This window comes from Amphiprion ocellaris, chromosome 19, assembly GCF_022539595.1.
Source record: "Amphiprion ocellaris isolate individual 3 ecotype Okinawa chromosome 19, ASM2253959v1, whole genome shotgun sequence".
NCBI classification, from domain to species: Eukaryota; Metazoa; Chordata; class Actinopteri; family Pomacentridae; genus Amphiprion; species Amphiprion ocellaris.
In genome coordinates, this window is record NC_072784.1 from 30,852,806 (window position 1) to 30,913,753 (window position 60,948).

The 60,948-nt window shown below is 37.7% G+C and overlaps 3 protein-coding genes and 3 long non-coding RNA genes across 9 annotated transcripts in view; 4 read left to right on the forward strand and 2 right to left on the reverse strand.

Moving 5' to 3' along the window:
- The window catches only part of LOC129347652 (uncharacterized), a 14,338-nt gene extending 626 nt beyond the window's left edge, over positions 1-13,712 (forward strand). Inside the window, exons 2-3 of the long non-coding RNA XR_008599851.1 lie at positions 746-894; positions 13,202-13,712. This is a non-coding gene — a long non-coding RNA (uncharacterized LOC129347652). The remainder of the gene's footprint in view (positions 1-745; positions 895-13,201) is intronic.
- Positions 13,713-21,472: 7,760 nt separating this feature from the next.
- On the reverse strand, positions 21,473-26,391 carry LOC129347531 (uncharacterized). Its single transcript, XR_008599670.1, has 4 exons — positions 26,335-26,391; positions 25,339-25,439; positions 21,752-23,471; positions 21,473-21,688 (listed from the first exon to the last, which is right to left on the reverse strand). It is a non-coding gene; the product is annotated as an uncharacterized LOC129347531 (long non-coding RNA).
- Positions 26,392-27,199: 808 nt separating this feature from the next.
- On the forward strand, positions 27,200-30,421 carry LOC129347651 (uncharacterized). The gene is made up of 4 exons (XR_008599850.1): positions 27,200-27,275; positions 28,214-28,260; positions 28,579-28,622; positions 29,124-30,421. It is a non-coding gene; the product is annotated as an uncharacterized LOC129347651 (long non-coding RNA).
- A 2,349-nt stretch (positions 30,422-32,770) lies between these two features.
- Positions 32,771-39,164, forward strand: LOC111587056 (zona pellucida sperm-binding protein 3-like). The gene is made up of 8 exons (XM_023296876.3): positions 32,771-33,151; positions 33,229-33,344; positions 36,034-36,149; positions 36,221-36,392; positions 37,054-37,171; positions 37,262-37,347; positions 38,911-38,984; positions 39,066-39,164. Exons 1-8 carry the CDS (start codon positions 32,786-32,788, stop codon positions 39,122-39,124), a joined length of 1,107 nt encoding a protein of 368 aa, XP_023152644.3. The 5' UTR covers positions 32,771-32,785; the 3' UTR covers positions 39,125-39,164.
- Positions 39,165-42,884: 3,720 nt separating this feature from the next.
- On the forward strand, positions 42,885-51,248 carry LOC111568937 (sterile alpha motif domain-containing protein 9-like). Its single transcript, XM_023270804.3, is given in 5 exon segments — positions 42,885-42,977; positions 43,330-43,389; positions 45,278-45,320; positions 46,155-49,859; positions 49,862-51,248. Coding segments are annotated over 3 exon segments (4,551 nt in total). The 5' UTR covers positions 42,885-42,977; positions 43,330-43,389; positions 45,278-45,295; the 3' UTR covers positions 50,683-51,248.
- A 272-nt stretch (positions 51,249-51,520) lies between these two features.
- Positions 51,521-60,197, reverse strand: LOC111568931 (BUB3-interacting and GLEBS motif-containing protein ZNF207). 4 transcript variants are annotated; one of them, XR_008599798.1, is made up of 13 exons: positions 60,076-60,197; positions 59,618-59,744; positions 59,394-59,532; positions 59,137-59,319; positions 57,712-57,787; positions 57,570-57,622; positions 56,888-57,042; positions 56,604-56,684; positions 55,487-55,714; positions 55,161-55,299; positions 53,621-53,808; positions 53,259-53,338; positions 51,521-52,704 (listed from the first exon to the last, which is right to left on the reverse strand). XR_008599798.1 is itself a non-coding variant. In XM_023270816.3 (12 exons), the coding sequence occupies exons 1-11, from the start codon at positions 60,114-60,116 to the stop codon at positions 53,645-53,647; spliced, it is 1,386 nt and encodes a 461-aa protein (XP_023126584.2). In that variant the 5' UTR covers positions 60,117-60,197; the 3' UTR covers positions 51,521-53,338; positions 53,621-53,644. The 4 variants fall into 4 exon arrangements, 3 of the variants coding, with proteins under 3 accessions (XP_023126584.2, XP_023126583.2, XP_023126587.2); XM_023270816.3 differs by having other exon boundaries at positions 51,521-53,338; XM_023270815.3 differs by having other exon boundaries at positions 51,521-53,808.
- Between the last annotated feature and the right edge of the window lie 751 nt (positions 60,198-60,948).

A 60,948-nucleotide genomic window follows, 5' to 3' on the forward strand; every position in this document is an offset into this window, starting at 1 on the left:
CTTTAATTTGACACTAAAACAGACTGATAATTTTAAATGACATCAGTTTCATTAATTTGTTGAAAATTTTCTCATTTGTTGTTGTGATGTTGCTGCTGATTCATTAAAACCAGATGATCCGTGTTGAAGACACGTTTAGTTCTAGTATCAGAAGTACAAGAAGGAAAATGGAAGTTTAGTTCTGCTACGTCAAAGATTTCAGGAATAAAATAACTAAATGAGTCTTTATGCCTCAAACTTTATTTTACAATAATGAAATAATGAAATAATCACAGATAATGAAATATAAATAGCAGCGAAAACCTGAGAGAATAATTTCCTGAAAAGTCTGTGAAGGAAAAGCAGCTTTTTATCCTGAAAGATCAGAATCAGCTCCAACATCTGCATCTGACAGCATCAAGTCAACCAGAAAGAAAAGAAAAAAGAAAATGACTTCTTTCTGATCACATCTGTTCCGCTGCTCACAGGCTGCTGCTGCTCATATTCTTCACATTTATTGTCCACTTTTAAAAGTTCAGCAGACAGGTGCTTTGCTTTGGAGTGTGACGATGTCGTCGGTGATGTGGAGAATGAAGTTTCCGTTTCACCCACAGCGTGCTTTAGGGTAGCCGGGTTGGACTTGATGTTTGAAATACTGACCGAAAGCTCAGATTTAACTGTCTGTAGTTCCGATTTGATGGGTGTTAAACTTTCACTCCAAACCGCCAGAAGCTGGGTCTTTAAAATAATCGCCGTCTCGTTACAGAGTGAAAGTAGCAGTTCCTCCTTAAGGTCAGAGATTGCAGCATCTGAGGGCCTCATCAAAAGAAGATGTAGTTGATGAAGGCGTTGTGGAGCAGGGCTAGAAAGACCACGACCAAGCAGCCTTGAGATCTTAGGCAGCGTCTGCCTCAGGTGGGTGTCAACGGTGTTCACGGTCAGGTCTGTGCTAATCCCGTCAAAAAACAAAACAGAAAAAAATTTAGATTATAAATCAACATGTAACCAAAGCACTCTGTGTATAATGCCATAGTATAGGATGTAGTTCAGAAAATGTCAAAGTATAGTATACTTTTCAAGAATAACATAGTATGGCCTGGAGTTCATAGTATAGCTTGGCAAAAAAAAAACAACAGATTATCATGTGGTTCAAAAAGTGCAAAATCATACGATGTTGCCTAAAATTGTCATGTATGATATGTGGTTCAAAAAATGTCATAGTATAACATGTCACTCTAAAAATGTCATAGTATAGCCTTTGGTCTAAAAACGTCATAGTCTTGCATGTCGCTTTAAAAACGTCATAGCATAGCATGTCGCTCTAAAAACGTCATAGTGTAGCCTTTGATCCAATGAACATCATACTTTAGCATGTCGCTCTAAAGACGTCATAGTATAGCATGTCGCTCAAAAAATGTCCTAGTATAGCATGTCACCCAAAAAATGTCATAGTATAGCCTTTGGTCTAAAAACGTCATAGTTTTGCATGTCACTTTAAAAATGTCATAGTATAGCATGTCACCAAAAAAATGTCATAGTATAGCATGTCGCTCTAAAAGTGTCATTGTATAGCCTTTGGTCCAAAAAACGTCACAGCATAGCATGTCGTCCAAAAAACGTCAGAGTACAGCCTTTGGTCTAAAAACGTGATAGAAGAGCATGTCACTCTAAAAACGTCACAGTATAGCATGTTGCTCAAAAAACGTCATAGTGTAGCCTTTGATCCAACGAACATCATAGTTTAGCATGTTGCTCTAAAAACGTCATAGTATAGCATGTCGCTCAAAAAACGTCATAGTATAGCATGTCGCTTTAAAGACGTCATTGTATAGCATGTCGCCCAAAAAAGTCATAATATAGCATGTCACTCTAAACACATCATAGTATAGCATGTGGCTCAAAAAACGTCATAGTATAGCATGTCGCTCTAAAGACGTCATAGTTTAGCATGTCACCCAAAAAACATCATAGTATAGCCTTTGGTCCAAAAACGTCATAGTATAGCATGTGGCTCTAAAAACATCATAGTATAACATGTCGTCCAAAAAACATCATAGTATAGCATGTCGCTCTGAAGACGTCATAGTTTAGCATGTCGCTCTAAAAACGTCATTGTATAGCATGACGCTCTAAAAACGTCACACTATAACATGTCGCTCTAACAACGCCATTGTATAGCATGTCCCTCTAATAACATCATAGTTTAGCATGTGGTCCAAAAAACGTCATTGTATAGCATGTAGTCCAAAAAACGTCATAGTATAGCATGTCGCTCTAAAAACGTCATAGTTTAGCATGTCACCCAAAAAACATCATAGTATAGCCTTTGGTCCAAAAACGTCATAGTATAGCATGTCGTCCAAAAAACGTCATAGTATAGCATGTCGTCCAAAAAACATCATAGTATAGCATATGGCTCAGAAAATGTCATAGCATAGCATGTCGCTCTAAAAAAGTCATTGTATAGCATTTTCGCTCTAAAAATGTCATAGTATGGCATGTGCCTCAAAAAACGTCATAGTATAGCATGTGCTTCAGAAAGACGTCATAGTATAGCATGTCCCTCTGAAAATGTCATAGTATAGCATGCCGCTCGAAAAACGTCATAGTATAGCATGTCACTCGTAAAACGTCATAGTATAGCATGTCGCTCTAAACACATCATAGTATAGCATGTCGCTTTAAAGACGTCATAGTTTAGCATGTCAACCAAAAAACATCATAGTATAGCATATTGCTCTAAAAACGTCATAGTATAGCATGTCGCTCAAAAAACGTCATAGTATAGCATGTCGCTCTAAAATCGTCATCGTATAGCCTGTTGCTCTAAAAACCACATAGTATAGCATGTCCCCCAAAGAACGTCATAGTATAGCATGTCACTGTAAAAACGTCATAGGATAGCATGTCACTCTAAAAACGTCATAGTATAGCATGTCATCCAAAAAACGTCATAGTATAGCATGTCGCCCAAAAACATCATAGTATAGCATGTCCCCCAAAGAACGTCATAGTATAGCGTGTCGCTCTAAAAACGTCATCGTATAGCCTGTTGCTCTAAAAACGTCACAGTATGGCATGTCCCCGAAAAAAGGTCATAGTATAGCATGTCGCTCTAAACACATCATAGTATAGCATGTGGCTCAAAAAACGTCATAGTATAGCATGTCGTCCAAAAAAATCATAGTATAGCATGTCGCTTTAAAGACGTCATAGTTTAGCATGTCACCCAAAAAACATCATAGTATAGCATATTGCTCTAAAAACGTCATAGTATAGCATGTCGCTCAAAAAACGTCATAGTATAGCATGTCGCTCTAAAATCGTCATCGTATAGCCTGTTGCTCTAAAAACCACATAGTATAGCATGTCCCCCAAAGAACGTCATAGTATAGCATGTCACTCTAAAAACGTCATAGGATAGCATGTCACTCTAAAAACGTCATCGTATAGCCTGTTGCTCTAAAAACGTAACAGTATGGCATGTCCCCGAAAAAACGTCATGGTACAGCATGTCACTCTAAAAACATCATAGTATAGCATGTCACTCTAAAAATGTCATAGTAGAGCATGTCGTCCAAAAAACGTCATAGTATAGCATGTGGCTCAAAAAACGTCACAGTATAGCATGTGGCCCAAAAAACATCATAGTATAGCATGTCACTCTAAAAACGTCACAGTATAGCATGTCACTCTCAAAACATCATAGTATAGCATGTGGCTCTAAAAGCATCATAGTATAACATGTCATCCAAAAAACATCATAGTATAGCATGTCGCTCTGAAGACGTCATAGTTTAGCATGTCACCCAAAAAACATCATAGTATACCCTTTGGTCCAAAAACGTCATAGTATAGCATGTCGCTCTAAAAACGTCATAGTATAGCATGTCGCTCTAAAAACGTCATAGTATAGCATGTCGCTCTAAAATCGTCATCGTATAGCCTGTTGCTCTAAAAACGTCATAGTATAGCATGTCCCCCAAAGAACGTCATAGTATAGCATGTCACTCTAAAAACGTCATAGTATAGCATGTCACTCTAAAAACGTCATAGTATAGCATGTCATCCAAAAAATGTCATAGTATAGCATATCGCCCAAAAACATCATAGTATAGCATGTCCCCCAAAGAACGTCATAGTATAGCATGTCACTCTAAAAACGTCATAGTATAGCATGTCACTCTAAAAATGTCATAGTAGAGCATGTCGTCCAAAAAACATCATAGTATAGCATGTCGCTTTAAAGACGTCATAGTTTAGCATGTCACCCAAAAAACATCATAGTATAGCATATTGCTCTAAAAACGTCATAGTATAGAATGTCGCTCAAAACACGTCATAGTATAGCATGTCGTTCAAAAAACGTCATAGTATAGCATGTCGCCCAAAAACATCATAGTATAACATGTCATCCAAAAACATCATAGTATAGCATGTCGCTCTAAAAACATCATCGTATAGCCTGTTGCTCTAAAAACGTCACAGTATAGCATGTCCCCCAAAGAACGTCATAGTATAGCATGTCACTCTAAAAACGTCATAGTATAGCATGTCACTCTAAAAACATCATAGTATAGCATGTCACTCTAAAAACGTCATGGTATAGCATGTCGCTCTAAAAACATCATAGTATAGCATGTCGCTCTAAAAACGTCATAGTATAGCATGTCGCTCTAAAAACGTCATAGTATAGCATGTCACTCTAAAAATGTCATAGTATAGCATGTCGCTCTAAAAACGTCATACTATAGCATGTCGCTCTAAAAACGTCATTGTATAGCATGTCGCTCAAAAAACGTCATACTATAGCATGTCGCTCTAAAAACGTCATAGTTCAGCATGTCGCTCTAAAAACGTCATAGTTTAGCATGTCGCTCTAAAAACGTCATAGTATAGCATGTCGCCCAGAAAACGTCATCGTATGGCATGTCGCTCTAAAAACGTCATCGCGTAGCATGTCGCTCTAAAAACATCATAATATGGCATGTCACTCTAAAAACGTCATAGTATAGCCTTTGTTCCAAAAAAAGTCATAGTGTAGCATGTCCCTCTAAAAACGTCATTGTATGGCATGTCGCTCTAAAAACGTCATGCTATAGCATGTCGCTCTAAAAACGTCATAGTTTAGCATGTTGCTCTAAAAACGTCATAGTATAGCATGTCGTCCAAAATACGTCATAGTATAGCATGTCGCTCTAAAAACATCATCGTATAGCCTGTTGCTCTAAAAACGTCACAGTATGGCATGTCCCCGAAAAAACGTCATGGTATAGCATGTCACTCTAAAAACATCATAGTATAGCATGTCACTCTAAAAATGTCATAGTAGAGCATGTCGTCCAAAAAACGTCATAGTATAGCATGTGGCTCAAAAAACGTCACAGTTTAGCATGTGGCCCAAAAAACATCATAGTATAGCATGTCACTCTAAAAACGTCACAGTATAGCATGTCACTCTCAAAACGTCATAGTATAGCATGTGGCTCTAAAAGCATCATAGTATAACATGTCGTCCAAAAAACATCATAGTATAGCATGTCGCTCTGAAGACGTCATAGTTTAGCATGTCACCCAAAAAACATCATAGTATACCCTTTGGTCCAAAAACGTCATAGTATAGCATGTCGCTCTAAAAACGTCATAGTATAGCATGTCACTCTAAAAACGTCATAGTATGGCATATTGCTCTAAAAACGTCATAGTATAGCATGTCGCTCTAAAAACGTCATAGTATAGCATGTCGCTCTAAAATTGTCATCGTATAGCCTGTTGCTCTAAAAACGTCATAGTATAGCATGTCCCCCAAAGAACGTCATAGTATAGCATGTCACTCTAAAAACGTCATAGTATAGCATGTCACTCTAAAAACGTCATAGTATAGCATGTCGTCCAAAAAACGTCATAGTATAGCATATCGCCCAAAAACATCATAGTATAGCATGTCCCCCAAAGAACGTCATAGCATAGCATGTCGCTCTAAAAACGTCATTATATAGCCTGTTGCTCTAAAAACGTCACAGTATGGCATGTCCCCGAAAAAACGTCATGGTATAGCATGTCACTCAAAAAACGTCATAGTATAGCATGTCACTCTAAAAATGTCATAGTAGAGCATGTCATCCAAAAAACATCATAGTATAGCATGTCGCTTTAAAGACGTCATAGTTTAGCATGTCACCCAAAAAACATCATAGTATAGCATATTGCTCTAAAAACGTCATAGTATAGAATGGCGCTCAAAAAACGTCATAGTAGAGCATGTCGCTCTAAAATCGTCATCGTATAGCCTGTTGCTCTAAAAACCTCATAGTATAGCATGTCACTCTAAAAACGTCATAGTATAGCATGTCGCTCAAAAAACGTCATAGTATAGCATGTCGCCCAAAAACATCATCGTATAGCCTGTTGCTCTAAAAACGTCACAGTATAGCATGTCCCCCAAAAAACGTCATGGTATAGCATGTCACTCTAAAAACATCATAGTATAGCATGTCACTCTAAAAATGTCATAGTAGAGCATGTCGTCCAAAAAACGTCATAGTATAGCATGTGGCTCAAAAAACGTCATAGTTTAGCATGTGACCCAAAAAACGTCGTAGTATAGCATATCACTCTAAAAACGTCATAGTATAGCATGTCACTCTAAAAACATCATAGTATAGCATGTTGCCCAAAAACATCATAGTATAGCATTTCGTCCAAACAACATCATAGTATAGCATATGGCTCAAAAAATGTCATAGTATAGCATGTCGCTCTAAAAACGTAGTAGAGCATGTTGCCCAAAAAACGTCATAGTATAGCATGTCGCTCTTAAAACGTCATTGTATAGCATGTCGCTCTAAAAACATCATTGTATAGCATGTCGCTCAAAAACGTCATAGTATAGCATGTCACTCTAAAAACGTCATAGTATAGCATGTCGCTCTAAAAATGTCATAGTATAGCATGTCACTCTAAAAACGTCATAGTATAGCCTTTGTTCCAAAAAAAGTCATAGTGTAGCATGTCGCTCTAAAAACGTCATTGTATGGCATGTCGCTCTAAAAACGTCATACTATAGCATGTCCCTATAAAAACGTCATAGTTCAGCATGTCGCTCTAAAAACGTCATAGTTTAGCATGTCGCTCTAAAAACGTCATAGTATAGCATGTCGCCCAGAAAACGTCATAGTATGGCATGTCGCTCTAAAAACATCATTCTAAACATGTCGCTCTAAAAAGTCATCGCGTAGCATGTCGCTCTATAAACGTCATAGTATAGCATGTCACCCAAAAAACGTCATAGTATAGCCTTTGGTCCAAAAAAACGTCATAGTGTAGCATGTTGCTCTGAAAACGTCATTGTATAGCATGTTGTTCTAAAAACGTCATAGTATAGCATGTTGCTCAAAAAACGTCATAGTGTTGCGTGTTGCTGTAAAAATGTCATACTGTAGCATGTCACCCAAAAAACGTCATAGTATAGCCTTTGGTCCAAAAAAACGTCATAGTATAGCATGTCGCTCTAAAAACGTCATTGTATAGCATGGCGCTCTAAAAACGTCATACTATAGCATGTCGCTCTAAAAACATCATTGTATGGCATGTCGCTCAAAAAACGTCATACTATAGCATGTCGCTCTAAAAACGTCATAGTTCAGCATGTCGCTCTAAAAACGTCATAGTTTAACATGTCGCTCTAAAAACGTCATAGTATAGCATGTCGCCCAGAAAACGTCATAGTATGGCATGTCGCTCTAAAAACGTCATCGCGTAGCATGTCGCTCTAAAAACATCATAATATGGCATGTCACTCTAGAAACGTCATAATATAGCATGTCGCTCTATAAACGTCATAGTATAGCATGTCTTCCAAAAAACGTCATCGCGTAGCATGTCACTCTTGAAACGTCATCGTGTTGGATGTTGCTACAAAAACGTCATAGTTTAGCATGTCTTCCAAAAAACGTCATCGCATAGCATGTCGCTCTTGAAACGTCGTAGTGTCGCATGTCGCTCAAAAAACGTCATAGCATGTCGCCCAAAGAAAGTCATAGTATAGCATGTCGCTCTAAAAACATTACAGTATAGCATGTTGCTCTAAAAACGTCATAGTATAGCATGTCGCTCAAAAAGGTCATAGTATAGCCTTTGGTCTAAAAACGTCATAGTTTAGCATGTCACCCAAAAAATGTCATGGTATAGCATGTCGCTCTAAAATTGTCATAGTTTAGCATGTCGCTCTAACATTGTCATAGTTTCGCATGTCGCTCTAAAATTGTCATAGTATTGCATGTTGCTCTAAAAACATTACAGTATGGCATGTTGCTCTAAAAACGTCATAGTATAGCATGTCGCTCTAAAATTGTCATAGTATAGCATGTCGCTCTAAAAACATTACAGTAGAGCATGTTGCTCTAAAAACGTCACGGTATAGCATGTCGCTCTAAAATTGTCATAGTTTAGCATGTCGCTCTAAAAATATTACAGTATAGCATGTTGCTCTAAAAACGTCATAGTGTAGCATGTCCCTCAAAAAACGTCATAGTGTAGCATTTCCCTCAAAAAACATCATAGTGTAGCATGTTGCTCTAAAAACGTCATATTGCAGCATGTCGCTCAAAAAAGGTCATAGTGTAGCATGTCACTCAAAAAACGTCATAGTGTAGCATGTTGCTCTAAAAATGTCATTGTATAGCATGTCGTTCTGAAAACGTCATAGTGTAGTGTGTCGCCCTAAAAACGTCACAGTGTAGCATGTTGGTCTCAAAACGGCATTGTATAGCATGTCGTTCTAAAAACGTCATAGTATAGCATGTCGCTCAAAAAACGTCATAGTATAGCCTTTGGTCTAAAAACGTCATAGTGTAGCATGTCGCTCAAAAGATGTCATAGTGTAGCATGTCGCTTAAAAGATGTCATAGTGTAGCATGTCGCTCAAAAAACGTCATAGTGTAGCATGTCGCTCAAAAAACGTCACAGTGTAGCATGTCACTCTAAAAACATTACAGTATAGCATGTCGCTCAAAAATTGTCATAGTTTAGCATCTTGCTCTAAAAAACGTCACAGTGTAGCATGTCGCTCTAAAAACGTCATAGTGTAGCATGTCGCTCTAAAAACGTCATAGTTCAGTATGTCGCTCTAAAAACGTCATAGTGTAGCATGTCGCTCTAAAAACGTCATAGTATAGCATGTCGCCCAGAAAACGTCATAGTATGGCATGTCGCTCTAAAAACATCATTCTATAACCTGTCGCTCTAAAAACGTCATAGTATAGCATGTCGCCCAGAAAACGTCATAGTATGGCATGTCGCTCTAAAAACATCATTCTATAACCTGTCGCTCTAAAAACGTCATCGCGTAGCATGTCGCTCAAAAAACGTCATAATATGGCATGTCGCTCTATAAACGTCATAGTATAGCATGTCTTCCAAAAAACGTCATCGCGTAGCATGTCACTCTTGAAACGTCATCGTGTAGGATGTTGCTACAAAAACGTCATAGTTTAGCATGTCTTCCAAAAAATGTCATCGCATAGCATGTCGCTCTTGAAACGTCATAGTGTCGCATGTCGCTCAAAAATGTCATAGTATAGCATGTCGCCCAAAAAACATCATAGTATAGCATGTCGCTCTTAAAACGTCATAGTATAGCATGTCGCTTTGAAAACGTCATAGTATAGCATGTCACCCAAAGAAAGTCATAGTATAGCATGTCGCTCTAAAAACATTACAGTATAGCATGTTGCTCTAAAAAGTCATAGTATAGCATGTCGCTCTAAAAACATCATAGTTTAGCATGTCGCTCTAAAAACGTCATCGTGTAGCATGTCGCTCAAAAAAGGTCATAGTGTAGCATGTCACTCTAAAAACGTCATAGTGTAGCATGTTGCTCTAAAAATGTCATTGTATAGCATGTCCCTCAAAAAACGTCATTGTATAGCCTTTGGTCTAAAAACGTCATAGTGTAGTGTGTCGCCCTAAAAACGTCACAGTGTAGCATGTTGGTCTCAAAACGGCATTGTATAGCATGTCGTTCTAAAAACGTCATAGTATAGCATGTCGCTCAAAAAACGTCATAGTATAGCCTTTGGTCTAAAAACGTCATAGTGTAGCATGTCGCTCAAAAGATGTCATAGTGTAGCATGTCGCTTAAAAGATGTCATAGTGTAGCATGTCGCTCAAAAAATGTCATAGTGTAGCATGTCGCTCAAAAAACGTCACAGTGTAGCATGTCGCTCTAAAAACATTACAGTATAGCATGTCGCTCAAAAATTGTCATAGTTTAGCATCTTGCTCTAAAAAACGTCATAGTGTAGCATGTCGCTCTAAAAACGTCATAGTTCAGTATGTCGCTCTAAAAACGTCATAGTGTAGCATGTCGCTCTAAAAACGTCATAGTATAGCGTGTCGCCCAGAAAACGTCATAGTATGGCATGTCGCTCTAAAAACATCATTCTATAACCTGTCGCTCTAAAAACGTCATCGCGTAGCATGTCGCTCTAAAAACGTCATAATATGGCATGTCGCTTTAAAAACGTCATTCTATAACATGTCGCTCTAAAAACGTCATAGTATAGCATGTCGCTCTATAAACGTCATAGTATAGCATGTCTTCCAAAAAACGTCATCGCGTAGCATGTCACTCTTGAAACGTCATCGTGTAGGATGTTGCTACAAGAACGTCATAGTTTAGCATGTCTTCCAAAAAATGTCATCGCATAGCATGTCGCTCTTGAAACGTCATAGTGTCGCATGTCGCTCAAAAACGTCATAGTATAGCATGTCGCCCAAAAAACATCATATTATAGCATGTCGCTCTTAAAACGTCATAGTATAGCATGTCGCTTTGAAAACGTCATAGTATAGCATGTCACCCAAAAAATGTCATGGTATAGCATGTCGCTCTAAAATTGTCATAGTTTAGCATGTCGCTCTAAAATCGTCATAGTGTAGCATGTCGCTCAAAAAAGGTCATAGTGTAGCATGTCACTCTAAAAACGTCATAGTGTAGCATGTTGCTCTAAAAATGTCATTGTATAGCATGTCCCTCAAAAAACGTCATTGTATAGCCTTTGGTCTAAAAACGTCATAGTGTAGTATGTCGCTTAAAAGATGTCATAGTGTAGCATGTCGCTCAAAAAATGTCATAGTGTAGCATGTCGCTCAAAAAACGTCACAGTGTAGCATGTCGCTCTAAAAACATTACAGTATAGCATGTCGCTCAAAAATTGTCATAGTTTAGCATCTTGCTCTAAAAAACGTCATAGTGTAGCATGTCGCTCTAAAAACGTCATAGTTCAGTATGTCGCTCTTAAAACGTCATAGTGTAGCATGTCGCTCTAAAAACGTCATAGTATAGCATGTCGCCCAGAAAACGTCATAGTATGGCATGTCGCTCTAAAAACATCATTCTATAACCTGTCGCTCTAAAAACGTCATCGCGTAGCATGTCGCTCTAAAAACGTCATAATATGGCATGTCGCTTTAAAAACGTCATTCTATAACATGTCGCTCTATAAACGTCATAGTATAGCGTGTCGCTCTATAAACGTCATAGTATAGCATGTCTTCCAAAAAACGTCATCGCGTAGCATGTCACTCTTGAAACGTCATCGTGTAGGATGTTGCTACAAGAACGTCATAGTTTAGCATGTCTTCCAAAAAATGTCATCGCATAGCATGTCGCTCTTGAAACGTCATAGTGTCGCATGTCGCTCCAAAACGTCATAGTATAGCATGTCGCCCAAAAAACATCATATTATAGCATGTCGCTCTTAAAACGTCATAGTATAGCATGTCGCTTTGAAAACGTCATAGTATAGCATGTCACCCAAAGAAAGTCATAGTATAGCATGTCGCTCTAAAAACATTACAGTATAGCATGTCACCCAAAAAATGTCATGGTATAGCATGTTGCTCTAAAATTGTCATAGTTTAGCATGTCTCTCTAACATTGTCATAGTTTCGCATGTCGCTCTAAAATTGTCATAGTATAGCATGTTGCTCTAAAAACATTACAGTATAGCATGTTGCTCTAAAAACATTACAGTATAGCATGTTGCTCTAAAAACATCATAGTATAGCATGTCGCTCTAAAATTGTCATAGTTTAGCATGTCGCTCTAAAATTGTCATAGTATAGCATGTCGCTCTAAAAACATTACAGTATAGCATGTTGCTCTAAAAACGTCACGGTATAGCATGTCGCTCTAAAATTGTCATAGTTTAGCATGTCGCTCTAAAAATATTACAGTATAGCATGTTGCTCTAAAAACGTCATAGTATAGCATGTCGCTCTAAAAATGTCATAGTTTAGCATGTCGCTCTAAAAACGTCATAGTGTAGCATGTCGCTCAAAAAAGGTCATAGTGTAGCATGTCACTCTAAAAACGTCATAGTGTAGCATGTTGCTCTAAAAATGTCATTGTATAGCATGTCCCTCAAAAAACGTCATTGTATAGCCTTTGGTCTAAAAACGTCATAGTGTAGCATGTCGCCCTAAAAACGTCATAGTGTAGCATGTTGGTCTCAAAACGTCATTGTATAGCATGTCGTTCTAAAAACGTCATAGTATAGCATGCCGCTCAAAAAACATCATAGTGTAGCATATCGCTCAAAAAACGTCACAGTGTAGCATGTCGCTCTAAAAACATTACAGTATAGCATGTCGCTCAAAAATTTTCATAGTTTAGCATCTTGCTCTAAAAAAAGTCATAGTGTAGCATGTCGCTCTAAAAACGTCATAGTTTAGCATGTCGCTCTAAATACATCATAGTGTAGCATGTCGCTCAAAAAACGTCATAGTGTAGCATGTCGCTCAAAAAACGTCATAGTGTAGCATGTCGCTCTAAAAACATCATAGTGTAGCATGTCGCTCTAAAAACGTCACAGTATAGCCTTTAGTCCACAGCTGTCAGTAGGTGAGGAGCAACACAAAAACAGTCCAAACGCTGGTTTCCAGAGGGTTAGACGAGTATTTATTTGAAAGAGTAAGTTTACAACACAACATGTGAGGGGGTTAAAAGCAAATGGGTGTTAGTAAAATAATAATAAATAAACAGAACTAAAAGTGAACTTCATGTTGACATTGATGGGCATTCCAACCAGGAACAAAGTAAAAGATAATCAATACAAAAAAAGCCTCTTCCTGTTCACCTCTTAAAACCCCAAAACACACCGCAGTAGCAGCCTAAACTAAAACTACCAATGGGTTCCCTGTTTTCCTTTGTGAACAGTTTAAAGGTCCCTCTCTATCTCCCCACACATCCACCAACCACGAGAACACATCTCCAAAGTTCTGCCAGGCCAGCTCAGCTTCCCCTCAGAAGAAGTGCTGCCACCTGCCAGATGAAGGAGCCTTTTGAGAGGCAGCTGGCATCGTGATTGGACTGTACTTTGGTCTGTTCCAATCCAGCTTCAGCTCCAGAGACGGCAGGCGGGACGAGTCAACGGAGGCCGGGTGGATGAAGGCATGAAGCTGAGTACAATGCAGAAAACAACAGAGGAGGAGTGCAGCAGCCCAGGACCAGAACAACCAGAGTAGCATCATATGTCTCTTAGAAAACATCATAGTAGAGCCTTTGGTATGAAAAAACACCATCATATACATCGTATATTGTACAAATAACAAGTCAAAGGAAAGAGACATACATTGTAGAATTGTAGTAATTGTGGGCTGACTGATTTACTGATTATCGGTATTTTATTTTTTACTGATTTACGGTAATAAATACATTTAAAAATGGCGCTACTTTGGCTCTGAACCTTTATCTACCTGTGGTCGCTCTGTCTTCTGGAGTGATCTGATTGGTTATCCGTCATGAATAAAACTCCTTTAACTTAACATCTGTAAACAGAACAAAAATGTATCAACAAGTTTTCTGTTAGAGTTTGTGTTCTTCTAAGTTTAACTCCAAGATTTTAAATACTTTCATTTACTGCAAATGAATATCAACTCCAAATGTTTCACTAATAATCATTATCAGCCTTAAAAACCCACAAAACACCCCTCTATACTGGACCGCACTTAGTACAGTCCAGTTCCCCCTTCTATAAATCTGCTTGGAATCGTCCTCTTCCTGTTTGTCAAAGTGGCCTTCTACCTGGACAGGTTTTGTTGGAGCTCATGCAACAAACATTTTGGGTAACTGCACTTTAATATTGATGGATGACACTGAATTAGAGTCTGTTTGAATGAGACTGAGTTAAGATGTGTAGCTCTGTCATTAAATAGTAAATTATTTCTCAGAATTCACAGAGAAAAGTCTGAAATGTTTGCTAGGTTAGCGTCCCACATGTTCTTTGGCTCAGCTAAAGCTAACTCTCTCCAACTTCTGGATCTCTTGAGTTGCTTGTTGTTAAAATATCTTGCTAGAGGTGCTGAAGCTCAGAAAGTCTGAGATGTTTGTTCAAAATAAGCTCATTCTCAAGTCTTATCTGAACTGTGCTCTTTTGTTTGAACTTTCCCTAAACTTAGGAGTTAATGACAGAGCAGCACATCCAGACTCAGTCTCATTTATGTAGAGATTAAACTTCAGTGTCATTTATTGATGTTAAAGTGCAGTTTTTCAAATGTTTGTTGCACATGCTCCCGACCAAACCAGTCCAGGTGGAAGACGATGTGAAGAGAAAGCTCCAGAGGATGAATATCACCATTTACGTTGGAAATAAATGTCCTTTCATTCGACATTGTCATGCAAAAGTTGGATTTCCCTTTAATGATGTTCAGATCTTTGTTGAGTGTTTTGTGGATGTTTGTTTCTAAATGTTTTCTGACACTCGGCCCCAAAGATTAAAACCTTCCACGGCTCACAAGCTGCAACAATTCACACATTATCAACTATCTTTCTGACTAAGCTAAGATAAAAAGTGAAAAACTGTCTGATTCCTGCATCATGAATGTAAATCTTTTTGGTTTTTATGACAGTAAACTGAATATATTTGGGTTTGACATTTTATAAACCAACACAAGAAATGAATTACTGGAGAAAACAACAGATTAATGGACAAAGAAAATGTGTTTTCCAACATATATGGCTGAATTACTCCAACATTACAAGATATATACAATTTTAATTCAATTTTATTTATATAATGCCAATTACAGGTCAAATTGTCTCAAGACGCTTTATTTTTATATTTTTTTGTCATATCTAAAATATGACAAAGTAAGAAATTAAAACCTCTTGACTAATTCAATTTATTATCTAGTTTTTAAGAGACTAATGGACAACTAATATAACTTTCTAAACTAAAACTAATAAACATGAGGTCAAATAGAAGGAAGAGTTTAAAATACTGCAGTCCCACAACGACAAGAATAAAGTTTGTCAACAAAAACTGAATCTGCTGGTGGATTCCATTAAAGTCCTAATAACTGATAATAAAGTGTGATACTAAAGGTTTGTGGTGCTAAAAATGTCAAAGTAAAGATATCAAGTTGAACATCTGGATGGAGGTTGATAAAAGTTGACCTCCCTTAATTTCTCTGGAGTCGACTCCATGGATTTTATGGATGGTGGTTAAAGACCTGCTCTTCTAGTCATCTTCCTTCTAGTCGCTGTAAAAAGTCATTCCATCCTGGCTGACTTCAACACCTCTTCATGACAACTTGTTCTGCCTTGGACCTCGTGGAAACTCAAGAAACTCGGGAAAACCTGTCGAGACTCGAGGAACTCATCGAGACTCGAAGAACTCGGCAGGCGGAGGAAGGGGTGGTGGGTGGTGGGGGGAGGTGGGGGAGTAGAGGGGGGAGGCCGCCACCCACCTCCCCGCCTACTCTCCGCCCTGACTCCACCCAGACTCCGCCTTGGCTCCACCCATGTGGTCACTTCGGAAACTACGATGCCAAAGGGACGACGAATTTATTTCTTTTCATCTGATCTGTAGCTCAATGAGTTAAGGATTTGCCTATGGAGCTGCAGGTCGCTGGTTCAAGACCAGACCCTTCTTAAGTTTTATCAAAATCCTGACAAAGACAAAGAAAGAAAATTGCCGGTGGTGGGTCTTGAACCTGCGACCTTCCAGTCCGCAGACTCTCTTCTTATCCCCCTGAGCTATTTGCTCAGATACTAATTCTTCTTTTTTTTGCACATTTATCATCTATTTTTTGTCGTGTTCGAGTTTTTTTTTTAACTCGAGTCTTGTCTGGACCGTTTTTCTCAGGAGGCTGGACTTCAGCCTTTGTGCTGGAGGGTGGAACCCTCAGTTCCAAGACTTTCCAAAGCCTCCACACCTCCCGAGTCCTCAGGACCTGAGCTTTCACACAGTCTGAGGGCTGAAATTTTCTAAGTCCCACAGTAGTTCTCTGTTAGATTGAACTTTCAGACAGTCCAAGGACTGATATCATCGAAGTTCCTGAGTAGTTCTCTGTTAGTTTGAACCTTCAGACAGTCTGAGGACTGAAAACCTAAAACTTCTTGAGTAGTTCTCTGTTAGTTTGAACCTTTAGACAGTCCAAGGACTGATATCTTCTAAGTTCCTGAGTAGTTCTCTGTTAGTTTGAACCTTCAGACAGTCTGAGGACTGAAAACCTAAAACTTCTTGAGTAGTTCTCTGTTAGTTTGAACCTTTAGACAGTCTGAGGACTGAAATTTTAAAAGTTTCTCAGTACTTCTCTGTTAGTTTGAACTTTATGGTTAACAGAAGCCTTAAAACTTGTGACCATGAGTCTTGATTTCACATTTAGACCATCAATCTGAGTTCTTCTCAGACCTTCACCTGTGGGTTTTTTAGAAATCATAGAAACATAGAAAGAGGAAATGTTTGAAGAAACAACTTGTTTTCATTTCAGACTAGAAAACACTGTAAGAACTTTATCTGTTTTTGCTCTTTTTCATCCTTTTATTGTCTCTTCTGTTTAATTTGATCTTCTAAAGTTTAACTGGTGTCTTTTCAAATGTTTTGTTTTTAGTTTGATTCTTCTTAAACGTTTAGTTTTGCTCTTTTCTCATCTTATATTCTTTTCTAATGTCTGATTTGATTTCCAAATGTTTTGTCTTTTTAATGTTTAATTGTTGTTTTTTGAAATGTTTTATTGGCTTGTTTGAATTTTTTTGTCTTTCCCAATTTTTAATTTTTCGATTAAATCTTTAAGGTTTTTCTTTTTAAATGTTTTACCAGCTTTTAATGTTTAATTTTCTTTTTAAATGCTTCGTTGTATTTTCTGTTTAATTCCTATTTGAAGTTTTATTGTCTTTAAGATTTAATTTTCTAATTAAACGTAATTTTTTAATTAAATGTTTGTCTTTTTAAAGGTTTAATAATCTAATTTAATGTTTTGTACTTTTTTAAATGTTTAATATTATTCTGGTTTAAAAAGTGTTTTTTAAATGTGTAATTATCTCGAATATGTTCTCTGTAATTTTGAATAATGTTATTTTAAAAATTTTGTTGAATGTCATACGTACATGTTTTGTATCGTGTTTAATTATCTCATTCAATATTTTGTCAGTTTAATATCATTTAATTGTATTTAAAGTTTACTTTTATTAAACTGACAAAATATTGAATGAGATAAACACGATACAAAACATGTACGTATGACATTCAACAAAATTTTTAAAATAACATTATTCAAAATTACAGAGAACATATTCTAGATAATTACACATTTAAAAAACACTTTTTAAACCAGAATAATATTAAACATTTAAAAAAATACAAAACATTAAATTAGATTATTAAACCTTTAAAAAATACTTTTGAAACAAGAATAATATTAAACATTTAAAAAATACAAAACATTAAATTATATTATTAAACCTTGAAAAAATACTTTTTAAACAAGAATAATATTAAACATTTAAAAAATACAAAACATTAAATTATATTCGTAAACCTTTAAAAAGTACTTTTAAAACAAGAATAATATTAAACATTTAAAAAATCCAAAACATTAAATTAGATTATTAAACCTTTAAAAAATACTTTTTAAACAAGAATAATATTAAACATTTAAAAAATACAAAACATTAAATTATATTTGTAAACCTTTAAAAAATACTTTTTAAACAAGAATAATATTAAACATTTAAAAAAATACAAAACATATTTTAGATAATTACACATTTAAAAAATACTTTCTAAGCAAATTTTTTTTTTAGTTTTATTGTATTAATTTTTCCCCCCTTCATTTAATTGCTTTTTGTTATGTAGTTTATTTCTTTAATCTTCTTTTTCTGTCAAGATTTTAACCCCAACCTTAAAAATGAAATAAACCCTTAAATCACAATGAAAATACTTCTGTTGTCACAATCATGAGTTAGTCAATTATTCAGTTTATCAATTCAACTTTATTTGTTTAGCACCTTTTACACAGATGACAAAACTAAACAAGCAAAGAGAAAAAAACTATGCTAAAACTATGATTAAAACTCAAAAACATTAAAAAAAAAAAAAAAGATTTAACATGGTAATAAAATCTGTTGTGTCCAGAGGATGGAGGGACTTTATTGAAGTCTTCTTGGGCTCACATGAGAAATCATTTAAAATATAAACTTGATATTTAGTCTAAGGAAACTGCAGAGTGACAGAAGAACCAACAATATCTCCTGTTTTCTCCTTTAATGAGTCGACTCTTCTTGTGCTTTCAGACCGAAGAACTACAGACTCTTCACAACCTGCTCAAACTCTTGGTACAGGACCTCACCACACGGGTCAAGAAGGTTTCTGTCTCATTTCTACTCTGAAGCTCACCTTCTCCTGCTCAAACTGCTGACAAATGTTTCTGCTGCTCTAAAGTCTGCTCTCCAGAACTTCCTAAAAACTCTCAAAGTCTCTTCTGCTGCAGGTTGCTTTGTAGAACTGTTGCAGAAAACCTCACTAAACCACATGGAGGGGCCTCAAGATAGTCGTCCAAATGAAACTGTACAAAAACCAAACTAGCACAACCCAAACACTAAAGTCTCCTGCAGCCTACCAGAGAACCTCTGAGAACAGAGAATCAGGACAGGAACTCTTACCTTCTGGACAACCAACGCTGGTTCTCCAACAAGAATACAGAATGTGTCTGACCAAAAACCTCTGAAGACTCACTACAGCCAAGATAAAGACACAACTCACCTGCACCAAATCCACTAATCACTGCACACATTAGCACCATGTGCTAACTGTGGCTAAAGAACCACCTTTACCAAGACAACTATCCAGTACAAAGCCCTAAAACACACCAAGAAACACATTAAAGACGATTTTACTGCTGGAAGCTGCAAGCCAACGCCTAAAGAACAAATTAAAGCAATGGAGCCAAACCCAGTTCACTGGTGAAGAGAACCAGAGGAAATGTTTGCCTGCAGCTAAATAAAGCAGGAAGACACTGAGCTGCTCAGGTGTTCCTGATAATACCAAGCAGCCACCTGGACAGCCAATAGGAACACAGCTTACTGGAAGTCCAGAGGGCTGGGTTAGTGAAGGAAATTTAGTTTAAAGTTGAAGCAGAAAGTTAATAAAGAAAGTTGAAAACCACCTTCTGATCCCTGAAATCTCTGAGTTTTCACACAAAGAACACCTGAACATGTCAAACTGGTTCCATAGTAGAACCATCATTGTAAAAACGTCATAGTGTGGTGTGTTGCTCAAAAAACATTACAACCCGGCTGTCTAGGGGCGCTGATGAGCAACACAAAAACAGGACAAACGCTGGTTTCCAGGGGGTTAGGAGGCTATTTATTTGAAAGAGGAAGTTTACAACAACACAACATGTGAGCAGAAAAATCACAAAGTCTGTCTTTAGTTCAGCTGAAAATATTAGTTTTTGTCTTTTTTATTGACCAAACTTTTCAGGAAGTAGATGAAGAATAATTAAAGCTCTCATGTAGAAGTCCAACTTATTTTGGATCCTTGTGGAGAGTTTAATCTTAGTTTGTAAAGCTGTTGAGTTTTTAGAGTCACATGGATTGTTTTGACATTTAATAACTGAGTCCTGAAATAAAATTACAGTTGTAGATTTCTGTCATTTAGTCTGGACTAAACAAATAAACAGCAGCATAAATCTCAAATGTCATTATGAGGAGTCTGGATTGAGGTTTCTCACTTGATAATGATCAAAACATGAAATTTAGGTTGGTTTAAAGGAATATTCCACCTTAAATCTTTGAATGTTGACCTAAAAGGTTGGTTTCAGGAAGTATTCCACCTACAAGGTCCTCAAACATACACCTTAAAGGAAGATTCCACCAAAAATCCTTGGACATGCACCTAAAATGTTGGTTTAACCGAGTATTCCATCCAAAATCCTCAAAGAGACCTGAGGGGCTGGTTAAAAGGAATATTCCACCTAAAATCTGAAAGGGTGTGTTAGAAAAAAATCCTTCAATGTAGACCAAAAAAGTTAGTATGGAGGAATATTCCACCTGAAATGTAGACCTGAGAAGTTGGTTTGGAAGAATATACCATCCTAAACATCCTTACATGTAGACTAAAAGATGGTTTTAAAGAAAATTCCACCTAAAATCCTCCAATGTAGACCTAAAAGGTGAGTTTAATGCTATATTTCACCTAAAATTCACTACTGTAGACCTTGGAGGTTGGTCTGATGGTATATTCCACCCAACATCCTTGAACATAAACTTAAAAAGTTCGTTCAAAGGAATATTCCACCCAAAATCCTTCAATGTAGACCAAAAAATCTTGGTGTAAAGGAGTATTCCACCTTAAATGTAGAGCTAAAGGATGGTTTGGTAATATTCTACTCTAAAATCTTCCAATGTAGACCTAAAAGGTTTATCTGATGGTATATTCTACCAAACATCTTGGAACATTTACCTAAAAGGTTGGTTTAATGGTATATTCCCAGAAGAACCCTTGAACATTGGGCTTAATGGTATATTCCACCCAAAATACTTGTGCATATACCAAGAAGTCAGTGTAAAGGAAATGCAGACCTAAAATGTTTGTTTAAAGGAATATTTAAACGATTACTTTCATTATTTAATAATCTATCAGTCAGAACCCTGTCAAACTTTTCAAAGAAATTTTTTTTATTTAAAAAAAAAAAAAAAAAAACCCTGTCAAACTCATTTTCTTCAGTTTTTTAGTGGAAGTCACAAATAAAGGAGCTCTTGGTTTTTCCCGGCGTTACTGAGTCAAAAGCTGCTGTTTCAACACAGAACGTTCACATACATCCACAAACCTCTCAGCACTCAAACACCCACAGACGGAAGGCCGGCTGGACCGAGGCTCGGCAGCGTCCTCAGACCCACGAGTCGGGGAGTCTGTGAACTTGTTGGTCCAGTTTGAAGGCCTCCATGTGGTCCAGTAGAAGTCCACGTAGTCTGTGTTGGCTTTGAATCGCAGCGACTGGCCTCCATCAGGTGGACCGGCTCGTCCTCGTAGGACTCCTCCTGTAGCCTTGAGGGAACCACAGGAACATTCAGTAGCTGTTGGAGTTCTTCCTGTCAGGCTCGTGGTAGAACGGCTCTGAAGAATCTTGTACTTGTCTTATCTGGAACAATCTAACAGCCTAAACTGTTAACAGTGGTGTAAAGAAGCAAACACACAGGCATAGATTAGGACTCAAACTAGATTTATTTTAGAAAACAAATCAGCTTAGAGGCATTTGTTCACACGTGGCTGAATAGGAGGCCGTCCAATCAGATTGGAGGTCTTCACTCTGTAGGTTGTTTGTTGGGTGAGACTCTTGGACCTCCATCAGCTGACGTGGATGTTTGATGGTCTTCCTCTCTAGTGCCAGATGATTCATCCATGAATTCAGCAGCTACAGACTGAAATTAAGCTCATGCTGCCGTTATTGAATTCCTGTTCCAGATCAAATGTTCAGAGCTCACCTTGAATGCAGCCGTCTGCTGTCTGATAGTTTTTCTCATTGTAGTCTTCAATAAAGTCTTTTTCCTCATGTCAGGATGTGGTGAGACTCTTTCTCAGTCGCTGCAGACGTCCCTCATTGTGCATCTCCAGAGAAGAAACAGAAAAACTGGTCACTGCTTCAGCATCACAAACGTTCTCCAGCATTGAGAGTATTTTAGGAATTCATTTATTGTGTTGTGAACTTTGAAGGAGCAGAAACTTTACAGCTGCCAAAGATATGAGCTCCAATTCTGGATGTTTTAGGAAATGAAGTTCATCAAATGAACACTTGATTTTTGCTGATAACTCATTAAATTACTGAAGAAATCTAACATAAAAACCTGTAAACTCTCAGGCAGCTTTTGTTAAAGTTTGTCTATAATTCTATCATCATGTTCTGGAACCAGGACTCTGCAGAAGTTCCTTCAATCAGATACTTGTGTGTTTCTATTTAAGGCCTCAGGTTTGAACGTACAGCAGAGGATTAGAAAGGAATGATTTTAATATTTAAATCAGTCCAGTAAATGTTTGGCATGAAAATTATTAAAATTTTTATTTAGATAGATTTGTGTCATAAATAATATTGCAGAGTCTCACTTAAATATATCCAAATGGGTTCAGTGTATTTACATTTTATACAATATTTGACTTCTCAATCTCAATACTGTAGGGTCTGACCCTAAATATTATAATAATGATGTCAATTTAAATAATATTGCAGTGCAGAGTCATAAACTTTAATCAGCTAAACTTACATAATAAATATCACTGTACAATCTTAACCTGAACATTCATATTATTGAGGTAAATTTACATAAATCATGATATTCTAGGGTCTTAACTGGAATATTTCTAACATTAATCATTTTGCATTGTGCTGATAAACAACAATAACCCGACTTTCAGATAATATTTATTGTCTGTGATTGTGAGACTAAATTCCTCCACACAATTTTAATGTAAAACTTCAGGGATGACTGCTGACCATAAGTATTCTGATCAATAATTCATGATCAATATCAGGACAGATGTTACAATTCCAGCTGTTGCATTAGACTGCAGTTATTCACAGAGAAATTAAAACATCACATTCCTCATAAAAACTAGATGGGACTTTTATTAAATAAAGTGTTGGTGAATAAACAGTGTAAAAAGTGCAAAGCAGCTCCATTAAATCAGGAGATGTGAGACTTCCACAGCATGGATCACCATCTGCTGTGTTGATTCATAGCTGAATGTCAGAATGAACTGAGATAGAAAAGCTGCTTTGAGCTGCAACATTACGGTCTGACAATCCAACACCATCACAGTTTTCATCTGGTTGTTTTGCTCCAACATGCTGTGAAGTTCAGTTTTTACCTGAATCAATACAGAGATTCTATTTCCAGCCAAGACTGGAATAAAAATTAGAATGTTATGAGGTTATTAATGCAACTAAATCCTTTCAGACACAAGGATTTACTTCTAAGTTCTAATTCAAGTTTCAGTTGGAGCTCATTGCATTCACAAAGAAAAACAGCGAAACCTTCATAGCAACATTTAATAAACCTAAAGCTTCCCTGTTGGCTCATTGGTGAAGTTTGTTACTGAGCATCTGAACCTTAAATCCAGTGAGACGACCATCTTCAGTCCAGGCCAGTCAGAGAACTTCAAGACCTTCCATCAGCTGGACCAGATGTGGCATCATCTCCCTCTGAACATCTGGATGACAGGAGAAAAGACAGAAATCAAACACAGATCACAGAAATACAATTTATTCACTTTCATCATTTTAGAAAAGTAGCATGAACTTTATTAAAACTTGACAACATCAGTAATGAAAGTAAATGTTTTATCTCGTGTTGAAGCTAAATTTAAAGTCAATTTTAACAAGTTTATCCTGAGAGGAGTGAGAATGGAGCTTTTCTTTCCTTTTTACAATATTCCCTCAAAATATTCTGTTTATTATTGGCTTTAGAAGCGTTTTTCTTTACTTATTTATTTTTATTTTTTTATTTTTTTATTTATTTATTTATTTTATTTTATTTATTATTTTATTTATTTTTAGATACCTCAGACTGATGCACTTTGCTGGTTTTCAGATAATTTCATGTACAATGACAAAGATCTTCTATTCTTACATATTTTGCTAAAACAAGAACTGAAACCTTCTCAGCCATCAATAAAGTAAATCTCTTCTGCACTGCACACATACTACACTTTTGTATAACTCTGGATGTCAGAGTAAAGGCAGACAGATCCACTAATCAGCCACAACATTCTGACCACTGACAGCTGAAGAGAACAACATCCATCATCTTGTTCTAATGCAACGTTCTGCTGGGAAACCTTGACGTTCATGTGGATGTTTGACATGTACCACCACCTAAACACTGCAGGACAAACAACCCCCTAGTCTCCATGGCAACAGCAGTCCTTGATGCCAGCTGCCACCCTCAGCAGGACAAACTAAAACTACTCAGGAGTGGTCCGAGGAACACGACAGAGCTAAGCTGTTCACCTGGGTTCCACACTTCCCACATCCACATCTGATGGAGCATCTGTGGGATGGTCCAGGATCAGCCTGGTCTAGGTAGGACCCACCCTGCAACCCACAGGATCCACAGAATCCACAGGATCCACAGAGGTTCTGATGAACCACTGGGTCAGAGGAGTTTTAGCAGCATAAAGGGACCAACACAGTATTAGTCAGGTGGTCAGAATGTTATACTGTTATATTGTCATGCTGATTATATGATCAGTAAATGTTACCATCAATTATAACGTCCACATTGATCAGGGAAAAAAAACACTATCAGTTCATTCAGAAACTGTGGGGTTAAACCTAAAAACACAGACCTCAACAGCAGTTTGTTTCAAAGCACAACACCAGCTGGTTTTCACTGAAGAAGCTTTCAGAGCAACAATTAAATGACAGTTTTGTTCTCATTAAGTTCAGAGTCAGCCAAAATAATGTAGACACACATCAGGAAAAGAAAAAGTTTTAGAAATATTTCATTTGTATAAGTACTTCTATACATATAGATTCCTCTTTCTAAGTTAGATCAAACCGTCAACTCTGTGTCCTGTTGTACAATGTTTTCCCAACAGATGGCGCTACCCTCATTTTTAAATTTTTTTTATTTAACCTTTATTTAACCAGGAGAGATCCCGTTGAGATTAAAAACCTCTTTTTCAAGGGAGTCCTGGCCAAGATAGGCAGCAGCAAACACAAAATACAGTTATGAATTTAAACAGTTAAGACATGATTAAAATACGAAAATTTAAATTAAAAAAAAAAAAAAAAAAAAAAAAAAACAATAATAATGAATGGAGCATCAACAAGTGACGTCTACAACACAACAGAAATGTCTGGAAGCCAGTGGCCACCACTTTGAGCACCTCTTGTAATTGTAGAGGCCAAAGATAACTTTTATTAATCTCATGATGTCTGAATAAATTTGGTCTTGAAACATTTATGCAAGTTTTTCTTTTCCTGATGTGTGTAAACATTATTTTGGCTGACTCTGTATAATGGGTTTCTAACAGGTCACCAGGCAACATCTTTTTATAATAATGACAAACATACCTGCATTCTACAGGAGTGATTTTCCTCATGTGCAGGTAAAGATGTGTGAGGAGCTTAGAGATGACAGGAGCAGGAGTCATCCTCACTAATTCAGCTTCCACCTAGAAACAGAAAGACCACAAACAAACACACTGATATACTCTCAAACGTTCAACCTCACAGCCTCAAAGTATCTGTTTAGGAAGTGTTGTGTTTCTAAATTCTGCTGAAAGCATTGACAGACATTCTCTTACAAGGTTGTGTAAAAAGCAGACTGTCCTCTGAGCTACTGAGAAATCTTCCTGAACAAAGTTTCTACGAGTAAATCAGCTCAACAAAAACTAAAACCTCAGTCAGAGATAACAGGTATCGCAAATTATGAAGAACTTTCTTTGTTAACTCAGACTTTCTGCTTCAACCTCACATAAAAAGGGGAGTTTAACTCATCAGGTGACTGAAAATGAACGGCTTGTGCAGTTCTAGATCCAAAAGTAGGATGTTTCAACTCATGTTTTACTACAAATACATGCAATAACAAATAAATGCAATGGCTGGTTGTTAGTTTATTCACTATTAATGTCATTTTACATACTGGATTGAACTTGAGCAGTGGAAGAGAGAAGGAATTTAATGAAATTATGGAGATTCAGAGAGGTAATGTTGTGCAATGTTAAGTTAAGCGCGGTTTAATTGAAACCAGCTGAATGTTAAACTTCAGTGCAGCTGAACAGGTTTCAGTTAACCTTAAAGTAAAATAACTTTTTTAAAAGCTAAAACACACAGCAGAGAAATACAGGTTGAGATATGAATTCTAATAATGAGGACAGCTGCAGCAGCAACTAACACAGGTGTTCAGCGGTAAGTTAGCCACCTGTGTTAATTAGCCCGCTAGCTAACTTAGCCGCTTAGCTAGCTAACGCGTCCGGACCAACTGCTCAAACACGACAAAACACAACTAGTCGCTGACTTAACGTACAACAAAACAACGCTACAGGTTAGAAGTATTTATCTTCTTACCGTGTTTTACTCCAAAAACAAGGTCAACAGCAGCCAGAGATGCTACTAGACGTGCCGACCATAGCAGACTAGATCCGCTAGCGAGCTGTCTTCTATGTATATGTATGGTCTGACCAATCACTGCTCTCTGGCTCTCAGTCAGTCTGACCAATCACTGCTCTCTGGCTCCGCCCTCTGAGAATCTTCTTGTCGTTTGGCTCCACACTTGCTGATGACCACTTCCGGTCTCAGAAAATGAAAAAACGGACCTTTATACGTTTCTGTCTCTTACTGATTTTATTTTTTTGTTATTCTAAATGGAAAATGAAAATCAAAGCGTTTTTTAAAAAATCGTATATCCCTTTTTGATTATGAAAAGGAAAAACGCCTTGTATTTCAATTTTAATTTTTGCATTTTAAAACGAAAATCAAATAACCACTCGTTTTTTGTTTTTCAATACCTGTTTCAGAACGGAAAATCCATTGCCAGATAAATACACGGATTACGGACCCCTCAAGAACTCGCAGTTTGGATTTAAAAGCGGTCAATGAGATGAACTCGGTTAATTTCGAGTTTTTCTGCAAGATATTCCATACAAAAGGTGCAGAATAAACAAAAGCCTTTTAGGAAATGAAAGCAGCAAATGATCTTGTGAACGGAGAGTAAAGATCAGAACTTTTCTCTGCAGGTAGAGAAGAAATGTAGGTCAGCAGTAGTCCAACTACTGAATTATATGAAAGTAAACCAATGACGGATCCTTCTTCGGTGGTGAAGCTGAAACAGATCAGATTTATTTCAGAACATCTGTCTGCTTCCTCCTGATGTCTCCTCCTCTCTGGGAGGGACGAGACGGGAAGAGGACGAACAAACTGAGAAATAACGGAGGCGGGATGAAGCCCAAAGTGTGGAAACGAAACTGAACTCTAAGACCAGATGGATGTCCAGTCTCTGATGCTCTGAGGTGAGAGAAAATATTTAATTCAAAGCGGAATTTCCCTCAAAGTGTAACAGAGAGTGCAGCTGAGTTGTAGAAAGAGTTTTGTTGGGTTTCTGTTTTCCTGACGGGACTTCTGGAAGCTGGAGGAGGCTGGTCATCCAGAAACCTGCCCTCTGGGTCCTCTGATGCTAAATATCAGCTTTAAATTTAGACAGTGGTGCTGCAATGCTTCTCTTTGTCAGTTTTATTTCATTTGAGTGGAGTTTCAAACTCCGTGTGTTCTGTGGTTTAACTTCCATCACTGTTTTTATTTTAGTCTTCAGGCTGTTCATCTGTAGATGGACTTTACTGCTGGAATCATCTCTGGAGATGGTGATAGATAGATAGATAGATAGATAGATAGATAGATAGATAGATAGATAGATAGATAGATAGATAGATAGATACTTTATTAATCCCGAGGGAAATTCAAGAATCTACCCTGTAACACATCCATCCATCCATTATCTATACACCGCTTAATCCTCACTAGGGTCGCGGGGGGGGGGGGGCTGGAGTCTATCCCAGCTGACTCAGGTGAAGGCAGGGGACACCCTAGACAGGTCACCAGTCTGTCGCAGGGCTACATATATAGACAAACAAGCACTCACACATTCACACCTACGGGCAATTTAGAATGATCAATTAACCTCAGCATATTTTTGGACTGTGGGAGGAAGCCGGAGTACCCGGAGAAAACCCACGCATGCACAGGGAGAACATGCAAACTCCATGCAGAAAGATCCCGGGAAAGCCGGGACGTGAACCAGGGATCTTCTTGCTGCAAGGCGAAAGTGCTAACCATTACATCACTGTGCAGCCCATAAAATATTATGTATCAGCGATTTTACTCATTACTGAGGGAAGAACTGTGAGAAAACAAAGAACTGAGGACGACGATTTTCTCATTTTTTGACCTGCAGGAGTCACCTGAAGCTGATCATCCTGCTCCACTGGTTCACTGAACAAGGTAACTGTGATTTAATCAAAGTCAGCCTTACTTTTAACTCTGTCAACAGTCTATTTTATTTTTAATTTTTTGACAGTATAACATAAACATAACCAGTTAGTTCCTGCTTGGTGTTAGCTAGGGTTGCTAGCATGAATGCTAATGTTTTCCAGACTGTTAGCTAGCTAGCATCCTCCGCTTTAGCCGCGTTTGGGTGTTTTTTTCTAACCAGGCCAGGAAAATGAATTTCTAAGCCGCCAAATCCAACTAGATTAAGTTAGCTGTCTCTGTCTTTCATGTAATGTGATGCTCCATTGATCTGTTATCACATCTCCTCAGGTACTTGTCTGCATTCGTTTGGATTATTTCAAGTTTTAAAACAGGTTTGTAGGGTGTGTCCTCTTGCTTCTCTCTCCACTTAGGAAAGGTAAATTTGCTTGTTATGTAATTGGCTGCAAAAAAAAACTATTTAAATGTGTACTGAACTAAGTAGCTGTTAACCCTTCATTGACAGGCACAAAAATCCGAAAATTCAGCAAAAAAATTCCCTAAACCTTTGAAAATTTGCAAAACTGCAGGAAGAATATTCCAATAATTCTTTAAAAATTTCCACTAAAAGTGTTATTTTAAAAAATCCCCAAAGTTTGGCAAGAAAATTCTTGTAAATATTTTCAAAAAATGAGTAAAAATCTTCCAAAAAAATATCTAAAGTGATTCCATATATATTTGTAAAACTTCTAATATTTTCTTTAAGAAACATTTTTTTTTAACATTTCTTTTTTTCCACCAAAAAAAAAGCTAAAGGCAGTCCAACAAAATATTAGTGTGCAACTTTTCTTTTTTTTGGCCGGACAGTGTATATTATTTTTGTCACTTCATTGCAGGTGCTTTGTTGGTATCAACCCTGAGAGGGGAACAAAGGCCAGCCAGGGGAAGGTGATGTTCCAGAGGTCAGGAAGCTGCTCCAGGAAAATACATCTACTGTAAATCCCCATGTAGCCTCACTTATAAAAAGACTGATGGACTCTGAGTGGGACTTCATGTACAACACCTCTCCACACAGGACTTCACTTTCACAAAGCAAAAGCCCAGTCTGCAACCAGATGTTCATGTTGTCATTTTAAGGTAACAAGTCTCAGTATTGTGTTGGGTTCAGTATAAAATACTTCAGTTCCAGGTTTGTTCCATGACTTGGTGTTTATTGAACATGATCATGAGTTATGAAAGACTGATTCTGAAGGCAGGGTACCTGAAATGTGATATGCAGTTTTTATACTGATTGTTGACAACCTGTTTAACACCATTAATTGTTTTTATAGATTTTATTTTACAAGATTTGAATTACTTGAATGTGTTAGCTTCAGCCATGATCTAAAAGTCCACCACGTACAGTGCGGGTGGAACACTGGACACCAGTTTGGTTTGACCACTGCTGCTGAAGCTCCTGTGATGTGATTCAGTGGTTTTCCTGCACATGTGGATCAGGATGCAGTCATTTCTTGCTGAAGAAACCGTTGGACGCCCAGATCTTGGTTTGTCTTCCAAGCTGTTGGTTGGTCTGTATTTCTGCAGAGTGAATCCAACTGCTGAAGGACTGCATCTGCACTTCCTGGCTGAGAATCTGGATCTTCAGGTGTGCTTCCTGCTTTAGGTTCTGTTTTTTTTGGGGGGGTTTTTTTGAACATTTTAGTCTCTGAAGAACATTCAAGTGTGCTGCTTTATTTAGACACGAAACATTGTGTCAATTGTGTCTTTTAATAAAAGACACAACCTTCATTATAGGATCACTGGAATCAAAATGACCAAATACTCAACATTTATTATGTATTTTATGGAACCAATCAATTTCACATTTTTGATGGCTTTTTTAGGATTTGTTTAGTATTTTGGCTGTGACTAAACTAAAAGAAATGAAACTTGAAGACCTAAGAGTGATTATTAATGCAATATTTCACAAATGATGGGTGTCCGAAAACTTTTTTTCCACCACTGTAGGTTTGAGGTTTTTAAAATATAGATCTTGAATTACTACTTTTCTTTTCTATTCAAGGACAAATATTTACTTCATGCAAGATAACAGTCTCATGATTTACTCTATCTTTGTAGTTTTATGTCTAATCTGGACTGATTCTAAATCCAATCATGTATCTGTTTTGATCTACTGTCTAATAAACCTGAGTAAAAATCTGCATGTAGTTTATTTCTTTTTGGTGAAAGTTGCTGGAGTTCTCTGACATCAGTTTTCTTTGCAAGATGGAAATTATTTTTGCAGAATTCTTATTTCAATCTCATGAGGTTTTTCCTCAAACTAAGCTTTCTGACACAAAACTACATTGTACTCGTGAAATATTTTTGTAACAAACACCACAGCTATCAGAGGCTGTCAGTGCTTCGATGTTTTTCACTGACATTACTGTTTGATCGTTTTCTCGTTGACTCTGACTGGAGCCTCACATTATTAATCAGAATCCAAATCCAATCAATCAGTTAATCAAACCTTCTGCAGTGGCTCAGCACAGGAATCCACACAGCATCATCATCATCGCCATCATCATCATCATCACAGTAGAAACTTTTAACATGATGAATCTCAAATATGTCGTCATCCAGCATCACTTCATCTATTTAAACTTTTGTACAAAGTCTTCATTGACAGCCATCTGCAGCGTGCATCACTGGGTTAATATATCTAATATATATAATGTTGTTTTGGAACTGCTCGTCACTGACTGCTGCAGACAACCTCCAGATTCATCTGTTTTTATCTGTCACATGCAGTATGTGCAGAGGAATACAAAAAATAAAAAACACTTTAGTAAAAGATGTGAAAGTAATAGCAAGAAAGAAAACACAGCCTGGCAGTGGCATTATGGTAAATTATTCAAATACAGTCATTCAGGAAATATAACCAAACATGCAAAGAAAAAAGAAAAAAGTTTGAAAACAAAAAGACTCTCAGCCACATGGATGGATGGATGGATGGATGGATGGATGGATGGATGGATGGATGGATGGATGGATGGATGGATGGATGGATGGATGGATGGATGGATAGATAGATAGATAGATAACAATACAAGGTGTTTTGTGTTGGCAAAAATTCTAGCTTACATAACGCTGAATAGAATATTTTATTTTTGCTCTTTTATTTTGAAAGCGACTAACAGGATGAGTTAGTATATGATTGTGGCGGTGACTTGACAGATGTGTGTTGAGGTATAAAATCGGCCAGTAGAAATATGTATTTAGACGGCTCTAAATGAAGTAACTACTAGGAATAAAATAGAACAGCGGTTGTTGATAGTTTCTCTGTTTCTCATCGTCACATTTTATTGGTCAGTTTCAGAAACAGTTTCAAGTGCTAGCATGCTAATGTGTGTCTGGATGTTAGCATGAATGTGTCTCTAGCAGGAACAGCAACCTCACCTCCTGAAAACTTTTACTAAAACACATTTTAATTTACAACATTCAGCAAAGATGATCGATGCAGATGTTGACTGTAGCATTTTAGCTAATAATGACTTTAGAACGTTGATGTTGTTAACGATCTATACTGATGATTAGTGACGAGTGTTAATTTAATGTAGTGCTGCAGTTCCTCACTGTGGCCACCGGAGGGCAGCATAGATCGTTATTGTAAATACACCCGGGTCAAGTTAGCCGTAATAACATCAGGATAACACTTCCCGTCTGAGCTATGAAAATAAAGCTGAGCTATACATACACATGAAAATGTATTGCACATTTGCCCACACACACATATATATATATATATATATATATATATATATATATATATATATATATATATATATATATATATATATATATATATATATATATATATAAAAAAATAAAAATTTGTATTTTTCATACCGGTATTCTATTCTGTTCTATTCTAGATATTTAATTATCTGTTCTTAATTGATTTTAAAAATTTACTCTTTTATTACCTGATTTTATTATGTAGAAACACTAAGGTTGAAAAAGTAACCATGAATCATAAATTTAGCAAAATTAACCCTAAATTTCCTAAAAGTAACCATAAACTGTTTTATTTGCGATTCAGTTTGGTCATCAGGGGGGTGGGACAAGAGAAAAATGTCATTTTAGGGAGAACTCCAGACTTATTTGGTATTTTAAAAATACTTTCTAACATTCTTTTCTCCCAGTTTTTTAGATTTGGTCTCAGGACAAGAACATTTACACAACTGCATGTTTTAGTATTTTGTACATGGATTATTTGAAGTAAAATGTCCTCCAGTTCTAGAATGCTGGAATAAATACAGCTATAAACTTCAGAGGCCTCCACTCTTACCGCTCTTTTATCACATCCCAGTTGATGTGAAATGTTTAAAAATGCTTCCAAACTCCACACTAATTCCTGCAGCTTCTCCTCGTCCTCCTCTTCAGCTGATGAGTAATCGCCTCCAGCTGTCCTCTGCAGCTGATTGTGTTGAGCTGGGAGGTTTCTGGAGATGCCGGCTGGATTACCTGGACTGTTTCTTGTCTAAAAACTTTCCCTGCTGCTGGAGAGAAGCTCACCATGCAGACTGCAGGTCGTTGGGCCTCCCTGGTTCTGCTGATTTCTGGTGCTTTCGGGGCTGCAGAAGCCATTCGGACTTTAAAAGAGGGACCAATGATCGATGCTGAGGGAAGAGAGTATAAATCTGCTCCGTTAAGGGTTGAGGATTCATTCAATGATGAATCCACGGTTCGTGTTCGGTGCACTGAGGTGTCCATGGTCGTCGTGGTGAAGGCTGATCTGTATAAAAATGGACGCCTCGTGTCCCCAGAGGAGCTTTTTCTGGGAGAATCTGAGCCTTCAGACGGTCGGTGTCGAGCTGCTGCTGCTGGTTCAGATGAATACGTCATTGAAGCTGACCTGAAGGACTGCGGCTCTAAGTTAACAGTTAGTGGATTTATCTGTGAGTTTTTCCAGGAAAACCTGGACTTGCTGTTGGTAACGTGTCTCATGTTGACCTCTAGATATCTGAGGACTCCGTGATCTACTCCAACGTGCTGACCTTCTCACCATCGCTGGGTTGCCATGGCATCACCAGGACGAGTCAGGCTGCGGTCCCCGTTTCCTGCCACTACAAAAGGTGATGCTTTTATCTGGAGATCTGGTGAACGATGTGAAAACAGAACCACATGGACAGGCTGTCAGACTCAACGCTACACTGAGTCCACAATTATTAGGCAGGGTGTATTCCTGAGGATTAATTTTATTTTTGAAGAAGTGCAGTGCTCTCAGTCAGTCCAGAATATTAATAAACCTCAAACCTGAGAATTTAACATAAGGAAAAGTGAGTTTTGTCTTTCTTAAGGAGAAAATCTATGTGGGCTCAGTTATTAGTGTACAGAATTATTATGCAACTGAATGAAAAACAAAACATTTCCCATCTCACTTTTTCATTGAGTAAGAACAAAAAACAAAATTTACAAATAAACTCTTCTTACATTTCAGCATTATTCAGTGACCGACATAACTGAGCTTTCCATCCATGGAGTCTGTTAGTTTCTTCATGATCAACATTTCCTGCAGCAGCAGCCAGATGCTGTTCAAAGAGTTTATGTTCTTCCCTCACTGTACGTCTCATGTTTAAGAAGGGCCCAGAGTCATCCGTAGAGTTTAGATCAGTGAGGATGTCACTATTCTGTCATGTTTAAGGCCTTTGCTGGCTGGACATGCAGTGGAGGACTTGGATGGACGTGATGGAGCATCGTCAATCCTGGCCTTCTCCAATGATATAGATCGCTGGTGTCCAACTCATCTTAGTTCAGTTTAGTTCAATTTGAGTGAAAAACAACGAATAAAGCAAAACACAAAATGCCAAAAATAAGACAAAAAACACAAAACGACAAAAACAAGGAACAAAACGACAAAAAAATGAGACAAACGACAAAAATCTGACAAAAAAAACCAAAACAAGACAAAATATTACAAAACGACAAAAGAACAATGAACAATCTAGTATTTTACTTTCTGATCAAAACAACTTGTCATGGTCTAGAAATTATTTTAAATTTGTAGTTTTACTAATTTACAATCTGCAGTTAATGTCTTCTCTGGAATTTTTACACTTTGAGGGTCGGATTGGACCCTCTGGAGGACTAGGGTCAAACATGCGGCCCGCGGGCCAAAACCGGCCCTCCAGAGGGTCCAATCTGGCCCGTGGGCCGCATGTTTGACACCTCTGCTATAATAAATATAGTTTTCTTCCTGTTGTGTCCATTATTAATATACTTCTAAAAAGTCATTCAAGAGGTCTAAACGCATAAAAATTCTAATTTCCTGATTTAAATGAGCTGCAGATTTGATGTTTTTTGGTTGATATTGATGTTTTTAAATTTATTGACTAAATTATGTGTTTTAATTAAACTAAAACTTCATTGGCTGAGTAAAACTAAGTTCAAACTGACATAATTGACATTTCCAATCAGTACCCTCTAAGATCAAGCTACTCACTTGTCTAATAATTGTGTATTTCAGATGTGTTTCTGTCTTTGAGGTTGGCAGGAATGTCTTCTGATTGTTTTTACACGCTGGATAACAGTTCCAGGAAGTGTTATAAAAGCAACAAGTGCAATCCCACCTGCTCAGTGGTAGAGTTTGGAGAAAAGTTAAAATGCAAATCTATACTGGTAAAAGCAAAGTTAGGTCAAAGGACTGACTGTGAAGCTTCATTCAAAGCTGGAAAAAACGGAATCACAAAAGGCTTTGTTTGGATGTAAAACCACATCTTTCCTCCTGCATGTTATAAAGGTTCCACTTCACAATGTTTTAAACATGAAGATAAGCAGTTTAAGAGCACAAAGTGTGAAATTTACCACATTTTGTTTGCCAGCATCGATGAATCCGGCTGGTTTGTTTTCACAGAGTAACTCAGATGTATGGAAACACACTACAGACCTAAAGACTGGAAGCAAGAACAAAAAGAGATCAGAGATTCATTGGTGCAACAAAATAAACCTGATTGTTATATAAAGAGTCACTCAGAACACACTTTTACTGTAATTATCAGGTATTTATATCTTGTTTACTCAGATGTTTCTTTCTAATCATTAGAGATATGAACACAGCAGAGATTTATCAGGATTTCTGTCTGTACACTCTCAAAAGTCAAAGAGCTAAAGTGAATAATGGAAACTGTGATTAGATTTTTACTTTTGCACTGAAGTCTTGTAAATCTACTCAACTCTAAAACTAAGCCTTTCTTTTCCTCAATATTTATTCAGCAATCATCAGGAAGGACATGGTGCACATCAATGAAGTCTGATCCTGCAGTAAATAATTGTGGAGAGAAACTAGAAGTTTCCTCCAAACCTTTGGCCTGTATTGTACCTGGATCACAGCAGTCTGTCAAATCTACACCTCAATTAAATCACTTCTTAAAACCCACTTTTATAGACTTCAAGCTTTAATTAGTTCTGGTGTTTTAGTCTGTATTATATCCTGTTTATTTTATATGTTCTCTCTTACTTTATTTTAATTTTAGCTGCCTAATTCTTTGGTGTGATGTCGCCTTTAATTCTCTCATTTTTTGATTTTTATTTTCTAACTTTTAACCTTCAGTCTTTAATTTTTAAACTGCCTAGTTCTTTAGTTTGATATGCGTGCTCATCTAGCTAATAATTCACTAACTTCTCATTGTTGCTATTTATTATATTTGACTGCTCTCTTGCTTGATTGTCTCTGTGTGTTTTGATTGTCAAAGCACCTTGAGAATGCTATAAACATAAAGTATTATTATTATTATTGATTGCTTCTTCATGCTGGTTGATTTCCAGGACCCATGTGGTGAGCAGCAGCAGCAGCAGCAGAGCTCAGCAGCAGCCGCTGACCTTCTACTCTTCTGCAAAGGATTCAGCAGGAAGCTCTGTTTTCTCTCTGAGACTGATGGCTGGTACGTTCTAGGTCTGGCTGCTGGATTCTGTTCATTAATGTGTGTGTAGTGATGTGTTTGTGAACCTGCAGACGACTGGACAAGCGAGCTGTTCTCCAACAGCTTCCACCTGGGAGACCTCCTGCACCTGGAGGCGTCCTACACCGGTCCAGGACGAAGACGTCTCTACGTGGACAGCTGTGTTGCCACCCTGACGCCCGACGAGGCCTCGGTCCCCAGATACTACTTCATCGAAAACAACGGGTCAGTGTTGGTGTTAAACCACCTCTGGAGCTTCAGGATGACCTTTTTATTACTGTTAACATGTAAATTAGTAACTTTTTCTGGATTTTGGTTATTATCTGTTATTACTATTATTTTACAAGCCTAAAGTAACCATCCACGGTTCAAAAATACATTAAAATCAGAGTTTAAAATGGTTAAATTAATAATTTTTTGTGGTATTTTACTGGTTTTTATCTGTAATTTAAGAAAACAAAATATATAATTAATTTTTTTTTTTTTTAAAGATCACGGTTAAAAATAATTTTTCTTTTAAAAATGTTTTGACAGTTAACCTATAAAATGTTAAATATTAAATGTTCTTCTTCTTCTTTTTTTTTTTTTTTTTTACAGTTAACATGTAAATTAATGCTTCACTGGTTGTAAATTGTTCCAAAAAAATTTTCACAGTTAAAAATGATTAAATGATCTTTTTTTGATTTTATTTTTACAACAGTTGGCATATAAAATGTTAAATATTTAACAAATTTAATATTAAATATTTAACAAAATTTAATGTCATTTTACTGGTTATTATCTGAACTTTAAAAAATGGGGAAAGTTGGTAAAATAACAGTAAATAGTTAAAATAAAACCTCTCTCTGTGTATGATTATTAAAGTGATAAACTTGATGTTGCTCAGGTGTCTCACGGATTCAAAAGAAGCATCTTCCAGGACTCTGTTCCGACCCAGACTGAGGACCGAGTCGCTTCAGCTGCAGCTCGACGTCTTCCTGTTTGAAAAACATTCCAGGAACTCGGTGAGTCTCCCGAAACCTGCTCGGTTTAACTTGTTCAGAAACGTTTCATGGTTGCATGATGGAGCTTCTGTGGTTTTCTTCCTCCTTTAGATGTTTATAACTTGTCAACTGAAGGCGACGCCTGAAATCTGGACCAGCAGCCGCATTAATAAGGCCTGTAACTACGTACACTCCAGGTGAGCTTCTTTTCTTTGTCTCAGGTCAAGTCAAGTTAAAATGGTGAAAATCTGGCATCAAGAGTGCCAAAAAAAGTAGAATATTATAAAGTTAAAAAACTGGAGAGGGAAAAAACACTAACATAAATAAATAATAATCTGTAATGTTTTTTGCTGCTTGAAACACAGTAGGAATAATGATATTTCATAGTCAAATATAAAATAATTTTCTATAAACATGCAGGTTTTTGATGGAAGTTAGATTTAGTTTGGATCTGTGTTTTTTGTTTTTTAGATAATTAACAATTAAATTAATGCTTTTTATTTTATACTGGTTATCATCTTTAATTTAACAGAACAAGGAAATTCTATGAAGTAAGAGTAAATTGCTCAAGAAAATGTAAAATCACAGTTAAAAGTCTCAAGCAAGCATAAGTTATGGCAACTGGACTAACCTCGTGTGAGTCGAAAACGTTTCACCTCTCATCCAAGAGGCTTCTTCAGTTCTTCAGTTCACACGAGGTTAGTCCAGTTGCCATAACTTATGCTTGCTTGAGACTTATCATGACCTGGATGACTGAGAACATCCACAGATTTACAGTTAAAAGTCGTTAAATGTCCTTTTTAAAATAACTGTTAACATTTAAATAGTTTGCTTCAGGGATTTTATTGTTTATTGTCTCTAATTTAACAAAAAAGGAAACATTTATAAAATAATAAATTGTTTAAAAAATCGTAGTTAAAAATGGCTAAATGTTTTCTTTTTTTTCCCAAAATGTTAACATGTAAATTAATTTTTTCTCGGATTTTACTGGTTATTATCTGTAATTTAACAAAAAAGGAGAAATATGGGAAAATTATTCCCAAAAAAAGAATTTGAAAAATCACAGTTAAAAATGTTAAATGTTCTTTTTTTTAAAAATATAATTGTTAACATGTAAATTAATACTTTTTTGTCGGATTTTACTGGTTATTATCTGTAATTTAATAAAACAAGCAAAATCCATAAAATAACAGTAAATTGTTTTCAAAAATCATGCTTAAAACTTTTAAGTTTATCCTTATTCTTAAATGGTCTTTGTTTTTTTTTTGTTTTTTTTTTTACTTTTTTTACTTTACACCATTAACATGTAAATTTACTGGTCATTTGTAATTTAACAAAACAAGGAAAATAGATACAGTAACTATAATTTTTTTTTTTAAATTTACATTTTTTTTTACAGTTAATATGTATTTTAATGCTTTTTTAATGGGATAAATCTATGACAATAAATTGTTAAAATAAATAACTTAATTTTTTTTTACAGTTAACATATAAATTAATACTTTGTTTATGTGATTTTTCCTGGTTATCTACAATTTAACGAAACAGGGACAATCTATAAAATAGCAGTAAATTGTTCCAAAATAGTTAGAAATAAATAAAATTTATTTCTATTAACCTTTAAAAACTGAAAGAAATTAAGAAAAAAAATCCTTGACAACCACAGAAAGTCAGATTTGTTTAGTAAACAAATGTTGTGCAAGCTCACAATAACAACGATGAGTGTTTTTCATTATATTAAAGTATTTGTTTGTGCTCAGGTGGGAAAACGTGGACGGTGATGACGCTGTGTGTCAGTGTTGTGACAGCAGCTGTAGCACGAGGCCGTCCAGAGGTTAGTATGATGTAGAACTGACATATTTCATCCACTGGATTTATGTTTCACAGAAAACCAACTGTCCTGTGGTTATTTCAGATCTCATGCTCTGTGGCAGCGTGACTCTTGGACCGCTGATGATTTCTCCCAGAAAGTAAGCAAAGAGTGAATGTTAAGACAATAAACGCCAAACTTTCAGTGGCTTTCTTCACTCAGCGCAGTGACATTAATGTGATTTATGGTGTGATGGAGCGTTTCCTTCCTGGTGTCTTCCAGGATGTGAACGGTTTGAGAAGCATGAAAAGGATGAGAATTACATGATAGGGCAAGGAAAAATGATTCTTTTCCCCTTTCTAAGCTCATAATGGCCTTTAAACAGGCAGCATTAGATTAGATATCATCTATTCTGACGTGACTAAGATCAGTTGTCTCCATGTTGGTCTATAATCTAAATCTGACCTTCCAACTACAATATAAACCCAAAGATCAGAGAGAATTCTCAGCTGGCTAGGGGTGTGTACTTCTACCTTAAGAGGCGATCCGATACGAATCTAGATACACGGGTTGCTATACAATTCACTAATGATACATTTGAATACGATACGATTCGATGCAGCTTGAATCTATTTGTGTGGTGAAAAACATTAAAGGGAAATGTTTGAGGTAAGAACAATGTCACTGTGTTTATTTTTCTAATAGACAAGACGGACTGTTGCTGTATTAAATATGAGAAAATATTAACATCAACCCCTTCAGTGTAATTCAATCAATAAACTTTACAAAAACTTTTCCACAGTGAAAACTTAAAATGTTTACAAATGGCACAAAGTAGAGGAAAAACTATAAAAGAGGATGAAAACAAAATGTTTTTGGACAAGTTACTGTTTTTGTGCTTGCGTTAGCTTTGTTAGCACTAGCATCCACAGATTCCTCGTCACCCGCATCGGTGTCTCTGCCGCCTCAACAGGTGATTAGTTGTGCTACCGCTGTACCTAATCACAACTTTACACACTTTACAAATGGCCAGACTTTTATCCAACTTTACACCCTTCTTTTAAAAAAAATCCAATTTCATTTAGCAGACGCTCTTATTCAAAGTGATATATTATTATATTAGATTTAAGATTTGAGGGTGCATTGTAAACTGTGCAGGTGCTGTCAGTTGTGCTGTTGTGTTGTTGTTGCGAGCAAACACGTTATGCGAACGTTAGTCTCGTCATAGTGAGAGTCTCTCAAGACTGGAGCGGCCATATTTAGTAGCAGAGCTCCAATCAATCGATTCATAACTTTACCACCAGATATCGACCGCTCCACAGTGGATACAGATCGATCCAGAGACCCGCCGATCGATGTATTCATATGTTTAAAGTTAAAATCGGTTTCCGGTTTGTATCGGTGGATCTTTACACTCCTAGTGCTGGCATTGCTTGCATGTACTGCTGTTCTGTCGGTGTCACTTCTCCTATCAGTAAACTTTACTCACAACCTACATCATCTGAGTCTCCAGTGTGTCTGTGTCTGCCTCAACATCGCTGAACTTCCACAACAATCATCATATTTCAAGCCGAGGGAATCGTGTTCAGTCCCTCCAGTAGATTTCCAGAGAATTAAGGCCGAGGCTACCTTACTACAGACACTTCATACTGATTTTCCTTTAATATGTCGGTTTTATTGTCTGCAGTTGAACACCACAGCCTTTGCTGCAGCAGCTTTACAGTTGATTACATGAATTGGTTCATTTTGGATCATTTAAAAGCTGCATACTGTATTTATTCACATTTGTATTGCTTTTAATGACAACACAAAGGTTCAGATATAGAGTGACATTACTTTCACAAAGAAAATAATTAAAGTGTTGCATTGTTAACTTACTTTCAATTTCTTTCTCAGTTTCTTTTCTGCACTTTTTATCCTTTTTTGGTTTCGATTCTGTCTAATAAAATGAGTCACGTCCCGACAGGGTGAGCTGCATTACTCAATTTCTTTTTTTATTTTGCTGAGTTTCTATTAAGGTACACGTGTTTTTATTGCTTTTGACTCAGCCTGAGCAGAGTCCAACGAGACACATCCCTGATCATGATAAAACATGGAACAGAACCAGAAAAAACGGGGCGTTGAGTAACGGTCAGTTCGACCTGAGCTTTGAAATCCAAAAAGCAAGTGTTTTTGTGGATTTTTAGTTCAGCTTAATTTACAGATGTGAAACAAAAGAGGCTGTTTTTAGATGTTTTTAGAAAGAGATGTTTTTAGTCAGGCTTTTGTGTTCTGAGATCTCCAAATAAACTATTAAAATAAAAGCAGAGAAGAACTTTTACAGCGAAGAAGTTATAAATCACTCAAAAATGTAACTTTTAATGAACAACATTTCAATTTGGTTCCTGTTTTGAGCTTTTTTGTCGTGTTGACAGCAGAAGTCTGCTGCATTTTGAGGCTTGTAGGAGGAACAGAATGTTACTGTACTGAACATATTTAACAGCAAGCCAGATGAACTCTAATTAATTAGACACGAGGAACGGATTTCTAGAGGTTTTGGCTTCTTTGTTTAGGTCGGCCTCTACTATATGAAACATCCATCCATTCATTATCTATACACCGCTTAATCCTCACTAGGGTCATGGGGGTGCTGGAGTCTATCCCAGCTGACTCAGGTGAAGGCAGGGGACACCCTAGACAGGTCACCAGTCTGTCACAGGGCTACATACAGAGACAAACAATCACTCTCACATTCACACCTACGGGCAATTTAGAATGATCAATTAACCTCAGCATATTTTTGGACTGTGGGAGGAAGCCGGAGTACCCGGAGAGAACCCACGCATGCACAGGGAGAACATGCAAACTCCATGCAGAAAGATCCCGGGAAAGCCGGGACGTGAACCAGGGATCTTCTCGCTGCAAGGCGAAAGTGCTAACCACTACACCACTGTGCAGCCCTACTATATGAAACATTACAAATTAATTTCTTTGTTTTGTTCACTGACTGTACTCAACATTTAACCACTTTTACTGTGCTTGATTTAGCATAATTCTCATTATATATACACTGAACAAAAATATAAACACATCGCTTTTGTTTTTGCTCCCATTTTTCATGAGCTGGATTCTAAGGTCTAAGACTTTTTTAGGTACACAAAAGGTCTATTTCTCTCAAATATTGTTCACAAAATTGTCTAAATCTGTGTTAGTGAGCACTTCTCCTGTGCCAAGATAAGTCACCCACCTCACAGGTGTGGCAGATCAAGAAGCTGATTGGACAGCATGATTACTGCATAGGTGTGCCTCAGGCTGGACACAATAAAATGTGCAGTTTTACTGTATTTGGGGGGGTCTGGAGGAGGAGGGTCAGAAAACCAGTCAGTATCTGGTGTGACCACCATTCGCCTCAAGTAGTGTAATGTGTTATAACACATCTCCTTAGAGCTGATCAAGCTGCTGATTGTGGCCTGTGGCATGTTGGTCCACTCACTTTAAGAACAATGCATAAGATCCCCTTTAGTAAAGCAGTTTTACAGTTTAAGGCAGTTTTTAAACAGATTCATGAAGTCACTTTTCAGACAGGCCTTTATTAGAGACTTGAATCAAAAACCTGTATTTATTCAATTTATTTTTGTTTTCAAGGATGCACAAAGGATCACTTTAATTCATCTTTTTAGTGAATTAGTCAGACTAATAGTGATATTACTTTGGTTGTTCTCACACACAATAACTATTCAGCTTGATTTAGAAAGTATAAATTGCCTAAAACTGCAATAAATAAATAAACGTAGAAATTGTTTTGGTGGTGTCATGCAATATGTGTTTACAGGGTTGCATTGCAGAGTTTCTATTCCTTCAAATGTGGTTTTATTGGTTTCGATTCTGCTTTGTGACTCCGCCTGCGCTTATCTAGAGACACTGCTGACCACAATAAAACACAGGAAAGCAGATATAGTGGTTCGTACAGCATCGACCCACACCTGCCTCAGATATCCAGGAAATGAAGTGTTCTTCACGCACAAGATCAGAGTAACAGTAAGTACGATCTATAGAGACATAAGCTCTGAAAATGAAAAAAAGAGAAGTGTTTTTCTGGATTTAATTCAGTTTAATTATAGATCTGATACAAAAGAGATATTTTTTGTTTTCTATAAGTAAGATATTACTGTAGGCTTCGTGCTCTCAGATATCTCCAAATAAGCATCAACTTTATTATAATTTAAAAAACAAAAAATTTACATTATTAATAGTATTTCTGATTACTAAGACATTTTTTTATGTTTCTGTAATGGTTAATACGCACGCATGTTTCAGTGCAGCGTTTCCTATCATGAAGTCTTCAGTGCACAGCTCCTCCTGAAGAGTGTTTCTAATTTTTCACCAACAGAGACCAAAGGACTGATTCCTGATCAACAATGACATCAGTGCTGGTCCTGTGCTGCACAAAGTAAGTGTGATTTTCTAGTTTACAGTTGTGCTCAAAACAACAGCAATAGTGGTGGGCGGATCGATCCAAATATCGATAATATCAATACCAGCGTTGGTATTGATATCGAACGACACCAGTGAAATGAGATCGATACTTTAGTTTCTCTCCTGTATGCCTGAACTGATGCAGTCATCAAACAGGTGTCCTGTCTGTTAGAGCTCTTCTTGTCACAGAACAGAGCCGCATTAGGGCCATTTCTCAATATGCCTACTTGTCCATACTAGCATTCTTGGTATTGAGAAACAGCCTCTTCCTGTGTTTGGATGTTTTACCATCACGTGACTCAGCAGCCCCAGACAATCTATCAAATGGGCTCAGCCAGTTCCACCACATATATAATAGCAGTGAAAAGTTTTACTTAATTTCTGTCAGTCTGTTTCTGTCTGATGTGTAAAGTGAGCTGTTTAGCTGTTGTACGTTTCTTAACACTGAGAAAAGAGGAGGCAGAGAGGGAGAAGTCCGACTGAGACATAGCTGATAATCAGACTGCAGGCAGGAAGATACTGAACCGGTGAGACAATTACAAAGACTAGAGCTGTAGCAGGGCTGCAAAATGAAATAATCATTCATCATAACCATGATTTTAGCTTCTAACTACTATACAAAAACAACTGACTGCGATTTTTAAATTTTAAAAATGTGTTCTGCTCTTAAAAGACGTAGTGCACTCAGATGTGCTGTTTTCTCCGCTCATAGAAAACAACACATGGATAAAATCAACCGTTTTCATCTTGGACTAATCTGAAATGAGGACACTTTACCTCACTCTTTTCAAAGTAATCTTTGCTCACAGACCTGTCTGAGCACCGCAGCCACTGACTAGCATCAGTCTACACCGTGAGGCGTTTAGGGAACATCTGTAAATGTAGTGTCTATGAGAAGCAAACGTTCAGCTAGTGAGGTGTTTTACCTGTAACCAGGTGGGACCAGGTGGGCGTGAACAACTGACAATGTCTGTCACACTTTATTATCAAAGACAATAACCACAGTGGGGAAAAAAATTAAAAGATTGCTTTCAACATTACAAAAGTAATTCAAAAATGCATCTTAAAAGAGGATTTTCTGTTTCAGTGATAGATGTATTGCACAAATATTGGCCAAACTGTCAAAAATGATTTAAGGAGGTCATTCCTCACATTGGGATTTCATCGACAACCCAGATTCTTCCTCCTGACCCACAGAAAACCTACCCAGGAATTAGTCAGATCCTTAGACCCAGTGAGCATTTACAGCCCCATCGTCATTCCAGATTTGAACCAGATACAGTACCTAAACTTTCATCTAAACCCTCCAACTACTGAAAAAGTTTGGAGTATCTGTATCGGTATTAGCGATACTGGCCGTCTATTTACTTGGTATCGGATTGATACCAAATCTTGCAGTAAACACAAAACAGCATTATGTTTGAAAAAGTGAGTAAAGCTCAAAATGCTCATAATAGCTTTTATATCCATACATACAAATGCAAACATTTACTGTATAAACTGAAAAATGCTTGAAGATTTAGCCTTCCTGTGAATCACTGGACTAATAGTTAGTTGTATAACCACTGTTAGAGCTGCTTTACATCTGTGTTGCATGGAGTCGACCAACTTCTGGTAGCTGTGAGCAAATGTTTCAGCCCAGGACGATTGGACTACAGTCCAGAGTTCCTCTGCATTTCATGGTTTTTCACTGTCTACACAGTGTACTGTGGCTTGATATAATTGATACCAAAAACAGTGATTGAGCTGGTTGGGGATGTTGGATTGCTATTATTTTAAACACAACTGTACATGTGCCTGTCAGTGATTACAACTAAAATGTTAGTAAGAAATACTAAAATGTCGTCTCTTACTGTCCTTAGAAACACCTCAACATAAAAATGGACAGCGGCCACTCAGAGATGGGTGAGTATGAAATGCTGAATATCACTACAGTGTAGTAGAAATAAGGTATTTAAGAAAAGGTATTGATTACAGAAATACTAATTAATCTGGATCCTGTAGGAATCCACGACAGTTCAAGTTCAAGTTTTAAATCTTTTGTCACTCTCATATGCTGGTTTTAAACTACAAATGTACTTTTTGTAAAAAGTGCGTGTACACTCAACACAATAAAGCATTTCTGACACTCTTTCATTAAGATGTCAACTTTTTTATTATACTGTAATGGTATTTAATATATATTAAAGTAAATCTCTATAGAAGATTTAACTGTGATGCAATAGATTTTAATAAACTCCTATGGTTTAAAAAATAGTTTGACTGTACTAAAGATTAATATTGAAACAAAAAATGCTTAAAGGTGAGTGTAGAATATATAAAATTTTCACCTTTGCGAATAACTGATGGAAAATATAAAACATTTTCAGGATGTTGTAATCTTTTACAGATGCAGTACGACTCTGCATAGCACATGTCAGTAAAAAAAATTATCACATGAACTTTCCAGCTTCCCTTGTTCTAAAGTGAAAAGACAAATTCTAGCTATTGATCACAGAGCTGGTCAAAGATGTGGAATTACAGAATATGTGATGCTGCTTTCAACAAAATGCCATGATTAACAGTTGTGCTGTTGTCTTTAATAGTGTGGTGTCAGCAGTTGAGCACTGTGTGTTACAACTATATGATGATTTATGCATTACATACTGCATTTACTGCACAGATTTATCAAAGCAAATCAGAAAAGATGCATTAGACTGCTGATTCATTATACACGTTTTTTACTGTTTTGCTTCACAGAGTGGCAGGAACTGTCCTATGACAGATGGACAGAATCTCATGTGAGCTCCTGGCTGAGAGCCATAGGAACAGAAGAAACACACATCAAAAAACTCAAGAAGAAGAAAGTGACAGGAGCAGTTCTGACAACTCTACAGAGGGAATTCCTCAGCAACACTGTAAGAATGAATACTGTCCAAATTGAACATCTGCTGAGGAAAAGAGATGAACTTCTAGAGTCAGGGCAAGAAACAAACCTTTCCTCTCAGGAACCGTGTGATGCAGCAGAGCAGGCGAATATTCCCACAGAATGCAGTGACAGTTTAACATCCTCAGGAGAAGCGTTGCGTTTTTGTGAGTACCGTAAATTTGACCAGAATGAAAAAGACTGTAGGTATGTAAAGCACAACTTGCTTCATCCAGAGACAGGAAGTGACAACATGCTTGTTCCATGTCATGAATATAAGTCGCTTGAGAATGCACACAAACAAGACTCAAAAATCCTAAAAGTAAAAGTTGCAATTGAGGTGTTAAGGTTTGCATGTGCCTGCATGAACATGAGAGCCAATGGAACAATTCATTTCGGCATTATGGATAAAGTCAAAGGCACTCACAAGCACGGGGAAATCATAGGGATACCGCTCAAAAATCAGGAGGACTTTGTGGATGCTTTAGATTACATTGAAAGTTGCTTCAAAGGATCAAATCAACAAAGTGATGCCAGGAGGTGCATAAGGAACCCTCAATTCATCGAGGTGCTTGACAAAGAAACTACTGAGAGGACATGGGTCATTGAATATGACATTATCCCAAAGGCAGCCATTGTAAAAGATAAGATATACAGCGTTGGTGTCCCCAAATTCACTGAGAAGGACAAAGTCAAATGTGAAGAGAAGATTCCCTACTACAGAGCAGGAGCCAACACAAAACGAGTAACTGATGATGATCTAGTTCAGTTCATCCAAGGGCTGAGAGAGAAAGATCAACAGAGGGAGGAGGCAGAAGCTTCAAGCAACGAAACACCTCAGGACTTCAGAGAGGATCAAAAGAGAAAACTCCTCATCCTGTTAACATGTGGAAAAGCACGTATGGACAACTCTCTGTATTACATTGTTGTCACAAACAAAATTCAGCCAGAGCATCTTGACAGCATAGACTTCTTGGTTAACATGAATCTATTCTGTGTGTTTGATTTTGATCCTGATTCGAAGACATCTGGTCTTTGTGGGACATACAAAAAACAGAAGGCTGCAAATCTTCACTTTCTTAAAGACTACGCAAATGACAACAGATCAGAGAGTTCTGATTTCATAAAATCTTTGCAGCTTTTTGAAAAAACAAGCTGGATTTTCTGCAATGGAAGAAGCGACTTCCCTGGTGGGGAACAAACCTGTGATGAGACAACATGGATCAGAACAAGAAAAAAGAAGCTGAAAAAAGCAGTGTCGGTCATCTGCAACGACATCCTTCCCAGACGTTCCTTTGTCGTTCTGTTCTTGCTCTCATCTGATGTTGAGCAGCCACTTGTTGAGACTTTCCATGAATTCTATGCCGAGATGAACGGGCATGACTTTTTGACTGTCCTATCAGAGTCAAAAGAAAACTCCAAAAAGTTCTCAAGTCTTGCTCAGGTGTCGTGTCCCACATCTACACTCAGAGACATCAGTGTTGAAATGCCACTGAGTCATGTGGACGCCACCGTTCAAAGCATTCAGCTCTCAAAGAATCAACCCACAAGGACATTACCGGTGTTCAGCGGAGGCCTGTGCTTCTTCAAGTCTGTTGAGGAGGCTACGCTAGATTCTTTGGAAATCATCAGTGTTGACCAGTGTAATGAAACAAAACTGGAGAACATGACCCAGAAAGAGATCCAACAAACTGATATCTACTTCTATCGAGGTGGAAAGATAGACTGGCTCAACTTCTGGCTTGCCGACAAACGCAAGTGTGGAGATATAATAAAGAGGGACGCCTACAAAGAAGCTAGCACAATCCTGGACAACATAGTACCAAAGCCAAAGCGTTCCGTAGAGAGTGTGATCATATACCATCAACCTGGTAGTGGTGGCAGTACAGTGGCACGTCAGATCCTTTGGGATAGGAAAAATAAAGTACGTTGTGCAGTAGTTAAACAGGGAAAGGAAATTACAACTGTTTGTGAGCATGCAGTGAAACTGAGGGAGCATAAAGAAAATGACAAAAACAACTGTCTTCCAGTGCTCCTACTGTTGGAGGACCACAATGCAGATTACACTGATGAACTCAGAGGACAGCTTGGGAATGTCATTGCAACCAAAAAGATAAATCCCTCCGTGTTGTGCTTTATCCTGCTCATCTGCAGCAGGTCAAATGATCCAGAGAGATTGTGCAGAGCATCTCCATCTCAAACAGTAGCAGTCACACACAAGCTGTCCGATGCAGAGAAGCCTTTGTTTTCAGAAAAGCTTGAGCAACTCAAACTGGAGAACGAAACAGAATTCATTCTCACATTTGTTCTGATGAGTGAAGAGTTTAAATCAAGTTATGTTGAGGACTTTGTAAAGAACCTTCTTGATAAAACTGATCATTCAACGCTCATTACCCGCCTCATCAGATTCGTGGCTCTCTTGTATTCCTATGTCGATGATTCGTACATATCTGCGTCACACTGTGAAGCATCTCTTGGCATGCGTGTCTATGTGAACGGTGCTCGGCACCATGCCTTTGTGGAAGATTTCACTGAGGAAGCTAAGCTTATTCTCATCCACCTTAGACAAAGTTCGACACACATCCAGTCAATAAAGATTATTCATCCACTGGTGGCAAAAGAACTTCTGGGCCAGCTGTCTGAAAATGTGCCTCAGAGTGATATTGCCATGGATCTCATCACAGACAAGGTTCTTGTCAATCACAGGTTCGATCAGGATACATTCCTGAAGTTCATCAAAGACTTGTTCATTCGACGCAACAAAAAAAGCAGAGGAGATCTTGCAGACACAGCTTTTTCACCCTTCATCGAGCATGTCACTAAAGAATGTGGTGTTCAGAAAGCTGTTGACCTGATGAAAGCTGCTTTCATAGCTTTGAGAAACGATGCATATGTGGCACAACAGCTTGCCCGGCTGCTGTACACAAATTTCAGATTTCAAGAGGCCCTTGAATGGGCAGAAAAAGCAAAATCTCTTCTTCCAAGTGACACATTTATCCTTGACACACTGGGACAAGTTTACAAGTGGTGGTTTTGCCACTTGTTTGACAGCCTTGGGCAAGAAGAACCATCCCCTGAAATGGGAATTGAAATCATAAACATTGCACTCAAAGGAATCAGAGCCTTTCGTGCCTCTGAAAAAACGCCAACAAAAGAAAATGTCACCTTTAACAGTTCATACTACGGCGAAGTAGATGTTGGCTGCAGGCTGCTAAAATTCCTGTCAGTAGTAGATGTTTTTTCAAACAATACTGGAAAGACAGAGTTGATGCGGTACTTGTTAACAGAATACATCCCAGCAGAGGTCCACAAACCCTGGCAGGACTTTCATCAGCAGTTGAAAGGTTTACAAAGGAACTTGAGCCATGCACTTGAGTACATTTCTGAAGACCTCAGCTACTTTCAAACTGACATTAGCGAGGAGGATGAAGAGCTTGATGCAAGGGATCCAGAACAACTCTACAATCCAAGAAAATGGTTAACAAGGAAGAGTGCTGTCTATGCTGGATTTTTTTGCAACATACCAGAGGAGAGTGACGAAGCAGTGATGACATGGCCAGAACAGCTGAGAGACTTTCTGCATTCCAAAAGCAGATGAGAATCCACAAGCTTGGTGGAAGTAACGTTACATCCATTCTCAACTTGCATTATGACAAGAAACCACAGAATGCAGGACATAAGCTTGAGAGCATTATAAACATGTATCAAGAAAACCAGACATGGAAAAACCTCGACCAAGCAGAACTCACAAAATTCATCTTTTGCCAAATAGCTCTTAACTGTATTCTACCAGGGTCCTCAAAGCTCCTGTCCCTTCACGAACTCCAGGATCTCAGCAAGAGATTTATTACAAGAGGGAGAAACGTGTCATCAGCAAGTGCTCTCTTCCTTCTCTCCCTTCTGTTTTGGCCTGAGACAAGCAATGAACTCAGTTCTGCCGATGCAAAGATCCTTTCATCAGCCATTGATGAACTTCAAAAACTCTGGGAGATAAAATTCCAATACATGACTCCAAGGAAAAGCAGGACCGCGACACACTTCTATCTGGCAAAGCCAAGAGGTCTGAACAAGATTGTCCACAAGAGTGCAATTGAAAAGCACATTAAAGGTACTCTGACTGAAAGACAACTAAAATGGCGTGGAGGGGAAGTTTGGAAAACCAAGGAGGTGATGCAGCTACTGAAACGAGTTGAAGGGTGGACAGAAAATGGAAAGCTGTTTGTGAAAGTTGGAGGAGATCGCATGATTAGAGTATTTCCTCGATATTCTGCCTCCCTGCCAAATGGGAATGAAAATGTTACCTTCTACTTGGGCTTTTCATTTGACGGAGTGGGCGCCTTTGACATCCAAGTGACAGAATAATGCTCAAAATATAAACCTGCATATTTACAGATTTGCAAAAAACTGAAACTGGTCATGATCTTGAGAGGTTTCTTTCCAATAGGAGACAAAACTACAGATTTATCAGATTAATTTACTCATTGGAAAGATGAAATGTAACCAGTTTAAACATTATTTTTCTTGTTTGGGGTTTGTTTTTGTTTTGAGTTTAAATCGTCTTTTTTGCCTGTGCTTTTATTCATCTTTGAAAAATCCACTCCTTAAGACAACAGTTGGATATTATTGTGTGCGTATATATAATATATGGAATCATAGGCCAGCTTTTACTGGGAGATGGTTCTCAAAAATATGCTTGTTGAATCTAGGGGTATTAAACTGATGGTAAATATAAAACAAAGCTATTCTTGGCTCAAATTTATGCGAACAGTGAAGGACTCGAGCCTTGAATTATTTTTTTACTAAGCCTTTACCTTTTAGAATATTTTTTAACACTGTTTTTGCAGTTTATTCCTTTTTCTTGTTTGTTGTATACTGCTTAAATGATTTGAGAAGTGTAATGTATTTGTCGCAGTAAAATGTTTAAAACATTTCATGGTGAGATTGCAAATGAGATTTTCAGACAATTGTGTTTTTGTGCAAATCATCTATCATTCATCTTGGTATATTTCATTATCCAAATCTCACAAACATTTTGCTTTTTTTAAAATCAAATATTTGATGTCAACACTTTCAAAAAAAAATTCTTTGTAATCATTATGCTGATAGATTTAGAAATCCAGAAGTGGCCTTTCCATACAGAATAAAGGAAATGCAAAGAAAAAAATGTGTTTTCACTCCTCAATAATGGAAATAACACACATTACAGTTTATACATTGGTTTATTTTTTTTAAAAAGTAAGCATTCAGACTTAAGTAGTACAGATATTGCAAGAAAAATATATCCTGCAGTGGGACAGAGGCTCAAACAGTAAAGCAGTTTTTGACTCTTCCAAAGTTTCCTGGTAACATCACATTTTGACAAGTTATGAAATAAGTACAAGCCAAACAAACTGTGAAATCTTTTTGTGAAACAGTGTTCTGTATTCTGTGGCAGGTAAAGGTTTTTAAATACTTTTGTGTACGTGACACCATACTTACCAAAGAAGAGTCTGTATAACTTTAATTGTGTGGCATTGAAACTGGTTTTAATAGAGGTTATTCTCACCAAAAATAACGCTGAAATGTTAAATCAGTAGTGGCAAATTGTGTTGCACATCATAATGTAGACTACGACTGATGGGGAATTCCTTAACTGATTGGCTGCCATCGGTGTAAAATGCTTGAGAACTGAATCGTGTGCACACCAAACACAGCATGATGAAAATTAAAATTACATTAGTGGTACTTACAGCTTTAACTAACCTGTAACTGGCAGAGATTCGTCTTCATGTAATGGTTAAAATCAAATGATCAAGTGAGGAAAGCTGATGAAACAAACAGGATTAAGTAGTAAAGCCATTTTACAAACATATAAAGACTCATTTGTTCATCCAAACTCCCCAACACACATTTAATTTGTAAACTGGCTGCAGGTGTAATGGTGGTGCTCATGTGGACCTCCAATAATTTTGACCAAGAAATTAATATTTCATAAATAAAACAATATTACAGTGGACTTTAGGAGTAGTCAATATTCTTAGCTTCTAAAGGAATAAAGTTTCATTTAAAAGCTCTGCATTATCAGTAAAGAGCCATTAAATGAAAACAAAGCTTTCTGATGTTTTCATCAGTAAAGAATGGAGGATGTGGCAGATAATAGCTTAACAAGAAAGGAGAGAATATCATTTAAATGAGCTAACATGCCTGAAGATAATGATTCCTAAACGTAACACAAACAAGGGCCTTCACCAAACTTGCTGCAAGTTTGGGGACATTGATATCCAACAGCCTGTCAGCTGTGAGGGCCCCTGGTAATGAATGAGAAGACAGAAAATGGTGAGACTTGCCTCAGGCTGAAACAGGGCTACACTGAGACAGGGCCTCAGCCAGTCCCCCATGGCATTGCTACAGGGAGAAGAGAAATCTGGGTTTTAGCACTACAGCCACTACCGACCCGGATGTTATGCAGCTGTACAATGCACTCAGTGTGTCAAAGGCCAGTCTGCCAGTGCCATGTACAGAGCATCAGTAAAAAAAATAAATAAAACAGCTTATAGTCAAAACATTTACCAACATTTCTCATTTTAACTAAACAAAGCATTTCTGTCATCACTGTTCATCTTCAAGACAATAAAAGCACAGTCACCATGTAGTTCATAACCCGAGTACAAACCTGCTAGGACGTCTCTTTGCCCTCTAGCATCCCGCAAAAAAGAGTCTTACATTTTTCCCACATTTTATTACAATACAGTTTGACAACGATACATATACCATTCCATTTAATACCTCATCTATTCAGGGTTAAGGGATGTTTCTCAAAAAGATATTAACATGAAACAGAACCAAAGTTACTAGAAGCCCTCACCAAACAAAGTTGGGGACACAAGTCCAACAGCACTACGTGCTGTGAAGGCCTCACCGTTTAGCTTAGAACAGAAATGTATTTACATCAAACTTGCCTTGATAAAGGGTGGGTACTGCCCATGTAACTCCAGCGCCTTCACAACACTACGAACCATATCTACTACACTCTATACACCTAAATGAAACATGAGAAGGAAAAAAAGCCACAGAACAGAGATGGTTTGAATGAGAATCAAATGGAACAGTTCATAGTCTTGGTTAGGTACAGTGTAAATACTTCCCATGCGCTCTGTGATGCTTTTATAGCTCTTTTTTTTGTTGTTGTTGTTGTTGCTTATTTAGTGTCTCTCCCTCATAGCTCAGTAGTAGAATAAACAGTACACTGTGGTACTACAATACCAATACTGATTTCTCTACTAGCAGCTGAGGACATTAGAAAATGGTTGAGTGTCCAAACCTATTGAAGAGAGGAAGGCAGACTTCAGTAGCGGCCTCCTGGAGACATGACAGGAGGTCTCATACCCATGGGCGGCCTTGGAGGGGCTCCCTGGTACCCCGGAGGAACTACAGGTGGGGCCTGTCCGTATGGAGGCATCCGTCCTGGCATGAAGCCTGGTATCCCCTGGGGTGGACCACCGTACTGGCCTGCAACAACACACACTTGTTGGCTTTATTTAGAAAAAAAAAAAACAGGAGCAGAAAAATTGAAGTTTTCCTTAAGAAGACATTTAAGTCTGTAGACGTTCGTGCTGTATTTAATACATCTTGAAACTAGTAATTGAGACCATAAACTCGTTAAGAAAACGTTCCATGAGATAAAAAATAAATAAATCTGGTAAGAAGTAGGCTAATTTCTCATAGATTTTTATACAATTCTTATTCTTTTTGCAACTACAGGAGTCGCCCCCTGCTGGCTGTTAGAGGGAATGCAGGTTTAAGTCACTTTACAGCTGGAGGTTATTTCCATGTTTTATACATTACGTGTAGTTAGGCACAGTGGTGCTTTGAGCTACATGCTAACAGTCACATACTGAAGCTAAGCAGGTAGAACCATCATCATTAGCATGCTAACATTTTAACTGTTATTACTCAAAGTACAGCAAAGGTCGATGAAAATTTTACTGTAATTTCTCCCATTCTTTGTTTAGCACCTAGCTGAATCTTTGACCTGATGCAGTCATTACAGGACAGGAAGGTTTCATCATCTGGGGACTAGGAATGACATAAGGCAGCCACAATTAGTCAGAATAACAGATGCTCAAAATGTCAATATTTTTAGTCTACGCATGGTTTATAACATCTATTCATTACAACAGCTGTTTTTCTTTAGTATCTAGTCATTTGCTGCAGTCAGGACTACAGTTCTAGACAATACTTCAAATTATCACAAAATAAAAAGGTGGTTTGACACACAGGCGCAGGCACTTTACATCAATTTGTTCACTCATGATTAAATTGACAAATATAATAAAAAAAAATTTATAATTCCTAATATACCCAATAAGCTATCTTTGCATATTTCTTACTGTACTTACTTTTAAATGTTGTCTGATTGTGTGAATGCACTGACAGGGTCGCTGCTTAATTCTGTTGTATGCTGTGCAATGGCAATAAAGGAATTCTATTTAATTCTGTCAGTGCTCACATATATTGTATTTTAATCAAGCCAAATTCCCAATAAAGCTATTCTCATTGACATATTTTTCTGTATTTGTTATCTGGAGCAAAATAAAATAACTCAGATTGAGTTAATGAATAGTTATTTCAGTCTGGATCAAAGTTGTGCCATCCTTACAGTCATGCTGCCAGCACTGATTAAAATGTTGCGTCATTCAGTTGCACAGTGAAGTTGATGAGAAGTTCAGGCAGTGATTGAGATAGTAGCGATGTTTCAGATGGATTCTCATCCTATGTTTTAAATCCAACAGAAGCTAAGAATAAGCGTCTAAATGCCTTAAATTTGCAAGGTTTTTTGAACTCCAGCAGACGGTGGATACCAGGTATGGGATGCCTCATGCTGTGCTGTTGAGGAGCCATTATGCCACCCACGGGACCAACTGACGTCGCAGCAGAGGTGGTCTGGCCTTGGCGGGGAATACTGCACTGATATCTGGGGAGCTGAGCCCGTAACTCCTCCTACAGCACACAGAAAGCAGACCGGAGGAGTGATTGAAACTGAAGTTCTGTAAGGTTAAACAACATCAATCAGCTCTATTCAACAAACACCTGTTTTCATGGTTATCATGCTGACTACTGACTACTCAAACTGTGTAGCCACTTACTGTAAAAACTATAAAGAGACGGCTGCAGCTGGACCACTTACCAGTGAGACATCCTCATCAGGGTGGATCAACTTACTGGTTGCACTGGAGGTGGTGAGCGTGGCGGGCTTACTGGTCACAGTGGAGGGAGGTTTGGAGACCGTACTGCTGCCAGCGCTGGGGCTGGATACAGCTGCAGAGGCCTGAGTGTAGGCTGGGAATGTGGGCTTTAAGGGGTCAGAGGAGGTGGATGGGGGAGTGTGGGGGGAGCCTGACACAGTCTGCTGACTCTGAGGGGGAGAGAGGAAAGAGGAAAAACAGTAGTGAGACTCAGCTGAAAGGTATTTCAATTTCACAGGAGGACACTTGTAGTCTTACTTTGAGATTTGATTTCTGGTCCTTTTTAGGCTTGGCATTAATATATTAACATGTTTACTCACAGGAAGGACCAAGATCTCTTTACTTACATGGCAAGTTCACCCAAATCAAAAGAAAATAAACCATCTCATATTCACCTCAATGATAGCCAAGAAAAAGCTTTTGTTTATGTGCTGATTTTTTATTCAAGTATCCATCCAATTCATGCACCAACATTTTCCAAAAGAAACTTTACAGGCTTAATTTTGCCATTTGGTGTAAATATGTATTTCTTGTCCTTATTCAGTATTTGTGTGAACTTATTTTAAGAAAGCAACTTCGCATTCAGAATCGATTAATGCCAAGTCTATAAACGGGATCTTGATGGTCTCTATGACTTGTTTATGCCACTGTTGTTACACACATAAAAGAGTAAACCTATAAGCTAAATAATTTCTTCAAGCCTACAAGAAAACAAATCCAAAAGAGCATGCTGTGCTACGCAGCCCTTCAGCAGCTCAGACAAAAGAAGCCCACTGTACAAATCTGCATAACTCTTCCAAAAGTATTCTATAAATGCAGATTTGTAGTAAAGGAAAAAGCAAATAAACGTAAACTGATAAAAATTACAAAACACGCTATGAGGCTCTCTCCACATAAATGGCTAGACTATATCATCTGTTGCATTAAAAAAAACCAGCTTTGGCAAATAAAGTAGATTAAACCTGCCCAAGTACACCACAAGCAAATTCTACACAGTTGTGTGCATGCCAGTTGTAAAGCTGCAGGTTGTCAGAGTGAAGCAGGCAGACAGCTGCATACTTGGGATGTGAACAGAGCGTTAGAGGAAGCAGACTGAGAATCTGCACTTGATGCACTTGTACTTGCAACTCGACTTCCCATCTGTAGCACAGGAAAAAGGTGAAGAATAGAAAAAGTACATAAAATAATCCTTTATTTAAAGGAATATTTGGGTAAAGTCTCCCTGTGTGAGCTCAGCTATTCAAACATCCTTTTATTTGAGAGGAGAAGAGCATAATGTTTTGTCAGAATACTAAGAGGAGGTGGAAACTGTGCAGCTGTAAATGGTGCCATGAAGATTTTACCTGTCCAGCACTGGGGAACAGAGGTTTTGTGACATCCTGCTGGGCTGACAGAGCAGTCACAACAGAAACCGCAGGTCTGGTCAGGACGTTTGCAGTCGGTGGGACCTGAGGCATGTGTGTCATGCCTGGACGGTGACCCACTGGAGGAGGAATGCCTGATAACAGCAGGAACAAAAAAATCACTGCAATTTGGAGAATCGTCTCACAACAGCAGTGTTACCACATACTCTATCGTTACAAAGTTTGGGGTCACCCAGAAAATTCCATGCTTTCCATGAAAACTCCCACTTTTATCCATGTGCTAACATAACTGCACAAGGGTTTTCTAATCATCAATGAGCCTTTCAACACCATTAGCTAACACAATGTAGCATTAGAACACAGGAGTGATGGTTGCTGGAAATGTTCCTCTGTAACCCTATGGAGATATTCCATTAAAAATCAGCTGTTTCCAGCTACAATAGTCATTTACCACATTAACAATGTCAACACTGGATTTATCATTCATTTAATGTTATCATCATCGAAAAAAAATGCTTTTCTTTCAAAAATACGGAAATTTCTATGTGACTTTAAACCTTTGAACAGTAGTGTATTTACAAATTTCCATTTAAAAAACAGCATCTTTAATTATACTGACAAAGTAGGTTTGTTCTGAAAGTGTATGCTGGAAGGCCGTTACCTGGTGGTACACCTGGCATCATCGGAGGCATCATTCCACCCATCGGTATCATCCTGAACAAATGAGAAAAAAACTATCACGTTTACAATAAAATATGTAGCTCCAGAAGCTCAACTTGTTGACTAACAAGACAAACAGTTACCCTGGAGGCATCCCTGGCATTACAGGGGGCATTCCTGGCATCATTGGTGGGACCCCTGGCATCATCGGTGGAATTCCTGAAACATAGAGATAAATTATTAAAAATGGATGCGTGTCTCCAGATAATGAAGCAAAATACCTTGACATTTAACTAGACACACCTAAAACAAATCTACTGCAACAACTCAGCCAAATATTCGACATTTATGGAGCCTATAACACATGAATATACAGAATTAAAAATGTGGTGTTTTAAAGACACTTCGGTAGCATGTTAACAGCATTATGAAAGGAAAAAGTAGGAAATCGAAACAGCGTTGTTTAGGAGTAGTTCAATTAGGCCTGGGCAATAAAACAACAGCTATAAATACCATCAACACACCAACAATAGCAACAAGAAAATGATTTGATAGAATGTTTGATGGTTTCACTTTAATGCATTCAAACTGCCATGAAAGTACAGAATTAAAACACAAATGTTATTGATATTAACAAACCCCAAGTGTGCTCACATCCTGGTTAATAAACAGCCTGTCAAATCTTGATAATGGTGGTCATTTCTCTATTCGTGCTTATTCATTTGCACCAATTCTGTTTACGTATTTATATCTTTTTAGGATTTTTATTTTATTTGTATATATTATGCCTTTTTTCTATCTTTTATCTATAGCTGGGAGTCACCAATCGAAATTGCGCTGTGTGGAAACACAATGACAATAAAGATTCTTGATTCATGCTTACGTGTGCATGTATTTATTTGTGTGTTCTTTGTTGCATTAAAGTGCATAAATTCAAAATAAGGTGGTTAAATCAAACTAAACCTGCTTTCTGCTCGTCTGCTGTACCTTAAAAAGATAAATACGGTGTAAAATGGCTTAAGATGAACATGTCGGCAGTGTGTCCTTTAACATTTGTCGCAGTGTGAGCTTCTTTTGGGGAAGAAAATCAACCACAGAAGCATTTTAGCTAAAACTAGAACAGAAACACCAGCAAAGCAGTTGTTTTATTCATGCTTTATATATATTCTAAAAATGAAACCACATTTATTCCCTGGCAGGCAGTTGTCGTTGCATTGTAGTTTTGGTTGCTGCTGTTGCTTTTATTCAGCTGAACAGTTTGTATTTATGAATGTCTGCAGTCGTAGTTGCTAATTTTGTTTGTAAGTCAAATTTTACAAGCACATCACGGTTGTGTATATTCCCAAATAAATTAAACTTTTACTTTGACACATAAACTGCAGTGACCAGCTGCATCAAAGTGAAAGTAGCGCATTGAATTTATTTTGTCAATAATGGCTTTAATAAAAAGAATCACACCAATAATCAGAACAATGACAAATATCGGGCCTGATAGTTGGCTGGGATGGCAATCCGCCGATCCCTAATAGCTGCTACATTGCAGTTCCAGTTCAGTAACTGTGTCCCACCTGAGTAGCTGCCTGGTGGTATCCCTGGAGCGCCAGAGCCAGGAGGTATGCCAGGCTGGGTCATAGGGGGGATGTAGCCGGCCTGAGGCTGACCCGCTGCAGGCTGCTGGAACGAGGGACCCGGCTCATCGTCATCGTCGTACTCATCAGAATCATCCTGGTTCTGCTTTTTCTTCTGAGTCTCTGAAGATAAGGAGAAGCAAAATCAGTCTCTAGAACAGACCTTAACTAGACCGAGCATTCAGATATTCTGGTACCTTGGTTCTTTTGTTCCAGCACTCTTCTCCTCTCCTCCATGTCTTTTTCTGGAATACCCTCCATGCCGTATATTTCCAGTTCAATATCTGTCCTTCCAGGTATTGCATTAGGAACTCCGTCGATGGTCTCTTTATGTACCTAGAAATAAAGCAGCGTCACAGCACATAGCAACACACATTTGTTTGACTTTCTGAGATGATTTGCATTATTACTGTTTCCCCACCTGCATACAGTGGATTGCCAGTCCGGGTCCGGTGTACAGCTTCTTATGACAGATGTGGCACTTGAAATGTTTGGCCTTCTGATGCTGAATGAGAATCTTTTCATCATCAAAGTCTCTGTTACAGTACCTGAGATCACGGTTTAGGAAAGTTATAAAGGTGGTGGTTGCGTTGTTATTGTACAGCTGAGTGTTTTCCACTGCTATTTAGCCAGAATAGACATAAAAGATATGAAAAAAGACCTGAACGATTGCCCTGAATATCCTGTTAGTATGTTTTCTTCAAAGCTTGTCACTGATTTGAAGCTAAACGGCCGACAGTGTGAACAAAATCTCTCATGCTAGCCACAAGCTGCTAACGGTAGCTTAAAGTAAACGTTAGCTTAGCAGATAGGAGCTAACGCTGTCGACCACAGAGCAGAAAGAGCGATAAAACACTAAATATAAATACAAAAGGATACCAGCACCAAGGCTTCATTTGCTTTTTCTTCTTTCTCCCCATAATTCCAGCTCTCTCAGTGCGCCGCTGCTCTGCTAATTCGGTAAAAATACAACCGTTGACAGGAAGATGGCGTCGGACGGTTAGTAAACACGGAGTCTGCGCAGTACCGCCCCCTACTGGTTCGGAGTAACACTGCGCCAACTTTCACTCGTGATGCTGCTGCTGTAGGAATTGATTTTAATTGATCTGTGAGTAATTAATCCGCTGCTTATAGCTTTTAAAGTAATTCTCATTTTGGATATGTACAGTCCAACTCTTTCATCACAATTTTTCATTTAGTGAGTAAAGAATATTGTCTTATTAACTGAAATTTGTATGAAAATTCTTCTATTTTCTACTTTTTCTTCAATTGGAAAATCCAAATCACAATCAATTTCAAATCACAATTTAAGCCTCACACCCCCCCCACCACCACCTTCATTGTTTTGCTATTATAATTCATCCTCTGCATTTGTTTGTTTTAGCCAGCCATTATTATACTGTTAATAACTTTCCATATGTGCTTGTTATTTCCTCCATGTATTCATATTTACTATTGCATATTATTAATTTGTTTTTTTCTCTCTTCTGTAGTTTGTCCTTTATTTATCTTTGCTATCATTTTTTTTTTTTTTTTTTTTTTTGGTCTCCCCTTTTACCCTCATCTTGACCAGTTGAGGCAGAGTGATGCCCTCCCTGAGCCTGGTTCTGCTGGACATCTCTTCTTGTTAAAAGGCGATCTTTCTTCTCCACCATAACAAATAGAAAACAAAACAAAACAAAAGATAGGAAAAGAAGGGGGAGAAGAAAGGGGGCCCCACAGGGGACAGTGCTCTCCCCCTTTCTCTTCACC

Excerpts from the sequence above, each read along its gene's own strand:
- LOC111587056 (XM_023296876.3), top strand. The coding sequence starts at position 32,786 with ATGCAGACTGCAGGTCGTTGGGCCTCCCTGGTTCTGCTGATTTCTGGT. Across the intron at positions 37,172-37,261 it reads AAAAACATTCCAGGAACTCG|ATGTTTATAACTTGTCAACT; the intron begins GTGAGTCTCCCG and ends TTCCTCCTTTAG. Across the intron at positions 38,985-39,065 it reads TAGCACGAGGCCGTCCAGAG|ATCTCATGCTCTGTGGCAGC; the intron begins GTTAGTATGATG and ends TGGTTATTTCAG.
- LOC111568931 (XM_023270816.3), bottom strand. The coding sequence starts at position 60,116 with ATGGGGAGAAAGAAGAAAAAGCAAATGAAGCCTTGGTGCTG. Across the intron at positions 55,300-55,486 it reads CTGATGAGGATGTCTCACTG|GAGGAGTTACGGGCTCAGCT; the intron begins GTAAGTGGTCCA and ends TGTGTGCTGTAG. Across the intron at positions 53,809-55,160 it reads CATGAGGCATCCCATACCTG|GCCAGTACGGTGGTCCACCC; the intron begins GTATCCACCGTC and ends GTGTTGTTGCAG.